General features: G+C 42.9%; 3 protein-coding genes across 5 annotated transcripts; 1 reads left to right on the forward strand and 2 right to left on the reverse strand.

The window, feature by feature from the left end:
• Positions 1–3,352: 3,352 nt before the first annotated feature.
• On the reverse strand, positions 3,353–36,756 carry LOC111157816 (chromobox 5). 2 transcript variants are annotated; one of them, XM_022519482.1, is made up of 5 exons: positions 36,588–36,756; positions 17,342–17,520; positions 12,430–12,616; positions 8,761–8,861; positions 3,353–7,097 (listed from the first exon to the last, which is right to left on the reverse strand). In XM_022519482.1, exons 2-5 carry the CDS (start codon positions 17,476–17,478, stop codon positions 6,947–6,949), a joined length of 576 nt encoding a protein of 191 aa, XP_022375190.1. In that variant the 5' UTR covers positions 17,479–17,520; positions 36,588–36,756; the 3' UTR covers positions 3,353–6,946. The 2 variants fall into 2 exon arrangements, with proteins under 2 accessions (XP_022375190.1, XP_022375191.1); XM_022519483.1 differs by lacking the exon at positions 36,588–36,756 and adding an exon at positions 19,324–19,408.
• Positions 36,757–37,141: 385 nt separating this feature from the next.
• Positions 37,142–43,689, forward strand: LOC111157903 (heterogeneous nuclear ribonucleoprotein A1). Of its 2 annotated transcripts, XM_022519625.1 has the most exons (12): positions 37,142–37,408; positions 37,959–38,075; positions 38,367–38,513; positions 38,660–38,870; positions 38,962–39,054; positions 39,135–39,227; positions 39,427–39,501; positions 39,695–39,853; positions 40,315–40,470; positions 40,731–40,796; positions 41,031–43,305; positions 43,547–43,689. In XM_022519625.1, exons 1-10 carry the CDS (start codon positions 37,394–37,396, stop codon positions 40,784–40,786), a joined length of 1,122 nt encoding a protein of 373 aa, XP_022375333.1. In that variant the 5' UTR covers positions 37,142–37,393; the 3' UTR covers positions 40,787–40,796; positions 41,031–43,305; positions 43,547–43,689. The 2 variants fall into 2 exon arrangements, with proteins under 2 accessions (XP_022375333.1, XP_022375334.1); XM_022519626.1 differs by lacking the exon at positions 39,695–39,853.
• A 2,187-nt stretch (positions 43,690–45,876) lies between these two features.
• Positions 45,877–52,810, reverse strand: LOC111157970 (nuclear factor, erythroid 2). The gene is made up of 3 exons (XM_022519738.1): positions 52,710–52,810; positions 48,336–48,504; positions 45,877–47,140 (listed from the first exon to the last, which is right to left on the reverse strand). Exons 2-3 carry the CDS (start codon positions 48,447–48,449, stop codon positions 46,133–46,135), a joined length of 1,122 nt encoding a protein of 373 aa, XP_022375446.1. The 5' UTR covers positions 48,450–48,504; positions 52,710–52,810; the 3' UTR covers positions 45,877–46,132.
• Between the last annotated feature and the right edge of the window lie 18,086 nt (positions 52,811–70,896).

Below are 70,896 nucleotides of genomic sequence, written 5' to 3' on the forward strand. Positions count from 1 at the left end.
AGGTCACTAGGAGTTCCAACCTTGGGACAGCTCAGTGAGGACTAAAGCCTATGTCAGGTCTAGACTTTAGACTTCGGCTAAAGTATTCTACCAATTTTGATTTACAATGCCTCACAACACCCCTGTGAGGTAGGTCAGTATCATCAACCCCATTTGACAGATGGGGAACTGAGGCATTGAAAGGAGTGACTTGCCCAAGGTCAGCCATTATGAGTCAGTTGAGGTTGGCACACATAGTCAGCATCCACTAAATTCTTGTTTCACTCCCTAGGGCACCTTAATTCTTAGAGTGCATGTGCAAGCAAAAGGAAGTCAGCAGGTACACGTCACTCTGCAAATTAGAGGAACTCAACCAACCCATGAGTATTAACAGAGGGCCTATGATTTATCTGGCATAATGTAAGGAACATTGGAGACACAGACTGCTTCTGAAAATCATGTGTTAATGGATGTTTTGCAAATAAAATTACATTTTAAGCATTAAGGGCATGAATTCTTCTGTAAAGAAATACTTTATCATAAGACGTGAGGGAGTAAGTCATACTGATTTTCCAAAGTTCTATACTGAGTAGCTCCTATTCCTAAGCCCTAAAATCCAAGAACAAGACCTCATTCGAGCAAGAAGCTTTGTCCCCAGTGGTGGTCTTGGTAGTGCTCTGAGCTGCAAGGTCGGAGGAGGGGGCGCAAGGCTAGCAACCAGCAATGGTGGCCGCAGCACTCTGTCCAGGCTAAGCTAGGCGGCAGGATCTGGCCACCAGACACCCTCTTGCCACCGCCTGTCCCTCCCCTCAACGCCCACAAGGCAGCATCTTTCCAACCTTTCTGCGCCAGCCCAACTGGAGGAGTTGGCAGGATCTTCATGAATGGTTCTGGAGAATAAGGATATAAAAGGTGACCCCTAGTTTTCTATTCAGAGAGAGGGGATGAAGTGTTCTCTAAAACTAGTTGTAAGACTCTTGTAATATTCTTTAACATCCCGACAGGCACGTAACTCTTGGATGAAATCAAGCTTCAAAGAAAAAACACCTTCCCCACCTCTGAACTTAAAACTGAATTCTGGTAGTAATCATTATGACCCTTCTCCTAAAACTAGGGGGAAAAAACTAAAACCACAGTCAGCCCTAGCTTAGAATCACATCCTAAAGCTACCAGAAACTGCAGCACACTGACTTGAGCTTTAAAAGCCCTGTGACACAATTTAAACTCTATCTTCTCGGGTCTCCTTGAAGAATCTCCAGGCAGAAAGCCCCTCTTTTCCTCTGTATCCCCTCGCAATAGCCAGAGCAGCACGACATCTACATACATCAGAAGCTCAAAGAATGATTTGCCAACACACAGTATTATGTCCACCAGGGATGCTCTCATTCCAGGAAGGATGAACTATCCCGAGACCTAAATATTAACCTTTTTTCACTGACTGCTGATCACAATGGACAAGTCCAGGTGACGATAACGTTCAAGACATTAAAATGACAAAGGCTGTTCAGGTTCAGTCTGTTTGGAATTCCTCAAAAAGTGTGATGAACTAGCCACTGGAACATAGATCAACTGAGGGTCACACCTGCCAATGCCAGGGGACATCTTTCTCTGTCACACACACACACACACACACACAAACAGAATGGCAAGATAAAAAGTTCATTGCATTCAATTTAGCCTAATTTCTTGATAATAGTTTCCTATTAGATTTTCCGATTAATACTGATGGCTCTTACCTAGGCTGTGATAATTAGGTTTTGATCTATTGTGACATTAATGATCACAATCAGTTGACTTTGAAATTGTCTTAATTAAGGGCTCTTCCCTCCTCAGCTGCCTCCAGTGCAGGTTCTGTCCCCTCCGCCAACTATATTGTTTTAACTCTTTTTTTCTTACTGATCCCAGAGACAAATACCATTAAGGATCACTTTCTTCCCATAAGCCAAGATTTTAAACTATTTTAAAACATTTCTCTGACAGAACAACAATATGAGATGATGAAATGAGGATCAGGATGAAAAGGCAAGAGAACATGCTGTCAAGGCATAAAAAAAAATTTCATGCCAGAAAACAACCAAAGTCAAGCATGATGTTAGAGTGGCAATGACAAGCTGAAGCTAACTCTAAAAAGACAAGATGAGGTAGTTTAAAATTCAAGAAATCCAGCGCAAGCACAAAGAAATTAGAATTGTTTTATGAAGCTATCCACAGAACCTTCACATTTTAACTTTCCAGAACAATTACTCTTCATTCCTGGGAATTCTGATTTCCAAAGTTAGTCAACTCTGTGGTTACACAGTTCAGAATTAAGAAACTTCTTAAAGTCAGACTGTTTCTTAGCAGGGCTGGGCCTCCCTCTAGACTTCCCTAGACTGCTTAAATCTGAAACGCCAGGGTATGTGCACTTCCAGGAGAGGTTTTCACATAACTGACACACGTCTGCCTAGAAATCACCACCTTGCAGTGCTGAATAAAACTACATTGCACAGAGTAGATGCTCACGTGTTAAGACCTGCACCCCCAAGCCTTCTTTTGAGCAAATCCCTTGTCACTGAAAAGTATGTCCTCTGTTTAAGGCTTAAAGCCAACCTCATGTTACTTTTTCCAAAAGGGATGAGAAACTGAAAAAGGTGTGAGCAACTCTGATAAAATGTCCGAGAGGAATAAATGTTATAGAACCCATGATAATGTAACACCACAGAACTGTATCTGCAACACAGATAATAGTTTCCACAGGCAAGGATTAACTAGACCATTAAATACTTTGGCAAAGAGCCCACAACAGGGATCAAAATAAGGGGCTCTCAATCCCCACTCACCTGTTATTTTCTCTCTAAGCAACAGCACTGCTAACCAACCTTCAGTTATCCTTATTTTCTAGAATAAAACAAGCCCTTGTTGTAGTCCATCTATGGCCAATTAGCTCAGTTCATCCAAGGTCCAGGTCTACCCCCTGTGAACCATCACCATCCTACTGTCCCCCCACAGAAATGCGTACCCAATTGCAGCATTTACTACACTGAACTATTAACAGTCAGTTCATCCCACATCAGTATGAAAGTTTTTTGAGGTCAGGGACTGTATCTTCTTGTACTTTGTACCCCCAAGGCCAAAAAAATGCTTGTGGAGTAAGATGAATGTTGATGCACACTAAGATGGCCGCAGTGTGGACAGCTCAATACAAATTCACCACTATTAATTGGGTGGAGACACTGAATTCTGAGCATATCGTATACTACTGGGTGCAAGGCTGGTAACATCTCTGTTTTTGAAAATGTAACTTTTATGATTAGCCATAAAGCCAGCATGAAACTAGAATACACTGGATCAAAACCATTCGTCTCTCCACCTAGCCACAGGTATGTTTGCTTGGTCATCTGATTACAAAGGTACAGACCTCCACACTACAATTTTTCATCTAAAAACCTAAACCAAAAGGATGGAATCACAGATGCAAAATGAGCTTTTCCTTTGACCTCACTGGTGAGAAACAACCTCCACATTTCAAATCTAATGCCCTAACCCAGCCTGGGGTTCTCATGTCATTGGAAGGCAGTATTTTAGGCCCTCGAACTCAAACCCTAAGGGCAAAGACAACTGCGCCCCAGCCCAGACACAGGATAGATCCCTCTGACTCCTACTGTACTTTCAGTGAGCTGGACTAAACACAGATCCAAAAAATGGCATGATGAAAATGCCAAGTACCTTCCAAAAAGCCCTAGGATCTGACCTGAACAGCAGGAAAATGGACTGTAGGGTAGCCACAGAACAAGAATGAAGAGAGTTAAGAATAACCTAACTGTTCAAGCTATGGACATAGGACTAACCTGTCATCACGAACAAAGAGCAGTACACAGATATGGCTGGGGGATAGCCAAGGACCACCTAGACTTGTATTAAGGAACCACCACAGGCTCAAATGCTTCCTTAGGCAGACAAAAACTGGACTGTGGGAGGAAAAATGATATGGCTCTCTCCAGGTTAAAAATGGGTGCTTTCATCAGGGCTGATGTTCCTAATGGCTAATCCTAACATGAGGGTACTGGCCCAGTGCAGAACTCAAAAAGCAGCTACAATGACCTTGGTAAACTCTGCTCTGCTACCTCCTATGGAAAGGGAGATCCTTGAACATTGATTACTAAAAGAAATTCAGCATTAAAAAGATGATTTGGAAGAAGACTAAATAAATACAGCAAAAATGTGCTTCAAGCACCATAGACCTAGATATTTAAGAGTGCTTAGCCCATGGCTACTAACTCTTCTGAGGAGAAAGCCCCATAAAGACAGATTTCCATTTGAGGCTGCAATTGTGCAAGGGCCAGGAGAGCTGCTCAGAACTAACAAATGCCAGAGACACAAGGCAGGCATCCGGTTTCCTTTCTGCTGAGGGCTAAAGCCAGAGCTGGCCTCTGGCTCCCTACATTCCTACAGAAGCAGTTGTGGGTAGGCAGGGAGAAAACAACTGTTCTGGCAGCATTCCGTACAAGATCATGATTCAGTAAACTATGAACAGAAGAGATGGAGTGAAAAGTGAGATATTAAAAAGCCGACAAGTAGATGGTACTTCCTTTGCTAAAAGAAAATCACATTTTGATGAATGTCTTAAATATCACCTATAACCACAGCAAACACGTGCCCCAGCTTTTTCAGGACCAATCTCAGCACTAACTAATTCTGTTGTTTTCTTTGTTCACATGTTGATTTTGGTCTGAAAAACAGTCACTGTAGTTTACATGCCCACTGCCCCTGGGAGACACAAACTGGCTCTGTGGACAAGCTGTCATTTTCTCCACCTGCAAATCAACAGGCCCAGATTACCTCCTCGGGGGCTCTGGCCTACTTCTGTCTTATTCTTGTCTACCCTAATTATATCCTTGGCTACTTGTATGACAAATCTGTTTCCTGACTATCCTTTCTTTCTTTCAAATGCCCATCAGATTAAGTACTAACCAACTGTCAATTATTTAGCACTCGATCTAGGCCTTGAATTCTTTCAGAGTAAAGAAAGATGGAGATTAAAAACTCCTACCCACTTGAGGTATGGGTTAGGAGTTCTCACCCAATCACATTACCATTCAGAAGGATTTTCCTGGGTGACTTAAACCAAAAGCTTCATTGTTCCAGTCTGTCATGTCACTGCAGCAACAGCTGTCTTCTCAACTGTGCAGTGTAATTTTTGACATAATTTATACAAGCACACAGAATTCAATCAGCAGCTGAGCAGGAAAGCAATGGTAACAAATGCTATGAATGGGTATATGATTTGCATATTATTCAGCTCATCTGTGGACTGGAGCAATCTATCCATTCCCCTGATTACTCTGAATAATCTAGAAATGGCTGACTGCTCCTGGCCAGAAAGCTATATGTTTTAAAAATCAAAAGCAACAACAAAAACAACCTCAATGGCTGGTGAAATCTAGAGTTAAGGCTAGTTCAAGCATTTATTCTTAATTCCTCAGCTTTGGACTGGGACACGGATGCTCATAACCCTGCTATTTCCTTACTTTTAGTCTTGATCCTCTAGCCAACCCCCCACCCCCAACTAAAAGAAAATGGCTAAAGAGAAGTAGGGCATTTCTTGGGGGGAAAAGGATGGAAGGTTAAGATTAGGTAATCATCTCTCAATATAATAGCAAAGCAGAAAGAAGCAAAAGGGAAATACTCTGAACAGGGACAGGTGGTTGTTGTCAACATGCTAATGCCAGGGCCTGTCACTCTGAGGTGATAGTCTTCCACAGAAACGTATTTTTAAAAATAAAATACAACAAAGAGTTTGAGGGTGGAAAAAGGGAAGAGCAGTAATACTTTGGGGAGTCTTGGTGGCAAATCCAAGAGTCAACAAAGCAAGAAATTTACGACTACAAACGCTAAGAATATTTAAAATTGATACTGTGGCCGATGGCTCCCCTCCAAGAATTCCCCACAGAAAATAATGGCATGAAGGGGAAACTTGGGTCCACTGAGAAGTGAGGGTCAGGTCTGAAGCCTCTTTGGTACCAGGAATGCTTTGGGAGGCCACAAAAGCTGGCAGGGCTGGAGGGTGCCTAGCACCTTGGCACAAGCAAGCACCAGGCAGTCACTCACACCTACATAAATATATAGTCCAAATGCGAGGGATGGAGGAAAAAATACATATATACCAAAGGTGATCATAAAGACAACTGTATCCTACCCCATCATCCTCGTGTACGAATAGCTAAAAATCTCCACAGTTCATAATTTGTCATTTTATGACAGACTACACCACCTTGCAGAAGCAGAATCAGGGATTGCTATGAAACAAGGCCAAAAGTCCTGGGGCTAAGAGTGTCTTGACAAATCTGAGTATAACATTTCAGGTCCTCCAAGGAATGGAGCTATTCTGGGAGGATTGAGTGGAGACGAACAGCGGAGGGTGGCCCAGACGACCACACCAGGAACCCTGTATTCTACTGGGTAAGCTGAATGAGGTTGGGAAAGCCCCAACAGGTAGGCAGTTGCTACTGGCTTTTTAAAAAAGATGGGAACATCTTTTCCATCCCAACATCTCAAAACAAAAGCTAGCTGGTCATCAACATGTTCTAAGAACCAAAGCAAGAAACCAAAACTCATCATCATTGTAACAAAATCCCCCAATCTAAAAAGCAACCAACCCTGAAAAGATCAAGACTCTAAGGTGATTAAAAAGTTAAAACTCATCTTGAGGTCACAGGGAAGCAGAAGGAAGAGATAAGGGCAAAGGAAAATATTGTGGGAATTACACACAGTATGTAAATGCCTGGTCTTCACAGAGAGACACTTATCATGAATCAGACCATCAGTTATGTTACAAGAGAACCAATACCAACATTTCTCCTGTGGAGCACAGTGATAAGCACATTTTTTATGGATGTGTTTAGGATAGAAGGGGGTGGGCAGAAGGGAGAGGAGGCAGGGAGGTGAATGTATTATATACAAAGAGAAATGACAGAAACCACCCCCTCCTTTAGCTCTTTGCTATTTCTTTCTCTTTGTTTTCCGCATCCTCCGGATATGCGTGCCACGTCAGTCTCTCTTCATAAAATGCTATCACAATCTGTGGACATTTGACATTTGCTTCTTTTGCAAGAACCAGGTCTGCTTCATCTGTGTCTTTCCTGGAGAGAGAGAATATGAGACTTAGAAGGAGAGGAAGTTAGAGAGAGAATCTACCTAAACCAAGGTTTATATTGTTATGAGTTTAACCGACTTGATTTCCTCTCCGTCTTGATTTCAAGGTGAGAAGGACCCTAACAGCTCGACATTTTCTAGGAGAAATTCAAGCGAATAAATTATCAGTGAGTATCATTTAACTACCATATCAGACAGAACCAGAAGTCTTCAGCTAGGACTTAGACGGAAAACATAGCAGACTTAATCAAAAGGCTGAAAATGAAGTTATGTAAATTTACTCCTATAATTTTGATTTGTACGTACTGAGTGAACACAATCAAACCTACACTCAGTCCTATTGATTATGCAGATAATGTTCAATCCAGTTTCCGGATCATCTGAGTGAAAGGGTCTTAACCTTCCTCATCTTGTGGCCTTTTAAACACTCATTATCCTTTCGGTGAGAACTATGGATTGGAATAATAAGAAAACAGAAACTCAAGTCTACAACAGTATTCACATATGGGAAAATAAGAGAGAATGTAAAATCTAGTCACTAAAGTGAAATGTAGGAATTAGCTGCAAATTTCAATTATCCAAGTTACAAAGGCTCTACTACCATATATAACAAAAAAAATCTAGCAAGTCCCTTAACCAGTATTCCAAATTGAGAAAAAAAAAAAAGTATCGTAAATTAAAATTCCAGAGATTTGAGCAAAGACAACTACCTCCCTTTCGAGAAAACTGAGACGTTTAACTCATAGAGGTAAGTATTATGAGTGAGGAGGAGGAGGGGAAAACACACAGCTCGGAGCAGACACTCAAATTTGGACTGTGGTGGGAAAAAAAGCTAGTTAGTATGTGAATGTAAATCGTAAGTAACACATATGGCTGAGTGGGAAATAGAGTCAGTACAGCTCCTTACTTCTGACAGAGTATAATGATTCTTCAAATCGAGGCTTCTGGGTAATTTCCCAGCAAAATTTCGATCAGATAAAATATTAAACCTTTTGATTCTACAACTTTAAGGTAAATTAGCTTCCTCAGCGGCAATGCAGCATGAAGCCTCTATTTAGAGACCGAATTTAAATCACAAGCCCAGAACACTTGGAAACAGAGAGGCAGTGAGGGCCACACCATAAATCTCACTCTGTCTTTAAGAAACCCAATTGAGGGGAAGTAACTACGCTTTCCTCTAAGAGACGCCCCCTCCACCGGATGAAATAACTTACACTTTGGCTAGTATTAGTCTTAATGCTTTTTTTTTGAGATTATTCTTCTCTTTAGACATTATTCAGTTGTTCTGATCCTCAGTGATGGCAGAAAGCCTCACTCAACTCCTATCTTATGGCCACAGGCTCATGGTCTGACGGTAAATGATTCAGAACTGTGTAAATAAATGGTTAGGTCATGTCTTTATGTTTCCTACCTCAAAACTATCTTAGGTACTGGGACTAAAGTAATTTGGCTTAACACCAAAGCCTGAGAATGTCTTAAATCCACTTCCAACCATAATTTCTATTAATACTAACAGGTGTTATTAGCCAAAGATCCTTGATAATCAAAATTCTTAGTTGGGGAATACTCTATCCTCCCTCCCTATCTTCCATACAAATTCAAGCCACCAGCAAAGAAGACCACTGTACAGTGAGGCCCAATCTCTCTCACCATTTCATTAGGAACATTAAATCGCCACAGGAATCTGTTGCCCCAATGATCTTTTCTGGTTCCAGTCCTCTCTCAAAGCCTCGAGCGATATCATTGCTCTGCTATAAATAGAAGATAAAGAAAGGTTACAGCTTAGAGTAAAAAAAAAAGAAAAGAAAACAAAAAAACCTGTTTCTCAGTTCAACAAAGCAAAATCTAAGTTCATTTTTGTCACCAATTCAAAGAATTCTTACAACTTAAGAAATACAGTAGTGGGCCAGCCAGTGACAGTGATGCCAAGAAATATTTTTGTAAGAAGATGCAGTTGTTCTTCCATAGTCCTTCAAGGATTAGAAGCAGCCCTTAAAACTTGTTCATAGCCCTTAAGATATTCTGGAGGCACCATCTAAGAACTCTCTCTTATCTCTAACTCTCTAATCTCCTTGATATTATGAATTGATACCCCTAAATTGTTGCTTCTGAGATAATAAACAAGTCCATGCTTACCTGAACTAAACCCTTTTCCATTTTACAAACTTCAAATATACCACCTCTCAATCTTAATTTTCTTAGACATTTAATTTACCTTAACACTGACCAATATATATATATATATATATATATATATATATATATATATATATAAAACACTGACCAATATTTTTAATACTTCTTTTCACACAGTTGTCTATACCGATGAAAGAACAGCGGTAAGAATCATTCAAGGCAGTACCATAAAATAGCAGATTTCTTTCAGAGCTCACAATACCCACACACTTGGGAGAAGAGGCCCTGGTCTGTGCCTATCCCCTCCTGATGTGGATGAGTTGTTAGCACTATAGAATAGAACTGGACAGTGACTTAAAACAAACTGGCAATTTTCTTGAAGATTATTCAAAATGTAATCATGCCACTGAGACAAGGCGCAGAGTCCGATTCGGGTGTGCTGGCACTGCTAAGCACAAAACAGTGACATTTTAAACAAACCAGGTAATTTTAAAAACCTTATTATGGAACATAATGCAAATTTATCTAGTGGCAACATAAAAAAGATTCAGTAAGACTGCCCAAATGAACTAAATCTCCAATGTCTGATTTTCATAATAAAATCTCTTTGATCTGACATTCACCCTGCTTTTTTTCTGAGAGATACAAAGTATTCAGGATCCAGGTGGTCCCCAAAGATACCAGAACCCACACTGGGAAGGAAATTCCATCCACGGATCAGGGGAGATAGTGACTCAAAAACACAGCCTCTTTTGGGGGCGCTTAAGGGGAGGAGGTTCCCAGATGTGCACACAGCTGCTCACAGCTGGAATGCTGGCGCACGAACTGAGTCATAAATCATAGCTGGCGGCTGAAAACAGTTTGCCACATAGAGAGGGAAGGGAAGAAAAATGTTCAAGCTGCTGAAAAGGAGCCGAGGCGAGGAAAATGCTAAAATCATCACACAGGCAGTAATCTTAAATCAGGCATAATGCCGACTAACAAATTTCTTCTGCAGTGGTCTAAAGAAAGAAACGCAATCCCCTCCTGTACTTTTAAAACATACAATCACCTATCTTCCAGGCTACCTACCTGACAGTCGCCAGCACTGCTGAGAATGCTGCCAGGGGCCCCAGGTGAACATTACAAAGGACGTGTGGGGGTTGTTTTCAAGGTCAGCAGCATCAGAACCTGGCCTAGGAATGAAACTCTCTATGTTGGCTAGGAGGTCTAAAGCCAGACTGCTCCTTTTTGAAAGGACAGAAACCTTAGGTTGAGGAAATACACACTGTATGTCACAAATGGCTAGTCACAAGTCTTCTGCTGTGCTGTTTTTTGGTCTCTTTACTTAGTTAAAAAATGAATCAAATGACAAAAGCCAGAATACAAAGGACTAATAAAAAAGAAAACAGAAAGAACCAAGTCTTAGCTCCTTAGAGAAGGCACTCTCAAATTCCTTATCAGTACACTATATCATAATGATATACACACCTCACCAGAAGAGAGCGGTTTTAAAAGTAAGGTTGTAAAAAATAAAATTAATCCGGGAAACAAAGAGACAGCACAAACCTAGAGTCCACTTCCACCTGCAGCCTCCAATCTTTCACTCTTACTTCAAGTCTTTTTGGAACACTGATCTCCCATTTTCTCTATCACTTGTGTCAGTCTTTTAAAATTCTGTGCCTAGGTCCAACTCACAGAAATCTGAATTTAACTAGTCTGGGGTGAATCTTGGGTATTGGGTCTTTTTAAGAATCCCCCCACCCTACCCTGATGATTCTAATGTGCAGCCAGGGCTGAGAATGAACGTTCTAGAAAGATGGGTATCAAGCAGAATGAAGATAAATAGAGATGCTTATGGCAGTGATGCTAGAAGATTCAGAAGTGGACTTATGCTTTTATTTTATTAAACGTTAAGGGTATGATACATGCTTCACCACAAAAGGCTTCATAACCTTGAAATAAATGAAAGGAATGGAAGCTGGGAGGGGGAGTGTGTGTGTCTGTGTGTGTACAAAGATGAAAAAGATACAGATGAAAAAAGAAAGGCAAGAACAGTGCTTATATGAGTTACTTGAGAATTAATGATCAGAAGAACTAAAGCAACTACATCAAACCAAAATTTCATAAGCATACTTTTCAAACTGAACAATAAAGATTCAAAAGGAAGATGAAAATTAATTTATTTGGAAAATGCAGAAATAATAGAATCAAAAGAGAATACACATGCCACTGAACTGTATGCTTTAAAACGGTTAATTGTGGGGCACCTCAGTGGCCCAGTCAGTTGAGCATCTGACTCTTGGTTTTGGATCAGGTTGTGATCTCAGGGTCTTGAGATCAAGCCCCCCGCTGGGCTCCGTGTTCGGGTGGAGTCTGCTTGTGACTCTATCCCGTCCCCCTCTGTCCTTCCCCAATAACTCGCACATGCGCTCTCTAATAAATCTTTTTTTTTTTTTAAAGATTTTATTTATTTATTTGACAGAGATCACAAGCAGGCAGAGAGGCAGACAGAGAGAAAGGGAGAAACAGGCTTCTGGCTAAGCAGAGAGCCCGATGCAGGGCTTGATCCCAGGACCTGGGATCATGACCTGAGCTGAAGGCAGAGGCTTTAACCCACTGAGCCACCCAGGTGCCCCTCTAATAAATCTTTAAAAAAATAAAAAGTAAAAAATAAAATGGTTGTGTGTTATGTGAATTTCACATCAATTTTAAAAAAGGAAATATAAAAGTTTGAAAATAAGTGCTATCTTTGAAACAAAAGGAAGAAAGACTTAGTAAACTTTTTTTAAAAAAGATTTTATTTATGTATTTGAGGCTTAACCCACTGAGCCACCCAGGTGCTCCAAGAGGTACTAAACTTTTTAAAGCTATTTTCTACCTTAAAAACTTCACCAAGTCCCTCCCTTGCTAAGATAACTTACCTGCCTATTTATGGAGAAGATAGGGAGTAGCTGTTGTTTTACAGGGTCTTAATTTTGCCACTTTAATACAAGTCAGTGAAATATACAGTACATTTCTCATTCAGCCAGGAGGGGGCGCTATAGTTAATCAACACACCTCCCTGGAAGCTCTTTTGTTCAACAATTTACCTTGCATGCCATCATTAGAACAGAAACCACCAAAATACCACTTGGGGAGTAAGGGGAGTCCAGCAAGAGGCAAAAACAATTGTTTGTGGGAAAAGGGGGGAAAGAAGCTTACCTCTCTCTTTTTTTTGGATTTGATATCATCAGCATTGTTCGAGAAATTGGATTTCCTCTTGTTACTTTCCGACTTCTCCCTGGGTTTGTTGTTTTCACCCTCCTTCATCTTCTTATACTTTTTCATAAACTCAGAAATTAGCTCAGGGCAATCCAAATTTTTCTCAGGTTCCCAAGTATTGTGCTCCCTGGGCACAAAGAATGGAAAAAAAAAAAAAAAAAAAAAAGGGAAAAGAATGAGGAGGGGAAAAAAATCCAGTGCTTTCTTTTAAAGAAGACAAGTAGGCAAAATAAAAAAAAAAAAAAAAAAAAAAACAAAAAAAACAAACAAACAAAAAACAACAACAACAACAAAAAACCTACACTTAAAAGAGATAATAAATTTGATCCTAGGAATCTTGATAAGATAAATGAAAAAATATATCCACAAAGAAACTTGCAATTTCTTATAGCAGTATTTCAATAGCCAAAGACAGAAAACAATTCAAATGTCCATCAACTTGTGAATGGATGAATAAATGTGGTACATTTATAAAGGAGAATACTATTCGGCAACAAAAGGTACACAATACTAATTAATACATGCCACAACATGAAAGAACCTCAAAAATAATATGCTAAGAAACCAGATACAAAAGACTATATATTGTCTGATTCCATTTATATGAAATGTAGGAAAGACACATTTAGAGACAAAATGTGGGACTGAGATTAACTATAAATGAGCTCAAGGGAATCTGGGGAAATTACGGGAATATCCCAAATTGGAGTGTGGTAATGGTTGACAACTCTATGAATTTACTAAAATTCATTGAATTGTATACTTTCAATGGATGAATTTTATAGTATCTAAATTATACCTCAAAAAAGTTTTTTAAAACTCAAAATATGAATTCTGCTTTATAAAATAATGATTTCATATAATCGTCTATGCAAATCCTGAGAGAATAATGTAACAAAGCATGCATCCCCAGTTTACACTATCTTTAACATGTTACTTACATTTTGAACAAATGTCAATAAATTATTTCAAGATTAGAAGTACTGCAAGATTTTTATTAAGAAAAAAGGTAGTATAAGGGCTTAAATCATTAGAATATAGGTGAACAGTAAGAAGATGACTCAGAAGTGGGATTGGAGTACATTAATTATGTTGTGGAATCAAGTCTACTGTTACCAGGCAGTCAAAACACATTTTTATATTAACAAAAAACAAATATTAATATTAGTATTAATTTTAAAAAACCCGAATACTGAATCTAACTAAACTTGAATCAAAGGAGTCCTATTATGAGGAAAACAGTTATTATTCACAAAGTTGTTTCTATTCCCGGCAGGGGTTTCAGAAAACCAAACTACCAACTACATTATAGGCTTATGGAATCAAATCATGAGATGTACCTCCATAGGAAAAACCAGACCAGGCATCCTCTTCACTCCTAGCCAGTGGCAGAAGTTCTTTCGGTTAAATAGTAAGGACTAGTTTATATTAAAGTATATGTGGAAATATATCATAGAAACAGTTTCTACAATCCTTTCATTGACCCGGGTAAAAATTACTTAATTTATGTACTATCCATTTAAAATATTTTATTTTGGGGGCGCCTGGGTGGCATTAAAGCCTCTGCCTTCGGCTCAAGTCATGGTCCCAGGGTCCTGGGATCGAGCCCCGCATCGGGCTCTCTGCTCAGCAGGGAGCCTGCTTCCCTTCCTCTCTCTCTGCCTACTTGTGATCTCTGTCTGTCAAAAAAAAAAAAAAAAAAAAAAAAAAAAAAAAAAAACAAAAAAACTAAAATAAATAAATAAATAAATAAATAAATAAATAAAATATTTTATTTTGGTTTTCAAATAAGGTATCTTTAGATGCGCGTGGTTTGAACACACACCATAACTAGACTCAAATAAGAAGGAGAATAATGGAAAAATAAGGTATTTATTCTAGATTTAAAACTTTCTGCAAAAAGAGCTTGAGAATGAGACAAGATTTATTTCGAAATCATTTGAGCTAAAACTAGAAAAGCCTCTCCTTCATAGCTCTTCTTTCAGCAAAAGGCAAAAAAACCAAAAACCCCACCTCATACAGTAACTTTCCCCCAAATCCACAAACCACAGTTTCTTCTAGGATATCAAAAGAAATTAAGACACCAAAAGCAAGAGGTGTGCCAACACTGAACACAAGCAAGCAGACATGGAGGGAGAGGAGCAAATCTCTATGGATAGCAAGGAAAGACAGTCCTATAATGGGATTCTCTCTTTTCCTACCATATTGGTATTGCTGCTTCTACAACAACCAATTTCCACCCAAAAGACAGCATGGTATAATTTAAAAAAAGCCTATGCATTAGGGCCAAAGAAATCTGATACTAGATCCTTGGGCCAGCACTTACCAGTTATGCCATCTTCGGCAAATAGCTTCGCTAACTTCCTCATCTGTAAACTGAAAATACCTCTAAAGGCTGTTATGAGAATGAAAGAAAACACATGAGGTAGAAGAATCTGACCACTGCCCAACAAGCAGTAGGTACTTAGTTAGGTAATGCTAACAGGGCAAAATTTGTTTTAGTCTTTTAATGAAATCCTGGGCACTTCTGAGAAAGTAAGCACAAGTGCTTTAATCCATCCACCTCAAACTTCCTTTCCCTCTTTAATCTATTAAGTTACCAGTAACTCAAATACAGACACAGTCTCAAGAACCTTCGAAATGACCAACAACTTCCAATGGTGATTCAATGAGCCCAATAAACACCCTTAAAATCTTTCAATGTTCTTTTAATTCCTATTTCTAGGTCTCTCAAACTCATAATTTCTCAACTCTAAAGGATGTGGTGTTATCACTCCTCTTCAGAAATATGGAGGGCATACTCTGATTGCTGTGCTACCCACATTTCATGCTCTCTGTGCTAGAGATCCTAAGCATCCTGTAGTGCATGCACTGTCCCACTTAAAACGCCAAAAGTGCTCCAAATGAGAAACACTGACTTATGTAGTAAAATAACCTTAGGTATGTTCCAAAGGCTCCTGATTCAGACCTTTGTCCAAAGGTACCATCAAAATTTGAACCATTTAGTACATATAAGTCCTACACGTTAAAGCTGTGATGTTCAATGTGCTAACTACTAGCCACATGTGGCTAACTGAACACTTGAAATGTGACTAGTCTGAACTGAGATGTGCTATAAAATGTAAAATACACGAGATTTTTAAGACTCAGCATGAAAAAGGTAATATAAAATATCTTAATTTTTATACTATTAATGTTGAAATTTATACTATTAATGTTGAAAATCTGATACACTGATAAATTATTAAAATTTCTTTTGGGGTGCCTGGATGGCTCAGTGGGTTAAGCCTCTGCCTCGGGCTCAGGTCATGGTCTCAGGGTCCTAGGATCGAGCCCCACATCGGGCTCTCTGCTCAGCAGGGAGCCTGCTTCCCCCTTTCTCTCTGCCCGCCTCTCTGCCTACTTGTGATCTCTCTGTCAAATAAATAAATAAAATCTTTAAAAATAAATTTCTTGGGGCGCCTGGGTGGCTCTGTGGGTTAAGCCGCTGCCTTCGGCTCAGGTCATGATCTCAGAGTCCTGGGATCGAGCCCCGCATCGGGCTCTCTGCTCTCTAGGGGAGCCTGCTTCCTCCTCTCTCTCTGCCTGCTTGTGATCTCTCTGTCAAATAAATAAAATCTTTAAAAAAAAAAAAAAATTTCTTTAATGCGGCCACCAGAAATGTAGAATTCCCCATGAGCCTTGCATTATATTTCTATTCCAAGCCACTCCAAGAAGACTGTACCAGTTCCTACCAGTGCACTGGGTTCTGGAAAATCCATTATTTGTTATCAGGCATCCTGAGGAAGAGAATTAATCAAAAACTGAGGCAAAATGTCTAACAATTACACATATTTTACCTTTCAAGCTACCTCCTCTGTGCTTCAATGTGTCTAGTTGTGTTTATTCCAAGGAAAAAGAATAATCACCTTTAGCACTTCAGCTTAAAGCCATTTAAGCCATTGACATTCTAGTCAATACTTCAGTATCGTTCTTAAAGCTCATTGACAAAAAAAAGGGGGGGGTTTAAGGTCTTCAAAAAAACAAAAACAAAAAGCCAGACAGATTTTATTAAAGTATTAATTGCAGAAACTAGGTGGTGTGTATCTGAGTGTTCAATTTCTTTTGCCTAAGCTGTAGATCTGAAATTAAAAAATTAAATATTGGGAGGAAAAAAAACGTGGCCTCAGATTTAAGTTTCTCATTAAGAGGAGTCCTTCACTCTAGGTCACTTGTGAGATCCAAGAATCATTCTGGAAAGCTATGGGCTATGGAATGGATGACTTCTGCTTCAATGTATATATTTTAGCTTAGTTATATCCATAAGAATACTAACAGTGACAGTTTATACTTTTTTTAAAAGAAGATTTTATTTTTAAGTAATCTCTACACCCAGCATGGGGCTCGAATTCACATTCCTGAGATCAAGAGTCACATGCTGTACCAACTGGGCCAGCCAGGTGCCCTAATAATAGTTTATATTTATTTACACTGAGCTTACCTGTCAGTCTCTACATATACCCAACATCTCTAAGACAAGTACTATTTCCTCTTCCTATTTTATTGAGGAAGGAAAAGATTAAGGAACTAAACCAAGGTCACCCAGCTCATAAGTGGTGGAACAAGAATCTTGACCTAAGCAATCTGGCTCCTCATCTAAGCACCTAACCAATTCATTATACTATCTCTCAAAAGCATTATCATTAGAACACCAGCTCGAAGGGAGACTCTATTTAGTTTATTGCTGTGTCTTCTGACTCTTAGGAGGAGTGCAGGTGAGGAGAGAAAAAGACGAAGATGGCAATGGCTCATGGGGAAGGAAACCAAAGGTGTCCACCTCTGCAGAGTGCTAAGGCCTAAAGAAGACACTTACTCAGAAAAGCCTTTCCACTTCAGTAGATATTCCACTTGCCCCTTAACTACACGCCTGTCTAGCACCTTCTCGACAACATACTCCTCCTCATCCTCTGAAGAAGAACTGTCAGCTGTCCGCTTGGTTTTCTTTCCCATGTTGCACGCTGTTCCACCTGAAGGACTAAGGCCACCGGGTTCCTGCAAAGAGGAAGGACAAAATGATCGAAATCCATGCAAGGAATTAAAACTTTGTCTTTTCTTGATGGAATGCAGAGGGGATAACACAAAGTTGCCATGTACCCTTCTCTTGGGTCTTGAAGCATTCTATAGACGGTTCCTAAGAATATAAGGAGAAAATGGTCAATCCCCACTTTCCCAAAAACAACTTTTTCTTCAGCTCACAAGACCAAAATCATTATTATACACACAACTAACTCTTCTAATTTCAGATTCCAAAAGACAAGTGGTGTGGTATGTTACTCCTGGGTACTTCTTCTATAACTGTTAACAAGCCAGGATCTCAAACAAATGTAGAAAGCTACCAGTTAAAAGTACAGTGACAAAATTAAAACCTTACCTTTAAGGTGAATAAGGTTCTTCATAAAAATGAAAAAAGAAAAGCCCCAAAATGTAACCTTCCCCTGCTTTGAGGATCTTGACTAGTCTCTTGGCAGCACAAAAAGGCCTGCTCAGGCATCTTCTCCACTGTCTTCAGTGACTTGGTATACCTTTCCCTCAAACAAACTGAGCTTGTCCCTAGAGCGTCCATCAGTTCACAAAAGCAAGGCTGGCATCTCAGATACATGAAGCCTTTTTTTTCACTTAGGGATGGTAGAGAGGCAAGAACAACAACAAATATTTTTAGTCCAAAAACTAAAAAAATTCAGTAATTCTCATGGCTCAACTAATCCAAATGGTTAAGGAGGTACTTCTCTTAACTGGAGTTGACTTTGGGCCAAAGGAAGAAGAGGAGGAAAAAGAAGTCTGGCCCCAAACTCACATCAACACGAAGCCTCAAAACACAGAGGAACCATTCATAGGCCCAAGGAAAGCTGAAGCAAAGCAACACAAATGGAAATTGAGTTAAGCTCAGAAATATGCACAACCAGGGGGTACTCAACACAGATCTAGTTTTTAAAATTCCCACATTGTTGTTTCCATAATCACTTTTAAGAATTCTTTAACCAAGTTAAATGGTGCCTACAGTCTGGATTATAGAGTAGCAGAACTGTTTTCTTAGCTGAACTCCATTTTTATTCTTCCGTAATCTTAAAAGATTTTTTTTTTCAGCACTCTCTAAAAATATTTCCATCCTGACTAAAAGATGACTCCCAGGAACAGGGAAGGCCACTACTAATCTCAGAATTGTGTTCAAGTCAAGTAACATAAAAAGTTGCATTTGTCCATTTACTTCAAGTTAGCAAAATTTAAGGAATTATTCCAAGAACATCTAGTTGGAAACCGTATCTCCAGAACCTATTAGCAATAAATAGGTCTGCCTACCCAAAAAACTGTCTGTACCCATTACTCCCCTATAAAAAAAACTTAAGTTTTTATTAAAGTACTTTATTCAGAAGAGGGGGTGGAGGGGGAGAATGTAGACAGGAGTTTCAAAATAATTTTCCCATGAATTTAGAAGAGAGTCCTAAGCTTCAAGAAAAAAAAAATCTTATTTATTTAAAATAAAAACAGCCTCCAATCTCACCAGAGACAGGAAATGTCATATTCCAGGGAGAGTACCCCACCCCCACCCCACTCACCTTGGAATTTCCGGGAGCTGAGCAGTTTAGGTCAGAGCGCTGGGGTTAAAACCAGCCCCGGGTTAGATGCATGCAGTTAAGCATTGTGGCTATGGCCTCCCCTGCCTCACGAGGAAAAACAAGGATTTACATATGTGTTCTTCAGTTTGAGGGAGGAAAGAGGAAAATCTCCCTTTATACCTTCATGCAGAAGAGGAGCCCCAAAGGTAGAAGATGAATGGGGGTTCCCTCCTTTACCTACCGGATCGCCCCAGTTCTCTTTCCCTCTGGGCTAACAGGAGGGGCCTCCCCTCCCAGGTCTAGGGCTTGGCGGGCTGGCAGCTCCCCCGCCCCCACCCAGCTGCCTGGGAGCCACTGCGCAGCTGTCCCAGCCCGTTGCCATGGCAACTGGCAGCAGTACTAGACTAAGGGTGGGGGGGCGGAGAGGCAAACGGAAAAGTTAAAAGGCTTAACTTTCCTTTTCAGTGAAGACTGGGTGGAGAAGTTGGAAGGTACTCTCCCGGCCTCAAAGCGAAGGCATTCAGAACTCAAGGGAATTGGTTCTTGGGTTTTAACCCCAAAACCTGTGCTTATTCCTCTAAGAGCACCGGGAATTAATCAATAGCATTTTAAGATCATCTAACAGGATTATAGCTCAACTGGAAGGGGGAGGGGAAAAGCTAGGTCCCTCTACAACAGGATCAGTACAAACCCCTCACCCCTAACCCAGCCCACCAGAAGCACTTTAAATAAGGCCTTTTCTACCATCTGTCACTGAACAGTTAATTAAAATTGCTTGGGGGATGCGGGATAACAGGAAGGGGGGAAGGGAAGTATTTCAAGATACTCTACAACTTTCCTTCTTTGAGGGATTATTAGATACAGAAACAGAATCCAGACACTTGAAGCACTACCAAAGAACCTATCCACTGAAATTACAAGTAGAAAAAAATGTAATCCTTAAGTAGTTTTTAAAGAGGACAGCAGTCCAGCCACAACCATTATTGTTTTATTAAAACCACTTTTTGGGGGGGGGGGTTGCCTGAGTGGCTCAGTGGGTTAAGCCTTGGCCTTCGGCAGCTCAGGTAATGGTCCCAGGGTCCTGGGATGGCGCCCCTCCTGGGGCTCTCTGCTCAGCGGGGGGCCTGCTTCCCCCCCCCTCTCTGCCTGCCTTTCTGCCTACCTGTGATCTCTGTCAAATAAATAAAATCTAAACAAAAAACAAAAAACACTCCTCGGGGTGCCTGGGTGGCTCACTCAGTCAGTTAAGCATATGCCTTTGGCTCAGGTCATGATTTCAGAGTCCTGGGATCAAGCTCTGCACAGGGCTCCCTTGCTCGGCGGGAAGTCTGCTTCTCTCTCTCCCTTTACTCCCCGCCCCTTCTTCCCGCTACTACTCTCTGCTCTCTCAAATAAATAAAATGTAAAATAAACAAAAAACAAAAAACACATTTCATTAATTGTTATTGTAATATTATGAAACAAATTTTTAAATAATTACTACCCACCCAAAGCATTACTATATAGTAATTTAAAACTCCATATATCAATAATCCCTAATACTTGAAAAAAGGATTGTGATAAAGAAGAGATCTACTTAGAGACTACAAGTCCCATAAAGTTTCTTTTCTCCTGGCCCTAAAGACCATTTTGGAGAGCTCCAAAGCCTTCCCTCTGCTTTAGGATTCTGGTCTTTAAGACAGTTTTAGGCAGCTGTCATAGGAGAGTAAGAAAAAGGGATAATCAAAAGCAAAGACCCCAACTGAGAAAAAGGTGGAGAACAGTGATTATTTTAGTTATCAAACAGAAGAAATTATAGGGTATGAGAGTAGACAGTTTTTAACTACAGAAGATTTCCTCAAATTTGAATATACCTGTCAGAAAAATCTCTGGGTAAAAAGGCCTTTTTGGACTTTTCCTAACTTTTTAATACTTTTGTAGTTAAGGGATATAAAAACAATGGAAAGGAATTAGATCAGGGTTCTCACTGTGTGATCAACCTGCCATGTATGATCTTGAGTAAATAATTTGAGACCTAACCTCAGTATCACTAAAATGGGCCAAATCCCCACTGCCTACCTCCTAGGGAAACAGTGAGTTTAAATAGAGACCAAAGAGCTGGTAAGTCCCCCAAAGAGAAGCTTTTGTAAAAATATAGGGCCAAATTCTACAGCAGCAGGAAATACGTGACCTTCCAAATTCCTAAGCCAGTAAACCTTATCACATGCAGTAACTCCTGCAGCTCAAAATGTTAGTAGACAGCAAGAAAGAAGGGGGAGTATCTTTGTTAACTAGGTACAGGTACGGGTAAACTAATAAAGCTTCGGAGAATAAGGTACATTCTCTCTTAAGGGTAAAATACTTATTCTTACTCCCTAACACTCAGAAAAGCACTGGAAATGGCAATATAAAAAGACTAACAGTAATTCTGTGAAAAGATAAAGGAAAAAAATGACAGCAACATTATTATTTTAGTGAAACCTTTCAAGGAAAAAAAAAGTGAAATCAACAAGGAAAAGGACAAAAATATTCTGGTGTCTACCCCCTTCCTAAAACATCCGGAAATAATGTCAGATCAATTTCCTCCTTTCCCCTCTTCAAGAACTGCCTAAAGGGCACTCCGCTAAGGTCCCTTTTTCTTTGGGAAATGGGTTTTGTAACAGCTGACAAATCAAATTGGGCCTGATGCCAGAAGTCAGAGTCCAACCATAATATTCTGTAAAGAATGGCACGCAACTGTCTTGTAAATCTCTGGGACAGTCACAGATCAGAAGCTGGCAAGGATGACGACATAGTTCTGATGGAATGTGTCTTATCTTAACCTTGAAGTTACAGATCTGCTCAGGAGCAGCAGTAAGAAATGAGAAATGCACTCAGACATCGGAGGGGACATAATTTTCTTTTAGACAGTGCGACCCAGTGTATTAGGGTCAAATGAAACACAAAGCCAGACGGACAATTTAAGGGCTAGAGCCTGTACCAGATAAAGCATCAAGACTGGTGGTTCACGCTGAGCTTGAGAGAAGGGAGCGTTCGAGTATGAGAAATGAGGCATGGCTGGCAGGATGATGGAGTGATTAAGGTAGAATCCCGATACCATGACGAAGGAAGAGAGGATGAGCCTCGAGTGCAACCCTATCCTTGTGGAAATCTCCATAGGAAGGGGTGAGCAGCTTCTCAAGTTTCTAGAGTCTTTCAGACATAACAGCTCTCAGCCCTTTTGTAACGACACAGAATGACTCTCTGGTAAAGGTATCAACAACTACACATAGATTCTGGCAATTTAACTGCCCATCAGGACATGAGAAAAGAGCAGGCCCCACCAACCGTTCATATCAACGACACAAGGCAAATTCACCTTACAGGCCTCTGAGTGCTGGGCAAAAAATCCCCTAAACCAGGGATCTGGTGAGAAGTCAGCCTTGGAAAAACATCAAAGAGCACTGTGGTCAGGCACAGGCAGAACCCACATTCCAAGTCGATGACAGACTTAACAGATAAATCTTACAGGGGGAAAAAAAAAAAAAAAAAAAAAAGGAAGAGGTGAGGAAGTGAAGCAGAAAGAGGAGGACCAAAAAACTCCACTCGTTATAAAGGTTTTTAGAAAAAATATGTAAGAAACTGTAAGTCCCCAGAAGTTAGAGAAGCCATTAGAGAAAACTGGGGCAATCCAGAACAGAGGGAATGGTTAGCTATTTCCATTTGTCAATCCTGGATTCACAGAATCGCCCACATAGGGTTTCTGGGTTCTCTTTGTCCAGTTCAGGCTCTGCTCTAGTCCCTCCAGTCACTACTTGGCAATGCCAGCTGTCTTGGTGGCTTTTCTTAGATCTTGGTGTAGCACATTTTATTTTCATCACTACTTACAAGCAAAAGTATATATACAACATAATTCTAAATCTTTCTCTGAGCTTGCTTTGTTATTTTTAAAAAGGTAATGAAGAACCAAATGGTAAACTGCCTCACTGAACCACCCACTGAACTATCTGGAGGTGGTAGTCAGACTAAATGTCAAAACACATCATCAGTGAGCTCTCTCTTCATTTTAGAGTTTCTTTTTTCTTCCCCCACCCCTAAGATTTTATATGTACATAATCTCTACACCCAACGTGGGGCTCAAACTTACAACCCCAAGATCAAGAGTCTCATGCTTTACCGACTGAGCCAACAAGGCACCCCTATTAAAGAGTTCCAATATAAAATCTGTAAGCCCAGTAAGAAGGTAAAATTCTCCAGAAAGAGGGGAAAGGAGTGAGGGCATATGCAAAGCTCTGTATCACATGTATTAATCAAATATGCTGCTGATGGGTGACTTCAGTTGGCCCAGGCTTGAGAAATTCCCATTTCTCCCCAAAGGGCTTTGGGAAAGTTAGTGGCTGAAGTGAAGATTAGATTGTCAGCTGTAGCACTGTCTTCAAGGCATCCTCTATATAGCCTTATTGTAATAAATAAAACAGATGAAAAGAAACCAAATTTACAGAACCGTTTTAATCTGGTCTGTATTCTTTGTTCTTTATGGATCTAGAAGCACCAATGATTTTAAGTTTGTAACACATTCAGCATAAAACTAAAATACCCTCCATAAAGATGTTTTCTTCCACTAGATTTATGATTTCCAAAGTATTAGCCATGTGGCATTTTAACAAAAACACGGCATAGAGATACACATTATAGCTGTCCTGGCTGTCTCAGGTTTTGTTAAATGGGCTGATAACTATCACTCCACCTCCACCAAAAGCCCATGAGCACCCAATTCAAGAGGAGTTAAAAGCTTTTTAAATGTCTATTTAAGAGACTGGATTAAGAAAGAGTTGAGGAGGAAGATTAACTGTGGTCGTTAACACCCCTATCATTAACAAGCCACATATAGACAACACAAACTTTATTAATAGAAAGGAGTGTGGAGAGAGGAACTGCTCTCTGTTTGGCTAGCACTCCAGTTTGTGAATCTTTAAAAATCAGGCCAAGGCACTGCCTCATCCAGTCACAGAATTATTCCGGGGCAAAGTATCCTGTTTGTTGATTATCTAAGCCTCCTGCTCCAGTGAGCAAGGGAGTAAAGGGCCTTTTGTTCTTTTAGATTAAAACATATACATTATAAATAGAGATAAAGGCTGCCTTATAAATTTTACTCAGCTGTACTCTCCTCCAAGCTCTGATCACCATTAAAAAAATATAAATGAATGTGTACTATAGCAATTCTCAGAACTGCCTGAAGTTATCAGTCTAGTTCGCTGGCATATTTGTAAGTAACACACAAATTCTTGATATCTCATTACAAGATCACAATCCCACAAAATAATTTTACGTGGTATTTTTTTTTCCTTTATTAAAATCTACTGAATTTCTTCTCTCAAATGTCAGTCCGCTTTAAATTTAGTTAGGCCACACCTAAACCCATCACTGGGCAAGGTTAGATATGCAATTGTTCCAAGATTTATGAGAAAGTAGAATTTGGCACCACTATGGGCAAATGTCTTCCAGATGGTGCTTTCCAACAACTCTGTCCTTGTAATGTACTGAACTCCTCTTAAGGCACCACAGTCCCAGGTGGGTGTTACTCTGACACCCACTACTCTCTGAATTAAATGGAATAAAGCATGAACTAGTAGATCCAGTCACCTTTCATGATGAACCTGGCAATTTCACCATAAATAAATCTTAAGAAAAATGGGTTATAGCAATGTTGGAGTAGTTACTATGAATCTTGGGTTTTTACATACCACTTTGGCAGAGCATATTCACAAAATATGGAAGGGTTAAAGGAGAACTGACGTATCCACCCCCAACTAAAGTAACAGTCATATTTTTCAAACAGCCATAAAATTAAGACACGGTGCTTATCTGGCATCATCCAGCTTGCACAAATTTTGGACATCAGCAGCTTAAGGGTTACCAAGACCCCTCCAGGTTATTCTAACAAATCCTCTATTTTAAGAAAAAGCCTCTGCTATTACCAGACAATTTATGCTCTCTCATAGCCTTAGTTTAGAGAAGACATTCAAGAGACATAAAAATTAATTTGCATAACCATAAACTAAAATCTCTAAAATATCTCTAATTTAACTGTTGAGATGCGATTATAATTTAAGTCAATATGCTAAAATCTGATTAATACATGCTGACAAAAAGGAGTTTTTATATAATTGGAGTTAGAAACGTATCTCAGACTGTAAAACTTCATGGAGTAAAAGCATTCCTTCAACATATGGCATAATTTTGTGCTTTGCCATTACCTTGGTATATTAGCAACATGAATTATATTGAAGTCATAGCCTACAATTTAGATAAATAAAATCAAGGCAGTATTGAACTTTTTCCCATCCATGCAACGGTATCCTTGGCAGCTCCTTGGCCATCTATTATGATCCTGACCAATTTCTCTCCGTGGCAATTTAAAAGCTGTAAAAAAATACATAATGGGTGATGACAGGAGAAACAAACCCATACCAGAAATTACTGAACCTTGTAGGTCTTTGCAAGTGTCTCTATTGACATTTAAGTGTGAGTTACTATGCCACAATATCATAAAAGTGTGTTTTACACTTCAGATATATTGATAGTTAAATGCAAAGAAAGGCCACCACCAGATTAACGGCTAAAAGGGATAGCCAATCTCAGACCACCCAGCTCTTCCACTGAGCATTCTGATGTGTTCCTTAAACCAAATAAGATGTTTCTTTTTATCCAGTTCCAACTGCAATCCTAATTTAAATCCTATGCCGAAGGGATGATTAATATTGCAATTCTGATCCTCGTTCTGCCATATTTATTGAGGGCTTGATAAGTGTCAAGCATTGCATGGGCACTGAGTCTAACCCAGTCTTCAATTTAAGGGCGGAGGATTTTAAGTTTCTCCTTGAAATCAGCACTTGTTAGTCCTGTCCCCAAAGGCTGTTACAAAAAAGCTACTGAAGGGGCAGCTTGTTAACAGTAGTAATATGAGGACTAGGAATAAGGAGATGTGGTCCTCTCCCAATTTGATAACTGAAAGGTCAAACTAAACAGTTCATCTTAACGGTGTTATTTGCCCTACTTATCTCATAGGTCTGCTGTGAAGGGAAGAAAAAAAAAAAACTGGACAACACTTTTAAAAATATAAAGGGGGTGTCTGGCTGGCTCAGTTGGTGGAGCATGTGACTCAAGATCTCAGGGCTGAGTTTGAGCCCCACCTTGGGTGATTAAGAATAAAATCTTGATGGGGTGCCTGGGTGGCTCAGATGGTTGGGCGTTTGCCTTCAGCTCAGGTCATGATCCCAGAGTCCTGGTATCGAGCCCCACATTGGGCTCCCTGCTCAGTGGAGAGCCTGCTTCGCCTTCTCCCTCTGCTGCTCCCCCTGCTTGTGTTCCCTCTCTCGCTATCTCGCTGTCAAATGAATAAATAAAATCTCTCTTAAAAAAAAAAAAAAGAATAAAATCTTGGACAGGGCACCTTTGTAGCTCAGTCTTTAAGCGGCTGCCTTCGGCTCAGGTCATGATCCCAGTGTCTTGGGATTGACACTTCGGGCTCCCTGCTCAGTGGGGAGCCTGCTTCTCCCTCTCCCACTCCCCCTGCTTGTCTCCCCTCTATCACGGTCTCTCTCCCTCTCTGTGTCATATAAATAAATAAAATCTTAAAAAAAAAAAAAAGAATAAAATCTTGGGGCGCCTCGGTGGCTCAGTTGGTTGAGCATCCGACTCTTGATTTTGACTCAGGTCATGATCTCAGGGTCTGGGGATAGAGCCGCGAATCAGGCTCCATGTTCAGAAGGGAGTGTGCTTGAGATTCTTTCTCTCCCTCCCTCTGTGCTCCCCTGCCCCACAGGCTCACTCTCTCTCTAGAATAAATAAATCTTCGAAAAAAAATCTTAAATATTTATATAAATGTACACACACAGAAATAGAAGTTTGCCTGATAACAGATGATGTTAAAAATAATGAATGCTGGGGCACCTGGGTGGCTCAGTGGTTTAAAGCCTCAGCCTTCGGCTCAGGTCATGATTCCAGGGTCCTGGGATTGAGCCCCACATCGGGCTCTCGGCTCAGCAGGGAGCCTGCTTCCTCCTTTCTCTCTGCCTGCCTCTCTGCCTACTTGTAATCTCTGTCAAATAAATAAATAAACTCTTTTAAAAAAAAATAATGAATGCTTTGGTAATTGTTCCTCCCTTACCTATTTTCTGGAAGAGTTTGTAGAATTGGTATTACCTCTTCCTTAAAGGAAGGGGGGTGGTGGGGAAGGTCTGGTGAAACCTGCCAGTGAAGCCATTCAGACCTGGAGCTTTCACTGGGGGGAACACTTTCAACTATAAATTTTACTTCTTTAATAAATATGGAGCTAGTGAGGTTCTGTATTTCCTCTGAAGTGAACTTTGGCAGTTTACTTTTCAAAGACGTGATTCAATTCATCTAAGACACTGAATGCACTGGCATAATTGTTCATAATAGTCCCTTATTACTTTTTCACTGTCTCTAGGATCAGTAGTGATATCCCTTCTCTTATTCCTGATATTAGTCATTTGAGTCTCCTCCCCACCCCCAATCAGACTTGCTTGGTTTATTAATTTTATTGATCTTTTCGAAAACCAACTTTCAGGGGCACCTGGGTGGCTCAGTCATTAAGCGCCTACCTTCAGCTCAGGCCATGATCCCAGGCTCCTGGGGTTGAGCCCCACATCCGGCTCCCTGTTGAACAGGGAGCCTGCTTCTCCCTCTCCCACTGTGTCTGCTTGTGTTCCCTCACTGTGTTTCTCTCTGTCAAATAAATAAATAAAATCTTTTAAAAAAATTAAAAATAAATTTTTAAAAAACCCAACTTTGATTTTCATTGATTTTCTCTATTTTTGTTTTATACTTCACCAACTACCTTCTGTTTTTACCTTTAGTATTTTCTTTCTTCTGCTTAATTTGAATTTAATTTACTCTTTTTTTCCTAGGTTCTTAAGATACAAATTTAGGTCACTGACTAGATCTTTCTGATTCCTTATCTGAAGCATTTAATACTATAAAATTCCCTTTATGCATTGTCTTAGTTATATCCGACAAATTTTAAGGTCATGTCATCGTTTTTATTCAGTTCAAAATCTTTCCTAATTTTGTGATGTCTTTGATCCATGGGTTACTTAGAAGCGTGTTAACATAGTTATAATGTATATATTTCAATTCCACGGCTTTTTCTTTCATTTATTTTCAAGTTTTATTATTAGTTATGTAAAATTTAGGGTTCTTGTGTCTTCATGATGAATTGATCCCTTTATCATCTAATCAGGCTTTAGCTATCTGCCCTACCTACCTCATGTCTGTTACGGAAAAAAACAAGAAAAAAACTCTTTGGAAAGTATACGGCAAACAGAAGGTAAGATATCTGATAACAGAGGAAGTTAAAATAACTTTAATAAATTTTCTGAACTATCTGTAAGTTATATCTATGCTTGTCTCCAAGTACTCATATAAATGGGGTTTGCCAATGTTTTATCAGATCCCTAGATATAATTTATTGTTGTGAAATACTGAACAAATTAGCAGTATATTACCCTCCACAACTCCCTGTGAGGTAAGTGAGTCTTACTGATTTAGGGATGAGAAAGAAGGTACATGGAGTTCAAGGATCTATTGCAGAAACCAAACCTAAGATAGATTTCCCAGCCTGTTGGTTGACCCTTTAGCAGGGCGCTTTATTCCGACATAATTATGCCTGCTGACTCAGATATGAACTTGCTTTATTCTAAGAAATGAAGATTATAATCAGAGAAAAACTTGAATTCAATTTGATTCCTCCTCCTCTCCATGTAATAATAAGAGGGTACTAAAAATCTGACCTTTGAATAGCCTTCAAGAACACCATCTCAATCCCACATTTTCTAAATGTTGTTTCTAGCAATGGAGTACGATGGAACAGGCACTCAGTTAAGTCTGAAGAGTATGACTGCATGTGAAAAATTGTAGAAACAGCTTCACAATCTAGTTTCATGTAGAAAAATGTGTCAGTGTTTTTGACAAACTACTCTTCCTGGAAAGGAAATCCAGACTATACAGTCCACAGCCTCAGTAGGATGAGTGTGAAAAATGGCCCAACCTGTCCATTATACCTTTTTTTTTTTTAGAAATCCACACACAACTAACAAATTTGTTACCTTATGTTAATACCCCAAGGATTTGACAACCAGCCAACAAGTCAATCATCTATCCCTCAAATCCTAGGCAAAGGCCTCCACTGGCCCAAAATACTAGAATGAGTTCTTTGCTCACATTTAAAATCAGTGGCTTCAAAAAACAAACTCCAAGACAATTCAGGAGTCATTTCATCAAAGTCTTTGGTCTAGAAAGCTGTTGGCAATCACCTATCCAATTCTTTCCATGTAAGATGAATAAACTAGGGACACCAAAGAGGGCAAATGGCTCAACCAATGTTATATCAATAGTTAATGACAGAAGAGGGAAAAGAACCTAGGTTTCCTGAGCTTTTTTCCCCACTTGCCTCTCATTTTTCAAATAACTTTTTCTTGGGGCACCTAAGTGACTCAGTCGGTTAAGTGTCCAACTCTTGATTTCAGCTCAGGTCATGATCTCAGGGTAGTGAGATCGAGCCCAGGGTCAGGTTCCACGATGGGTATGTAACTGCTTAAGATTCTCTCTCTCCCTTGCCCCTCTTCTCTCTCAAAAATAAATAAGTAACTTTTTCTTGGGGTGCGTGTGTGGCTCAGTCATGTCTTTGGCTCAGGTCTTGATCCTGGGGTTGTGGGATCAAGCCCCACATCCAGCTCCAGCCTGCTTCTCCCTCTCCCTCTGCCACTAACCCCTGCTTGTGTGTGCGCTAGTGGAGTAAGTAAAATAAAATCTTTAAAAATAATTTTTTCTTGGGGCGCCTGGGTGGCTCAGTGGCCTCTGCCTTCTGCTCCCCTGGGATCAAGCCCTGCATCGGGCTCTCTGCTCAGCAGGGGGCCTGCTTCCCCCCCCCCACCACCTGCTTCTCTGCCTACTTGTGATCTGTCAAATAAATAAAATCTTTTAAAAAATAATAATTTTTTCTTGAAACCAAAAAGACAAATCACTTAAATAACTTTTTCCTTATTTTAGAAGATTTTACTTATTGGAGAGAGGGAAAATGTGAGCACACAGTGCACAAGTGGACATGAGCTAGAGGGAGAGAATCTGAAACAGATTCCTACTTGGGACTCCATCTCAAGAGCCGAGATCATGAAAACCAAGAGTCGGCAGTCTAACCGACTGACTAAGCCAGCCAGGTGCCCCGTAACTTTTTATTTTGTGAACTAGGTAAAATTTATGGATAAGGGTTAGAGAACTAGGGTGTAGTGGCCTGAATAGTGCCCCCCCAAAAGATAACCAAGTCCTAATCTCTTGAAATTATGAACATTACTTTATATGGCAAAAGATGTGAAAGGAAAAATGTATCTAGAATATCTGGTTGGCTCTTAAACACAATCACATCCATCCTTATCACAGGCAGAGACACAGAGAAGACAAAGAAGTAAAGAGAAAGCAGGGAGAGGTGAGGCTGACAGCCACCAGAAGCTGGAAGAGGCAAGGAAGGGACTCTACTCTAGGGCCTCCAGAGGGGGCTCAACACCTTTATTATAGACTTCTGACCTCCAGAATTTTAAGTATAAATACCTGTTGTTTGAAGCCACTAAGTTGTGCTCGCTTCGGCAGCACATATACTGAAGCCACTAAGTTTGCAGTAATTTGGGCTAGAAGCCACAGGAGACTATTGCACAGGGAACATAAAATTTTTAAAAATCATAAACTGGATATATATAAACCCAATTACTGATCCAAAAAGAATTGTACTTCAAGTAACCCAAAGAATGCCTAAAACCTTTAAATCCCTCATTTCAAAGGGTAAACTGAGGCAAACAGAGAATGTAACTTACCCCACAAAATACTGGCAGATCCAGGAAGAAAAACTCCGCAAGGTCTAATATTTACATAGCTGCTAACAAGAACAGTGTAGGTTTTTCCCCAAACATGTTAGCTGATAGAGCTCCTGGACAGACTAAACATAGGCACCAGTTGTCAATGTGGGTGTTCTGCCAACACAAGTGTAAAGTTGTCATCAGAAATGAATATGTGGCTTCGAGTAGCTTACAGAAATTCAACAAAGCTGTATCTTGGACTTTGCACAAGCCAACTCTTCTCAGGATGACCTGGACTCTTTCCCATTAGTACAATGATCAGCTAAAAGGCATCCTTTATAAGGAGGAAAGGAAAATCAAAGTTTATGTCAGAGAAAAAAAAATAATTGCTCAGAATTCAAGTTCACGAATAATAATGTGTAAATAGCAGCCATACTGAGTCAGTTACAAGTGGTATCTCACATTGTAATTTACTACTTCTTTTTTTTTTTTTAAGATTTTTATTTATTTATTTGACAGAGGGAGAGAGAGGGAGAAGAAGGGAGAGAAAGGGAGAAAGCAAGCACAAGCAGGGGGAATGGCAGGCAAAGTAGAAGCAGGCGCCCGGCTCAGTAAGGAGCCCAATGTGGGGCCCGATCCCAGGAGACTGGGATCATGACCTGCGCCAAAGGCAGCCGCTTAACTGACTGAGCCACCTGTAATCTACTACTTTTAAAATCAATATCAAAAGCACACAGCTTTAATCCAATTTCACGTAAGGTAAATGAAAATAAAAATAGACGAAGCAAGGGGTGCCTGGGTGGCTCAGTGGGTTAAAGCCTCTGCCTTCAGCTCAGGTCATGATCCCCGGGTCCTGGGATCGAGCCTCACATCAGGCTCTCTGCTCAGCAGGGAGCCTGCTTCCCCCACCCCTCTCTGCCTGCCTCTCTGCCTACTTGTGATTTCTGTCAAATAAATAATAAAATAAAATAAATCTTTAAAAAAAAAATAGGCAAAGCAAAAGAACAAGAAAAGGAAAAATGCTTTACCAAGGATTGTTAAATGTGCTATTCCAGTAAGACATGTAAATCATGCTATATAGTTAAATAAAATACCTAAATAAAAATTACTTATCTTCCTCAGAAACCTCTGTACCCTGGATACCTTTCTCTTTCTGGAGCTACTAACAAGGGCTCTGAAAACTACCAAAACTGGGGTGCCTGGGTGGCTCTGGCTCAGTGGGTTAAAGCCTCTGCCTTCAGCTCGGGTCATGATCCCGGGGTCCTGGGATCAGCCCCCGCAGCAGGCTCTCTGCTCAGCAGGGAGCCTGTTTCCTCCTCTCTCTCTGCTTGCCTCTATGCCTACCTGTGATCTCTGTCAAATAAATAAATAAAATCTTTAAAAAAAAACAAAAAAAACTACCAAAACTTTCCCAGACATATAAAAATCCAGCCACTGCAGAGTAATGTTCTCTTTTTCCTTTTTGCCCCAACCATTATCCTGCTCACCTACTATCCAGATAGCTGTCTACTTACTGGTTTTCAGACAGACCAGTGAAGATGTGTTATGTTCCCTTTTAGTAAACACTAATCCTTTTAGGTTTGGCAGTAATAATATATCCTTAAAAAAAAAAAAAAAAGACTTTACTTATTCATTTGAGAGAGAGAGAGAACATGAGCAGGGGAGAGAGGAAGGAAGAGGGGAAAGCAGACTCAGCAGGGAGCCTGATGTGGGGCTCAATCCCAGGACCCCAGGATCACGACGTGAGCTGAAGGCAGACGCCTAACCATCTGAGCCACCCAGGTGTCCCAGCAATAATATAATATATCCTTAAGTTGTAAGCAATGTGCTTACAATTTTGTAACACAGGCTAAACATCTTGTCTTGTTAACAGACCAGTATAAATGAACCAAACCAGGTTCTCCAAAGGCAAAAAGTCAGTCCAAACTTAAGATTTTCAATGTATCTGGGTAGCTCAATCAGTTAAGCATTCGACTCCTGATTTTGGCTCGCGTCATGATCTCAGGGTCCTGGGACTGAGCCCCGCATCTGGCTCTGAGAATTCTCTCCCTCTCCCACTCTCTGGCCCCGCCAGCCCCTGGCTCCTGCACACAAGCGTGCACATGTTCCCTCTCTCTCTCTCTCAAATAAAGTAAATCTTTTCTTTCTTTTTAAGATTTTATTTATTTATTTCACAGAGAGAGAGAGATCACAAGTAGGCAGAGAGGCAGGCTGGGGGTGAGGGGAAGCAGGCTCCCTGCTGAGCAGAGAGCCCGATGCAGAGCTGGATCCCAGGACCCCGAGATCATGACCTGAGCCGAAGGCAGAGGCTTAACCCACTGAGGCACCCGGGCACCTCTCAAATAAAGTAAGTCTTAAGGGGAAAAAAAAAAGTTTTCAATGTGATAGTCTCAGAATAACAATGAAAAATTACCCACTAAAATTTCCCTACCAGAGAGAAATGTTCATCAGACCTATTAACTCTAACACTGTAAGAGAATTCACAAAAAAGCAATGTGTACTTGCACACCATAGTAAACCAAGAAGCTTATGTTGAAATCTTGAAATCTTTCAAATTAAAATAATCAAATAAAGGGTCATGGTTAATTTGTTTATAAATCCAAGGAGCTGAGGCTAGAGATGGGTGGAATCCATTCAGAGTACTCTAAGACAACATGATTTACCTATTCTTCAGATCAGTTTTCTTTTGTCCCCCATCTGTGGTCTAAACACAGCCACGAAACCACCAAAAACCGACCTGCATTTTTAAGAAAATGGAAGTGTACAGTAGATGAGAAAGTACCAGACTGCTTTGCACATATATTCATATAGTGAAACTTGTTTCCGTATGTGTACAGGGTCAATGTAAATGTGTATCTTAGCAAGGGTCAAGATCAAAAGTCTGAGACACATTTATCCAAAAGAATTCCAGCAAAGAAAAGGCTTAAAGCAGGAGAAAATCTAATAAGCATCTAACGCAACGCAAAGTCCACCTCTATCCAAAACATATTTGCCATTATTTTAGGCAGCCAAACAAACACAGGATGCAATCGTGTTTAGAGTGCAAGAAATGGTAAAAACTTAATTAAATTCTCCTTTTATCCAATGGAGTGATGATCTCTCTACTTCTGAAGAGATAACCGTTAGGATTTAGTGATCCATTTATCAAAGGCTACTTCCTAGACACTTCACCCATCTTCTCCCTCCAATTTCCAATTACTAAAATAAAAGATTTAGACAAGATAATCAACTCCAGTATGTCATGTTACTTATTTATTTTTATAAGTTTATTTAAGTAATTTCTACACCCAATGTGGGGCTTAAACCTATGACCCAGAGATCAAGAATCACATATTCCTCCGCTGAGCCATGCAGGAACCCCTAGCATCTGTTACTTTAAATCAATGGTTTTCTTCTCTTTTTTTTTTTAGTTTATTTTTTTAGTCATCTCTACACCCAACGTGAGGCTTGAAGTCACCACCCCGAGATCAAGAGTCACATGCTCCTCCAACCAAGCAATCCAAGCGCCCCTAAATCAATAGTTTTCGAGTGATTCTGCACCACCACCACTGACACCCCGAGGGCATCTGGCAACGTGTGGAGACATTCTGATAAGTCACAAATGGGGGTAAGCGAAGAGGTGAGAGGCATATATTAGCTCAAAACATCAATAATGCTGCAAGAAACCCTATAGATCAAGATTGAATTCCTTTTGAACCTAAATAAATTAGAGACAAATAACCTTAATCTAGCGTCCTTTAGTTCTTATAAACTCAGCAGAAGCAGCTGCATTACTAGCACACCTACAAACAGTTTTTAACGATACGAAACTGATTTGTCCTCTTGCAAGTGTCAGAGATCACAGAAATCTCTCCTCTGTTCATTTTAAGAACAAGTGAAATTAACTTTCTTTTGTACAATGTCACAAAGGTCTGTAATCAGAAGTGTACTTCATATATAGTTGAACTTACAGTATTTAAACATTTTTCTATTAACCTTAAGTCAGTGAACAAGAGAGCAATTTAGATTCTGATAAAGCCATCATGTAATGAAAATTTCTTTATTTTTACAAAACATCTTCAAATCAGCTCAATGGTTGTTATCAACAGGTGATTACAATGTCTGTAAAACACTTCGAAGGAAATATAATCAAGGCAATGGAATAATCCAGGTGATGGCTGACTTCTCCTGTCCCTACCACCCTAAATACCACCCTTGTTAAGCAACTTATCAAAATTCAGGCATCCTCAAAGGAAGGGCAGAAAGAAGGCTTAGAAACTCTTTAAAGGTGTAAAGAAAGATATACATAGGGGGAAAGTTCCTCAAAGAAGAGACTAAGATAAAAGCATTGAGACACAGATATTGCTTATAAAGTCCCTAGCACAATGTCTCCCTAGCAGGTACTAAATACACATAAAAAAATTATCTTTTTAAAATTTGTATTTTTATCCGGAGGGTCACCTTAGTTTTTAAGGAAAAACAGCACCTTCTCCAGGTGTAAGGATAAAACAGAATATGAGAAGCAGGTGATTATGACTGGAAACACAAAAACTGACTTTTTCATTTTTAGTCACAAATTACAATCCCTGAAAGATTTAAACATTAGAGATCCAACCTGCCTAGATCTCAGTCTCTCCCTAAAGATAACACACTTTAGTGTGTACCCTTCCAAAACTTTTTCTATGGATTTACAAATATCCATTTGTCCGTAGAAACATGCATCATTATGTAGATTTTTCTTGGGCGCCTTTCCACGACACTAGAGATTTATCCTATTGGTTCTAACATTGCAAGTCAGTCGTCCTAAAGGAGTGAGTTCCCAAAACCTATCCTGCCCCTCTCAAAACCAACAAACTGAGGGTTGCTGGGGGGCGGGGGGCGGAGATGGGGTGCCTGGGTGATGGACAATGGGGGAGTGTATGTGCTATGGCGAGTGCTGTGAATTAAGACTGATAAATCACACACCTGTACCCCTGAAACAAATACATTATGTTAATTTAAAAAAAAAAACCTAAAAAGTGTGAAGTGGTGAGAAGTAACGATATGGGGGGGATGCCAAATTCGAAGCAACACAGGAGCAAACTTATAGTTTCCAGAGCAGAAAGGTATGTGGGATGGAAGCCTAAAGACTCGCTAGAGAAGTCATTGTGAATAAAATACGTGCCTGCCGCGCCATCACAGACATTAAATCCTCTTCACAACCCCAAATTTTAAGACCTTCCTCTTCTAGAACGCTGATTGGACGACCTGCGCGAGCGCTTTCCGTAGGGTATCCGCCTACTGGCTCCAAATTTGGTCCATTTAGCCGCCCGACTCCTGCATTCCCCATTGGAGTCTACCCGCTGCCTCTTGGAGGAGCCCAACCTACCGCGCGCTCCGTGCTCATTGGCTTAGGGAGACGCCGCTCAGGAGCGGAAAACCCGCCTCCCACATTCCGATGGCCCAAGGACCGATCAGTCGGCAGCTAAATGTAGAGCCAATTGGCCCATACACAAGCCAGTCAAACTCTCCGGAGGCAAAGCTCCACACAACTTACAGGAATGAAACATCCCGCCCCTGTTCTTCCATTGGTTGGCCGAACCCACCGCTCCCCCTTCACTAGCCCCCACCCCGCGGTCCATTCATTTCACACAATAACGGGCCCAATTGGAGTCAGTTCAAGACCTAGTATGGGTAGGCAAGACTATCCGCCACTTACCCGGGATCGAGACCGATCACTCACGCTAATGTCTTCTCTGTTCCTCTGTGGTGAGGCCGGACCACAAGACACCACGGCCGCCGCCTTCTGCGCAACGCCAACCGCCCGCCAAAACGGATCCTTCCTTGCGCCTGCGCGACCAATCCTGGGACTGGACCCTTTCTCCGCCCATTACGCCTGCGCAAAACGAGGCACAACTCCCGCCACTACGCAGGCGCTGTAGATTCGCCGCCGTCTCCCGCCCGCCATTTCACGTGCTCCAAGCGCCAAGCGGAACTTCTTAATGCGCCTGCGTAAACTCGCCATTTTACTACACATGCGCTCAGCAGGCGGTCGTTGCAAAAAAAAAAAAAAGAAAAAAGTCACCTGATAACTTCTTTCCTAATACATAGTATTAACCGTGCTTTGTCAAGTGAGTTGAACGTAATTTCAGGCCTTGAAAGATTAAAAATTTATTTACTTTAGGTACATTCAAATATGAATGATTGGTTGGCGAGCCAATCACACTAGTTAAGGGTAATATTACACGGGAACCAATGGCCCCTAAGGGGTGGAGACTACGTAGAACGCCCTAACGGATGACGTTATACAGCAATGCGGGACTACAGACCAATAGCAGGGGGAAGCTATTGCAAATATCCAATCAGAGATACTCAGGGGCGGAGTCTACCAATGCCTAAAGCGAGGAGGCGGGATAAAAAAGCGAGGCCGAAGGTAGGCTGGCAGATACGTTCGTTAGATTACTCCTTTCTGCCCGTGGACGCCGCCGAGTAAGCATCGTTAAAGTCTCCCCTCCCACCGCCGTCATGTCTAAGTCAGAGGTGAGTAACACGCTGTCTCCAATCTCATTTTCTTCCTCGCTTCTTCCTGAGTTCGGTAGGATGCGGCCTCGTTGGGTTGTTTGCGCCAGCTCATTCGGCAGTTCTTCGGTTTCTGCCAGGGCCTACCCCTCCCAAAGTTCAGGTCGCCATTTTGTCCTCGTCGTCGCCATGAGGCCGCCGTCCTGCAACACTTGGTTATCACGCCAGGCTTGCCCCTTCTGGCAAAACAGTTAGGCACATTCGATTGGTTTTGTTTTACCTCGTCACAAGGGACGAGTTTTCTGAAGAACAGCTATAGTTCCTTGCTGGTTATGTATTTTTCTAGCCTAGTCCTTTTGTTGCGCGTGCGTCGGAGGGACAGTAGGGACGCATGCGCTCGTGGTTCCCAACCCCCAACATACGTCTCCCTTAATGGGGAGAAGCACGTGGCTTGCTGTGACCCGAAGGAACAATAAGGGCTACGTAACGTTGCTGCCTAGTTTTGCAGTTCCTAACTGAAAGGTGTCTGGCGTTATAGCCCACATGTAACGAGTTTTTCCCCTGCTGCTAGTCTCCCAAAGAGCCTGAACAGCTGCGGAAGCTCTTCATCGGAGGTCTGAGCTTTGAAACAACCGATGAGAGTCTGAGGAGCCATTTTGAGCAATGGGGAACACTTACGGACTGTGTGGTAAGACTTGGGAGAGACAAAAGGCCAGTAGAACTAGTCCGTTTACTTGGATTATTTTGTCGTAATTACTGTGCTTATGAAGATTGTTAACAGGATTGTGGTTGAAAATAATTTGGCAAGGCAAGGTGTGGTTTTACCTAATTAGAAGGTACTAGTTAATTTAGATTAGATGGGTAGTGGGAAACTGGAGGACTTTGCCTAAAGGGCTGAAAGAATTTATTATGTTACCCAGGGTAGAAATGACCAGAGGTTCTGGGGTTTTACTGTGTATTAAATGAGTTAACATTTCAGGTAATGAGAGACCCAAACACCAAGCGCTCCAGAGGCTTTGGGTTTGTCACATATGCCACTGTGGAGGAGGTGGATGCAGCCATGAATGCAAGGCCACACAAGGTGGATGGAAGAGTTGTGGAACCAAAGAGGGCTGTCTCAAGAGAAGTGAGTGATACTTTTTCCTGCTTCTGACGATTTAGAAGTGTGTCACTAAGTGGACTTCCCATTTAGGGTTCTTAATACACTTTAGTGATCTTTATTAAGGATACCTTTGCTGATACAAGAAACTTAATTGGGCTTTTTCATATTAGGATTCTCAAAGACCTGGTGCCCACTTAACTGTGAAAAAGATTTTTGTTGGTGGCATTAAAGAAGACACTGAAGAACATCATCTAAGAGATTATTTCGAACAGTATGGGAAAATCGAAGTGATTGAGATCATGACTGACCGAGGCAGTGGCAAAAAGAGGGGTTTTGCTTTTGTAACATTTGATGACCATGATTCTGTAGACAAGATTGTCAGTAAGTATCCGGGGCATACTCTTTGCTAGGGGTTCTGAAGTCCGTGTTCTGTTCTAAGCCCTGAGATCGTGTTTTCTTGGTAATTTTTTAGTTCAAAAATACCATACTGTGAATGGCCACAACTGTGAAGTAAGGAAAGCGCTCTCTAAGCAAGAGATGGCTAGTGCTTCATCCAGCCAAAGAGGTGGGTTTATTTGATAATTCTTACAGATAGCTAAGTAATTATAATCCGTATGATTTAACCTTTAAAACTTACCTTTAAAGGTCGAAGTGGTTCTGGAAACTTTGGTGGTGGTCGTGGAGGTGGTTTTGGTGGGAATGACAACTTTGGTCGCGGAGGAAACTTCAGTGGTCGAGGTATGTGTGGTTATAGTTTACCACTAAGAATTAATAGTGAGCCTTGTGGTTCAGTTATCCCTAAAGTTAAATTTGATCTAAGTGTAGTTGTGGCTTCTCAACTAACCAGAAGGTTAAATCTTGAGTATAAAATTAAGGGTATAAATTGTGTATAATTTATATACTTCAAAAAGCAGTTTAAAATTCTATTTTCTTCCAGGTGGCTTTGGTGGCAGTCGAGGTGGTGGTGGATATGGTGGCAGTGGGGATGGCTATAACGGATTTGGTAATGATGGTAAGTTTATTTTAAGGAGTATATAGGTGAAGTTTCCTTTGGCAACCTTTAGACTAGGTTAGTAAACTAGTGCATGACAAGCTTAGCTCTGATAACAAACAGCATGCTGTGTGCAGGCTTTTAGGCATTACACTTGCACAGGTTTTGATTGTTGAATACTTTTGTCTTATTGAGAAGAATTGTATTCTTGTAGGTGGTTATGGAGGAGGCGGCCCTGGTTACTCTGGAGGAAGCAGAGGCTATGGAAGTGGTGGACAGGGTTATGGAAACCAGGGCAGTGGCTATGGCGGGAGTGGCAGCTATGACAGCTATAACAACGGAGGAGGCGGAGGCGGCTATGGCGGTGGTAGTGGTAGGTATCCAGTGATCCAAGTACTTGGTGCAACAGCTAGATTAGCCCTTTAGAGTTTACAAGGGGATTTGATGCTCTTAAAAAGCATTTTGTGGTACAATGCATGGTATTCTTTTTTAATGGGCTTGCTAATGCTACCTCCTCCTAGCTTTAAGCTGGGGCCGCCTCACTCCCAAGATAGATATATGGTTAAGTGGATAGCGGTGTCTTTAATCAGAATTAGATTAGCTTCTAGCAGGATTTAATATTTCAACTCCTTTGGGATCTTAGGCACTTAGTTCATACATCCAGCATGTGTTTGTAGTGCCCTCGATGGGTAGTATCCTTCAAGGCTATAGACAATATGCTGTTAACCCCATGGTAAATTGGGTAAACCTTTTAAAGCGTAGTGGATTACTCAGCTGAGTGCCTTGCCCAGAAAAGGTTCAAGTAGCAGATAAAGGCCCTCTTCTCATTCCTAGGAAGCAACTTTGGAGGTGGCGGAAGCTATAATGATTTTGGCAATTACAACAATCAATCCTCAAATTTTGGACCCATGAAGGGAGGCAATTTTGGAGGCAGAAGCTCTGGCCCTTATGGTGGTGGAGGCCAATACTTCGCCAAACCACGAAACCAAGGTATTGTATATATGCAATGTTGAAGTGCTAGCTATCTATAGCTAGTTCTAGTAAAAAATACTAATTTTTAGGTAATGTTTGTATAGTAGTGAAGCGCTGACAGTTCAAAGCTTTTAGGAAATTTAAGTGATAGGTATGTGCAGTCAAATTGGGAAAGTCAAGTGAGCTCAAACTCTGGAAAATCTGGACATCTCTTGCCCCCAGTATAAAAAAATCTTGTTGGCATTCCAAAGATTAACAGGGACATACTCTCTTCTTAGGTGGCTATGGTGGTTCCAGCAGCAGCAGCAGCTACGGCAGTGGCAGAAGGTTTTAATTACTGCCAGGTAAGTAAACACCTTTTTATCTTTCAAGTTAATTTTTATAAATGATAATGAACCCAGTAACCCTAATGTAGCTGAGCAGTGCAAAGTAGTTAACATTATAATTGCAGTAAAATTTTGGATATTAAGTTAATATTCAGATCAGCAAAATTTGTGGGAAACAAAACTTGCTATTGGATTGTAGCCTTGAGTCTTAATATGTTTAGATTAACAACTTTATTCCATATTGTTCAACAGGAAACAAAGCTTAGCAGGAGAGGAGAGCCAGAGAAGTGACAGGGAAGCTACAGGTTACAACAGATTTGTGAACTCAGCCAAGCACAGTGGTGGCAGGGCCTAGCTGCTACAAAGAAGACATGTTTTAGACAATACTCATGTGTATGGGCAAAAAAACTCGAGGACTGTATTTGTGACTAATTGTATAACAGGTTATTTTAGTTTCTGTTCTGTGGAAAGTGTAAAGCATTCCAACAAAGGGTTTTAATGTAGATTTTTTTTTTTGCACCCATGCTGTTGATTGCTAAATGTAATAGTCTGATCATGACGCTGAATAAATGTGTCTTTTTTTTAAATGTGCTGTGTAAAGTTAGTCTACTCTGAAGCCATCTTGGTATACTACCCCAACAGTGTGAAGTTAGAATTCCTTCAGGGTGATGCCAGGTTCCATTCGAAATTTATTTGCAACCTGCTTGGGCACAGAAGCCATTGTCTCCACAAACCTTGGTGTAGTTGAACTGACAGTTAATGTGTTGTGACCTGGAGTTCACCATTAAAAGGTCACCCAAGCAAAGTCCTGGAGTTTATTTGGTTATTAATATGATTGTTGGCACATCCTATGCAATATATCTAAATTGAATTATGGTATCAGATAAAATTATAGATGGGATTAAAGCTTGTGTATCATCCATTATCATGTGTAATCAATAAACGATTTAATATTCTCTTGAATGGAATGACAACTGTATGGATTTGGGACTGGCAGAGCTTTGGACTTCCCTACCCACTACCCCTCATAATGTTGAATGCTTCTATCACAATTCAAGTTCAAAACTCTGCCAGAGAATAGAAACCAGCTGCTGGCTAATGCCACCCCATAAGTCCACAGATTAGAAGTGTTTGGGAGACCTTTTTAAACTGACCAGCACCAGTAAGAATATCTTATTTTTAATACAAAAACAGGCTTACATTAAAGGAAAACAGCAGTTTTACTTGGTTCTGGTGGGTGGGTCCCTAATAGAGGTTTATAGATTAACTATACTATTGAATCTGTTTGGACATTAAAATTATGGAGATGGTGAGGAACCTTATTATATTCATGTTAACTGCAGTTTTCCTTTAAATACGGTACATCACACAACCATCCTAAAATGTTAATTGTATAGAAAATGATTTTTATTTAAAGCCTTTTACAGTTACTTAATATCCAATCATTGTTATTTGTTACATAGGTTCTTTTGAGCCCTCCCTTGGTACCCTCAATTTCAGTGCCATTGTACCTGGTAGCATAGAGAATTGTTTATCACTAGGACTGTGTATTCCATCCTGTGGGTGTGTTACTTGGAAGTTTGGGGAGGAGGGTGGGGGGGGAATGGGGGGGAGGTGGGTGGGAAAGCATGGTTGATAGTTCCATGAGTTTGATATTGGCTGAGTTTGCAATGGCAGGTGGAACCTTAACTATTGAGGGAGTTTGCAGATACCTCAGGATTCGTGACAATGCCTTGTAAAGATCCAGGAGAGATGTTCAGCTACTAGGAACTGCTAGCAAGTATAGCGCGAATGGCTCCGAGCTCAGACACTCTACAGCTGAGAGTAGACACTTGTGGTATGTGGAGTACAGATAAGCCAGGGGCAGGCCACGGCACGCTCCATGAAAGCTAGGAGGGAGTGAAGTTTCAGTGACCATCGCAAGAAAGGAGGCAGACAAGAGTAAGGCACACCTGACTCTTAGGACTAGCAGTCAGAACCAGGAGGAAAGGTTTTATTGCTATGCTGGTAGGTAAGAACAGATTTTACTTCCATCCATATAGTGTTACCTAAAATCCGGTTTTCTGTTACATTTTCCTTAATGTATTGAGCCAATACTACTAGTCCAGTTAAGCTGAACTTGGTTTTTCTGGAGATCAATTGCCTTAAATTGACACCCTAGACTTGGCTCCCAAATGAAGGAAGTAAACACTAATTCTACTATGACAATATATTCTTGCCCTTTAATTTTGATTTATTTCATGCCTTCCTTTAATTCATTTCCTTAAAACAATGGCTCAAAGTAATGCATTAGAATCTTCCCCAAAACATGGTGGGAGGGAGGGTGGACCATTAATTTTGGCGGGTGGGGGGATTTACCCGGAGCTGGGACTTGGTCTCAGAAAAGCTAGTTCTAAAGGTTGTTTACTTTTCTAGGGAGGAGTCTGCTATGCTACTCCAGGCTAATCAACTCTCTTTAAAAAAACAAAACAAAAAAAAAAATACAAAAAAAATCAGAAACTCATCTGTCCAAATTTATGGCTAAAAGGTAAGCTTTTTATTAATTTAATGATCAGCAAAAGTGCTTGGTATTACCAAAGTAGAGAATGACAAGCTGCCTAAGAACCAAAAAAAAAAAAAAAAAAAGGATCTCCTAGTCTACCATTTTGCCCACAAAATGTCTAAAGCAGTTGGGTTCCCAGTAAACAAAATGAGTAATTGCAGAATCTTTCAAGTGCATATGTAAATACTTCATAACTTTTTTTTTTTTTTTTCTTTCTTTCTTGCAGCAACATCCTTCCTTAATGAGGACAACCTTTATCTGAGCCACTGCCCCTTATTTTCACTGCCATGGGGTTATTAGCTGCTGTGCAGCTTGAATTAATCATTCAGTTTTATGAATGGACTTTTTAATAAAATGCTTTTAACTTGGTTCTGTTTCACTTTTTTCCTTTCATGATAATGGTAAATCAGAACTTCTTAGCGGAGTTGGAAGTCCTTTCCCTTTCATTCCTTAAGCTTCTTGGATCCTTCTAAATGAACAAATAAAATAGGTATGTTAAGAAAGGTGGGACAACATAAACATGTTTAAAATTACAGGTTGAAATTGAGATGGGGGGAACAATTAGGTTGTTGGGAGTGCTTCTCCCCCCCCCCCCCCACCTTTCCCAAACTAAAAAGTAAATGATCGCTTATTTGGCCTTTTGGAATGCAAGTGGTTCTACTAATGTATTAATACATAAAATTTATCACAGCAGCAGCATGGTTTAGTGAAATGAAACTGGCTCTTGCTGGCCCACTTAGAAGTAAGCTGTTAACTGTTCCACACGCCTTTATTGGCCAGCTATCTCTGGCTTCCAAAAAATCTGGAACCAGGTAAAGCTGACTGGAGGGGAGGAACAAGTTTTTCAGAAGTAACCCCAAAATTTGGGAGCAGTAATTGAATCCCCCAGCAAATGCTTAAACTTTCCCGTCTTCAAGAGAAGATCCAGCCTCAATTTTCAGCTAGTAGAAGGGGTAGGAAGGTGTAAATGTATACGCAGTCTCCATTGCTGTGATTTTTAAGACTCACATGTGGCTTGAAGTTCCCTGGAACAGGTTTCTCTCACAGTCATGGTTTAGAAGGAAGGCAACTCAGGCCACCAGTGTGCAAAACATTGCTGTTGAAAAAAATGGGGTCCTGCATCTCATTCTGTGTATTTCGCTACATGCTTTACAAATACAAGGTTGATGGTAAGTTGCATAACTTTAGATTACCTGTTGCAAGTTTTTGCAAACTCTGGACCAGAACCTAGGTCATAGTCCAAAGCTGTTCACCTTTTGCTTTAGTTAGGTATTAAGTTCTGTTTGTATGGTCTTAACCTGCTGCAGTTTATCTGTGAGAGGGGGGCATTTCTCCCCATTATAAAATCCAGTGCCTAGAACTGTACTAGAACCTAGGTGCCCAGCATTGGGTAAGGGTCAAAATTTGCCTCAGATTACCACTTGGGAGCTTGCTTAGAAGTGAAATCTTCACTGATGTCCCTTAGGTGAACAAGTTTCTGAACAGGTAATCCCAGGCACTGCCCTTTACAACTTGATTCTGCATTTTCAATTTCTCAAGAAAGTTGACAAGGCGTCTGAACTGTTTTCAGATCTATTAGGAATCAGAAGTTTTAAACTTCATTCCCTAACCCTGCTTTGAGACCACATTTCTGAGAATCTTGAAGCATGAAGACTCCATACCACTTTGATCCTCATCTGCTTTTCATAGCTCACAACTGAGCATCTATCATTGTTGGAGCTAGTAAAGTTGAGTAGAAGTGTAAATAGAAGTAAAATACCCCCAAAGAGGTAATTTGTGTTAATTCAGTGACTGGAAAGATCAGGAACCACCCAACTCCATCCAGGGAGATGAAGGTGTAGTGTCTGAGAAGTTTGATGGGACTTCGATGTGATAAAGGATTCTAGAACTTAATGCATTCTGCTTCAAGAAAGTAAGAGACCCTAGATCTTTGATGATCTAGAAACGGGATGCCCTGAAACGAAGATTGGATAGTGTGTCTAATGTAACCAAGGAGAAGAGTTCACCAAAAGGCATAACCTACTCCACAGGAGAGCAGGTTTTTGCCCAGACTTGGGTATGAAGTCCCTCAAAACTGATGCCTAGTCAAATTCTCTCCAATCAAGAGCACCTCTGTCTTCTGAGAGAGCTCTAGCACATCAGGATGAGGACATCCTATAGTAGTAGGCAGGAGGGAGAGAACAGAAAAAAGGCCTGGGGGCATTCTAGACTTTTCTGTGTTCCAAAGACTGAGAAAGGAGAGGTCTAAACCTCAGGGACCTTGCACAGAGGGGTACCCAATGCTGGCAGCAATCCCTGCTCTGTAAATAGTGGGCCACCAGGGAGGGTGGGATTCCTCAGATCACCCATGATCTCTGGCTCTGAAAAAGGAAATAAAGGTGGTAAATCACACTGCTCAAGCCCAGATTTCTTGTGTATCTCTCATACAAAGTTGTAGGGGAAAGAAACGAGCTTGGCAGGATTCTCTTCCCACTGCTAACAAGCACTAAACTCTGAGTACTGAGCTTCATCACCCTCTCTTGAGAAGGAAGACACAGTGGAAGGCTATTTGTATAGAGCGCTTTATATACCAAAGCTCAAACAAGAGGTGGAGGTTGGAGACCTAGGAAGCTGAATCATGGAAAAGAGATTCCAACCTCCTCTCATACACTTGTCTCAAGGCAAGCCTTACTGAATACACCTTGGGTCCTCCAAATGCCAGGTTTCCCATTGCCCCCTTCTGGTCTAGAGAACCCAGCTTCTTCTGGGGAGTACGTTTATCAGAAGGGAATAAAGGAAATCTCCATCACCAGTCCCACCCCTCTGGGCCAGCTTAGTCTGTGGCCTCCATCTTGGTCCCCCGGGGCACCAGGAAGATGGCCCCATCAGCAGCCTGTTGGAGAGCATACTCTTCAGGGGAGTAGCTGTTGCCCGCTTCATCCCGCAGGTGCTGGAAAATGTCACAGTACAGCTCCGTCAGCTGTTGGCGCATGACCTCCAGGGTCCTGTCAGCCTCCCCTCTGGCCCGGAGAAGCCGTTCCCGCTCACTGCCCAGCCGCTCCAGTTCCCGCTCCAACTGCACAATGGTCTCCAACTTTCTCTTGCGACAGTTCTGGGCGGCCACCTTGTTTTTGCCCCGCCGTCGGATGTCCCGGACTAAGGCCAGCTGGCTCTCCGTCAGTGGGTACCGTGCCAACAGCTCGTTAAAGTCATCTACCGGCAAGTTGACAATCTTGTCCGTCGGGAAGGGAATCTTCATGGCCAGGGCCCGACGCTCATCCCGACTCCCCGCCTCCCCCCGTGCAGTGGACTTGGCCCGCACCGGGCCTGAAGAGGGTTCTAAGGCTAAGGGGTTCTCCGCAGGTGGCAAGGCATAGTTAGGGTGGGCCAAAGAGTTGGGCATAAGTGAATAGGGGTACTCCACTGGGTACATCTCTACGTACTCGCTGCGCCGCCGACCAGCCTCTGTCCCCTCCAGCTCAAGAGATTCAGCGTCACTATAGTTGAGAGATAATCCTGAGTCGGATTCTGGGTCTTCTTGGGGCTTGGGGGGCCCCGCTGGCAGCCCAATGTCCAGGAGAGCCAAAGGGTCTGGGAGGGGCTCACTGAGCAGGCCCGAGAGGGTCAGTGGCTTGGAGACTGGGATGGCCATGTTGCCATAGGAGTATGAAGGCTCTGGGACCTGAGATGTGGGTGCTGGAAGTTCATAAGGTGGTGGAGGAAGGGCGAAGCCAGCATCTGGGTGAATTGAGCAGGGGCAGTAAGTTGGGGGTGGCGGGGGCCCAGGATATGGGGCTGGGGCTGGGGCCTCAAATGATGGCTCACTTGGAGCGTTTAGGCCCTGCAAGAAAAGACAAAGAGGTTTTGGAGACAGCCTGAGGGACAGAAACCAGCTCTTTCTCCAAACGAAGTTGGGTCCTTCTGAAAGACACAGTGAGATAACAGGGGAACAAAAAAGTGCTAAAAATCATTCAAAGCTTCTTGTAAGGTTGTGGTGAAGCTATTTCAATCAGAAAGCAGCTTAAACAGGAATGGAAGTCACTGAGGTCAAACTTGGGAAAGGACTATCTAAGGCTGCAACAATATAGAATCTTCTCCTCCTCAGAAGAAGTTCTTATTGGGTTGAAATGGCACTTCTTCCTTTAGTTCCTTCAGGAAGACAAGAAGTTGTTATCTACGACCACCCCCCCACCCCCCCCCCCCCCCGCACCAAACCCTTTCCTGCTGTGGTTATCTAGGGTCAAAGGGTCAAATTCAGACCCTGGCCATCCCCTGGGTTCCCAGCAGAGGGAGCTGCTGAGCAGGAGGGCTCAGGGCAGATCCCGAGGACCCAGGCATTGTGACAGGGGAGAAAAGAGGGGTGGGGTCAGTGGGCAGAGCCAGGTCTGGGGGTTGAGGCACCTTGGGGAGCCAGCACAAGCTCTACCCTTTCCTCTTTGGTCCCTCTCTCCCTGCCCAGGTGCAGAGAGGAGGAGAGAACATGTTGGAAAACAGGGCCCCCAACCCACATGGAGGAGACACCATGCTCCAGCCCAGATGGGACAAAGGCATCATTGTTAGACCAACAGACACCCCTTTGTCCAACTAGCAGGACCCCGTCATAGTCTAACCCCCCCCTTCTTCAGGCCCCTGAATTACCGCTCTGCTACCTGAGGGAAAGGGGCCCAGCATCTGAAGACAGGGGGAGGAAATGAGGGAAGAAGATGGGCAGGATTGGAGGAGAGTTCAGAAGGGAAGAAGGTGAGAAAAGAAAGGCGGGGCAGAAGGTGGGATAGAGAGATGTGAGCAGTGTGGCCGCCCAGAGAGCTTATACTCCCAGTCAGATCCTTCCTTCCCCACCACTCCTTTCCCCTGCTCTTCCACACCCTTTTCCCCTTCATATTCTGGTCTTCCATCCAGATCTCCCTCCTACTCCAGCCCATCCTTTTCCAGTGCCTGGAACATTCCCTGCTTGCTCCAGCCCCCTGCCTCAGGTCCTAGCCAGACTCCGTATTTTTCTGCTCTTCCTTCTCCCAGGTGCCCCCGACCCTGCTCACCTGCAGCTCAGTGATGGACATGATCTCTTGCCAAGTCAACTCCATCTCACCCAGCTCCAGAGCGGGTAACTGTGTCACCCTGTTCCTGCTCTGCTGGGGAGGACACGGGGGCATTCTACTGGGCCAGGGCCTGGTCCCGGGTCCCCAAAGCCCAAAAGGCCCCAGCAACCTGTGTCAAAGGAGAAACAGGTTTAAAAAAAGATCTAGGTTAAATCATGTCCCGCTAGGGGCCAGCAACTTTGTCCTGCCTCCATGGAGATCTCCCAGCAGCCTCAGCTGAGAGAAGGAGAGGCTTCATGCCCCCAGCTCTGTTGTCCTCATCAACCAACTCCTTATGCTACAAAGGCTTTCCCTGCCATGTCATCTCCACCTCACCTGCTGTGGCTGTAGTCAGGTCCTTTGGGAGCACAGTAGGTCTTTACCTACTTATTCAGACAAGGTGCCTTCCCTTTCCCCTTCTTCTTGCTCCCCAAAACTGTATCAGCGGGCAGGGCAGAAACACATCTTCTGGGATTGTTTTTCCCCCATTTTCTGGGGCAATTCCGGGGATCACTCCTGCTTTCCCCCTCGGTCCTCAGTTTTCCTCCTCTGTCTCATCCTCCAAGGTTGAGAGCGAGTACTTCGGGATCCCCAAGGAGCGTGTTGTGGGAAGAGCCAAGCAGACAGCCCCTCCCCTTCTCTGAGATACGGCCCAGGCCTGGTGGCTGATAGCAGTTCTGCCTTCTCCTCCTATCCTGACTCTGGGCTCCCCTGCTTGAGCCTGATAAGAGGTTTATCAGCTGGAGGCAGCAGAGGAGGAATGGTCTCTGGAGACACTGGACCTCTGTCCTATGGCCCTACAGGGTCATCCCGGCCATACCCCAACCCACACCACCAGGCTTCCAAGGTTCCTAAGGGCATACAACAACCATAGCAAAGGCTTATTAAGCACTGTCAAGAACAGTGCTTATGTTTTGAACAGTGCTGATGTTTTACAAGAATTAGTTTGAGACTGATTTTCACAAAGATCCTATAGGGTCCATTCAGAAATTGAGACTCAACCCGATAAAGAGCCAGCATAGGTCTGGAATGTCTACTAGCTGACTCTGCTAGCAGGCAGCAGCCTCTCAGACACCTTCCCATCCCACTCCTGAGTCTCTAGACTCCAAGCCTCTCCTGGCAGTTCACCTCAATCAGTTCTTCCTGTGGTATCTCTTTTCTTCTGGGGGAGTATCTCTTTGGAGCCTTAAAAACACAGTCCCCTTCAGCACCCCCACCCATGTTTGATCTGGGCTCTAGCTGCCAGTCAGCCACAGAGCAGCCATGTGAGGCTAGGCAAAGCTGTCACACTGCTCTGAGCTTCTGTTTCCTCATTTATAAAACTAGGGAGTTGGAGAAGTCGAACTCAGAGGTCCCTTTCTGCTTGGGCAGCTTACAGTTCTCAGCAAACCCTCACCCCTGTCTTCATCTTCTCCCCTCTATTCGCCCCTCTCCTCATCCCACCTCCCTACTCCTTGACACCCATCTCCCTGCACCTGCTCCCCCAGCCTTCAACAAGAGATGACAAGTAGATTTCGCAGGGACCTCCCAATATCTTCTGGCCAGACACAGCACCCCACCCCTACCATATAAGTAAAGGCAGGCAGGCTGGGAGAGGGAGACACTTAGAAAAGGACAGAGGCTAGGACTGGATGACCTCAAATTGCATGACCTTAGATCACCACAAGGATGGCCTATCACAGCTATCCAATACGAAATTCACTCTTTGACTTAATCCAAAATTAGTAAGGACTGCAAATTATCTTTTGGAAGGAGGATCTCCCTAGCCCTTGCCCCCTGCCCCTTTGTTATACTCCCATCTCCAGAGCTGGGAGCTGGTGTAGGCCCAAGAGCTTGGCTCGTGGGCAAAGTGGGTGGGGTGTTTATGTCTGTCCAGAATGCCATTTCAACACCGGAACCCCACCCTCCCCCACCCAGGTTCTGGAGGAAATTGCCCAAAGGCAAAGTGAATGGAGAAGGGGGTTAGGGGGCAGGGACAATGACTCTTGCCTCATAGTCCTTCACACCATACCCCCACCCCGCCCCAACTTTGTCCCTCCTTGTATCTTCCTGGATCTGACTCAGGTGCAGTGCAAAGATCCTGCCCTAGGAGGCAGGAGACCAGGTTCTCTGGCCTTCCAAGACCAGGTTCTCTGGCCTTCCAAAAGCATGACTTTGGTCAAATCACTTCCCCATTCAGTCTCTTCCATCAAATGGAGACAGGACCAGAGAAGCTCCATGCTGAGGAAGGCAGTACACGGCATCTAGCTCAGGGAGTCGCAAACCTGATTATGCACCGAATTCACCTGTTGTACTTCTAAAAACACAGGCTCCTGTGAGTACCCCCGCCCCTCCAAGGCCCACTGAATTGAATTCATAAGTGCAGGTACCCAGCAAGCAGCATTTTAACAAGTGCCCTAGTGTTTCTGATGCCAGAGGCCCATCCCACCTTGAAAAATGCTAAACTAGTCCAACCATATGTATTTACAGGAAAGAACACAAAGCCAGAAAAGAGCCTGGCAAATGGTCTCCAGATGCAGGCTTCAGACCCCAGGCTTCAGACCCAGGCTAGGCTGGGTTCTAGGCTGTCCTGGTCTCTAAGACTAGAATATCAGCCCCTCCTCATGCACCTTTGGGACAGGGAAATGAGAATCCAGAAGGGTCCCTGTGGGAGGCAGGAGGTCGGAGAAGAGGGAGTTGATGAGAATCTCTAGATCAGCTAGTTCCAACCACCTCTCTGGGGCAGTGGCAAGTTTGCACCGGGCCAAAAAGGAATAGTATGGTTTCCCCTAGATAGTCAGTGGTTGTTGGTGGTCTATGCACCAGGCATAGGCCTCTCTGGACCTTAGGAACCTACCTTTCTAAGGATGGGCCTGGGGGCCTGGGTGTCTTGGACTGGGAGCTAGTGGTATAGAGCAGGGAGGACGGCGTAGTCAGAATTGACTCCAACAAAACGTCACAGAGGATGCAGAAACAACAGCTCTTGGGAGACTAGAGCAGGCCTCCCTGTGTCCCTTTTGCTTTACAATAAACAGTTCCCACTTTCCAGTTTAACCTACACTTTGAAGTCACACAGCCCTCTTCCTCCCTACCAACATGTACCAGGTAGGACTGGCACCATCTCCAGGGGCTATAATCCATCCTCCTTACTCTGATCCTTACTCTGATGGTGCTCCCCAGAAAGCTCTTATCACAGTCTCTGAGTACTCACAGAATGACACAGAGCTTTATATTCAAGAATTCAAGATGAGGACCATTTGTGGGGGTGCCTTGATGGAGAGAACGAGAGAAGGTGCTTGCCTCTGGGATCCTGTTCTGAGGTTTATTAGGTCAACCCACCTCTCCCGGTGTCACCAGGAGCAGTGAAAAGATGGGGAGGGATGAGGGAAACCTGGGGTGTGGAGTGGCAGGTGAGCAAGCTATTTAGAAACATTAGGAACCATCCCCAAAGAGGGAGAGACACATAGAGGTGAAATAGAGAAACAGAACAGAGGAAACCGGAAGATAGAGGGAGAGTTGATCAGAGTGAGATTTAGTTTCCTGAGGACATACACGACTCAAACAGGTGGTTGGGAACAAGGCAGAAAGGAACAAGTTTCTGTTATCCTCATTCGGTCCCTAGAAACCAAACGCCAGTCATTTGGGGGCCAATGACTAGAGACTCCCAGCCCCGGCAGATCTGTTACCTCCCCTCTTCTCTTCCACTGCTACCCAGCCTCCTACTTTCCCAGCTGCAAAGATTTCCAGTCTGAAGGAGCTGTACTGGGGTAGGATGCCTTCTTTTCCCTGTCAGTTCTAGTGAGCTCAACTGCCCAGGCCCAGAAGGAGCAAAGGAGGCAAGACCTCAACAGCTCTGCACCCACCATCCCATCCTTCTGCCGTGCTCCTCACCCATCCAGGCATCCAGGCATCCAGGGTCTCCAGTTCCTCATCTTCCCCCAAATCCTCCCAGCTGGCCAGTCAGGGCAGCATGATGGAATTGAGTAAAGGAAAGGGGATACCATAGGCCTAAGATTTTGTTGGCTCCCCCCCACCCCGGGGGGGGAGACCCTCCTGCTGAAGGGTTACTCAGGGTCACCCCTATCCCCTCAAAGGGGCCTCAGAGGATGACTGGTCTGGTCCCCACCTACAGCCTCTCACCCAAGAATCTCAAGAGTTCTCAATAAGCCATCTAGGTCCTCTCCCAGATGAATTCCCAAAGATGTCAAATTCCCAAGCCAGGGGCACCCAGGGAAGGCCCGAGGTCTCCTGGGGGTGTGCAGAAAGTTGGTCATTTTCTCCCTCTGCCCCTTCCACCTCCCCAGCTCGCCCGTGGGATCCCACTGGAATCGACCTCCCACCCCGCCCCTCAGGCACCTGTGGCAGGGTCCGAGCTGGGCGAGGAGAGAGATGTGGCTCCCGTTGCTGTCTCTGGGGAGGCTGGGCCTGCGCTGACACCTCCCGGGTGAGGATCCCTGCTACCTCTGGAAACCGGGAAGGGCCGCGCTCCGCCCCCGGGCCATTTCTGAGCGCGGAGTGTGGAGGCTCGGCCTGAGCACGGGGAGCGCCGGGTGGCGCACCAGCCTCCTCTCTGAAGACCTCGGCCTGGGCTCTCCGTCCTTCCTCCAACCCTCCCCTCTCCCCGTGGCCCTCCTCTCCTCCTGCCCCTTCTGGCCAAGAGAGGAAACTTGAGCCCGGTGTGGTTTCTGCCCACACCCCGCCCCCACCTTGCTCCCGGCCAGCGGGGGCACACATGGCTTCCAGCGCCTCTCAGCCCTCCTTCCGAGCCCAGGAGTCCGGCCAGGCCTGCGTTTCTCCCTTGCATAGGATGAAATCCAACCTGGTGGCCCACTCCAAGGTGACCTCTAAACTTCATACAAGTCTAACCTCCTTCCTTCTGCCCCCTTAACTCTCTTAGGGACAGGGAAACTGAGTCATAGCTGCTGAAGATAGGGACCCAATGTCTAGTGTCCCAGCTGTTAAGGCAAGTGGGCTTTTAGGGCATTGCTTTTATTTAAGGAAAGCCTCGGGTCTGGGAGAGAGGGAGGGGAGCTATTTTGGGGAGGAGGGGCAGTGGCTGCTTTGATGTGTCCTTTCACCTGTAGCCTTCTCCCCTCCCCCAGCGGCCTCAGATGTCTTAGGACAAAGACCTCTTTCTTGGCCAGGTTTGTTGTCAGTGTGTGAGGGGAGTTAGGTGTGCACAGGGCGCCCAGCAGGGACAGTATTCACCTCTCTTAAAGGGGGCCCTGGGTGCCCTTTGTCCCCCTTTCTTCCAGGCAGGGCACCCCAAACACAGGGCAGCCTCATCCTCTGGACAGGCCAGCACATGTCTTAGGATATCGGGTTCATCCCCCAGCACCCACAGCAGCTCTTTCTCAGGGCAGGAAGTACCCCCCAGAAGTTGCTCCATCATCCCTTGGTCTCCAATGCACAATCCAAGACCCAGGCCAAACAGATCTCTCTCCAGAGACCACAGGAGTCTTGTTTCCTTCTAGTTTCCCATTAGTGGCTCTCCGCTCTAAGGAAAGTCCTTCCCATGTCTAGCTTCAGTCCTTACAGCTGCAGCTTAAAACTTTTTCTCTATTTTTTTCTTTGTATAATATTTCAAGTTCTATTGGAAATAATTAAAGACAGGGAGGCAGATGGGTGTCACCCCAAGGCAGAGCTGGCACCCAACCAACATTCTCTGATAAGATCATGTTCACTGGGGGCGCCTGGGTGGCTCAGTGAGTTAAAGCCTCTGCCTTCAGCCCGGGTCATGGTCTCAAGGTCCTGGGATTGAGACCCGAATTGGGCTCTCTGCTCAGCGGGGAACCTGCTTCCTCCTCTCTCTCTACCTGACTACTTGTGATCTCTGTCTATCAAATAAATAAATAAAATCTAAAAAAAAAAAAAAAAAAGATCATGTTCACTGTTAAGATATTGAAAATATTCCGTCCCAGTTCATAAAGAATAGCTGCTGGGAGTCCTCCTCCAAGTGTTCCCCGCCCTTACACCCCTAAATCAGCACTAGAGTTCTCCCTTGGGACCTTCCACAACCAGCAACACAACCAAGCAACTCAAGAGGCAGTTTGATATGGCTTCCTGGCAGCTTGTGTCTGTGCGGGGGTTGGGAGGTTGGGGGTGTAGGGGGGATGGGGAGGTGGGTGCTGATCAACCCCCACACCACACCCATGATTAAACACTTTGGATTCTGGCTCTATCCCAGGAGATCATGATTCTATATGCATGATCCTTGTGGGACAGGAGGGGACCCATGGCTTCATGACCTGTTACTTGTGGGTTCAGAATCTCTTGATGACCTGGGCATGAATCTAGGCCACATACCTGGAATCTGGGCATTCAAATATAGCTCTCTCAGTGGCATACTTATTCGGGCCCCTCAGAGGGGATGAGGGGTGATGATAGTCACACTTGTGGCTGATTAAATAATAATATCAGGTTACAGCTGGTGAACAAACATTCACTGAATGAAAACTACCAGCTCAGGGCACTGTTGTGGCATTGCAGATACAACTGTGGATAACACAAGCCTCATCATTCATTAATCCATTCAATGAAGATTTATTGAGTGTCTACTATGTTTTATACTCCAGGAACACAAAGATGGATAAGATATAGTCTATGCCCTCACTCACAGTCTAGTTGGGGAATTACACTAATAAAGGTCTATTAAAGTGCTATGAGAGCACCTGGGTGGCTCAGTCATTAAGCGTCTGCCTTCAGCTCAGGTCATGATCCTGGGGTCCTGGGATAGAGCCCCACATTGGGCTCCCTCCTCAGTGGGAAGCCCTTAAAAAAATTAAGGGCTATGAAGTTGAATTTCTGCTTGATGAAATTCAGGAAAGTCTTCACAGAGGAGATGACAATTGAGCTGGGCTGTGGAGAATGACTAGGGGTTCACCAGGGAGAGAGAGGGAGAAGGGTATTCCAAGCAAAGATATAAAGGCACAGAGCCATAAAACATAGGGTAATATTTTGGGTTTACTAGGGTGGGGCATGGGGGTAGGAAGTAGAAGAAGATAAGCCTGGGAAGTTTGGGGCTAGATTGTAAAGAGTCTTGAAAGTCAAGCTAGAGAGGTTATATTTCATCTTGTAAGCAATAGGCATTTATAGAAGTGTCTGAAGCAGTTACTGCTTATTTTGGGGAGACAGACATGAGCAAGTAGGGTGAACTAAGTGAACAGACAGCCTTCACTGAGGCAGCTTGGCCAGCCAGAATTGTCTTTCCCACCTCTCTCCCACTCCCCTCCAATAGGAAAAGGCCATGACTGCCATTCCCACCCTGCATCCTGCCTCCAGAACACGCTTGACAGCCCTCAGGGATGGAAATGGTTCCTTCAGCCTCCTCTTCTCGGATTCCTGATGTCCAGAGTCAACAGCCTTCTCTCTTCAGTCTCCTTTGTCTGATTTATGATTAGCAGGGGATTAGGAGCCTGGATGGGTTGGATAGTGCCTGTGGCTTGGCAACGCAGGATACCTAACATTTTCCAATCCCAAGACTCTCCTGCTTTCAGCAAAGGTAGCAAACAGAATGTGGAGAAAAACATGGCAACATATCTTGACTGTTACACCATTCTCTATCCAGGCTGCTCACCTATTCTCAAAAGGCTGACTTGTCACCCCCGATCAATCCACCCCCCCACCCCGCCCCAACGCATGTGCACACCACCACCAGCATTAGGTCAAGCCACAGGCAATGTTGCCAAACACCCCACTGGGTTATGCAACCAGCTTCCCGAGTAGGGTGGGGTGGGCAGAGGTGGAACCAGGGGAGGGCCGTGGGTCCCAGAGGGAGATGGCTGCATTGCCTGCCTGACTGCTGGTCTGACCGCAGTGGCCCCAGGGGGCGGGGGGCAGGCCTGGCCCTTTATCAGTGCCCTGCAGGGTTGCACCCAACACCCCCTGGCTTCCTCTCTCAACAGACGGAAAGGGGAGGCAGCCACAGGAGGCAAGGGGAGGGCTGGGCGTTATCCTAGGCACCAGAGCCCGGCGGTTACCCTAGATGGCTGGGGGAGGTAGAGGAGGGGGTCTGGGACCTGGGAATAATTGAGGCCCCTCTTACTAAAGTAAACCGAGGCCCAGGTATTGGAGCCAGATCTCCTAAGCCATCTGCTGGGGTTTTTCCTTGTCTTCTAGTTTAGGGAAAGATAGGATTAAAAAAAGTCTTTGAGGAAGTTGCTTTCCAGCGATAAGAATTTCTAGAGGATTTTCTCAGGAGTTGAGGGGAGTGTGAGCCCCACTCTCAGACCAAAATTGCTTAGGGCTTAGGGTCCAGGGAGTAGGTAAGACTGAAGATCCAGGACTCTGACATCTAAGAGTTGTGCCCTGCTAGCAGAGCCTAGCCCTGAACCAAAAATGGATGAAGGCTAACAGATGAGTCCAAAGTAGCCCAGAAGAAATAATCCCTGGGGCTTCATTCTAAATCTCAAAAGAGACATGGGCATGGTGTATAGCAGAATGAGGGAGGACCAGATCCTGCATCTTGAGACCCAGGCTTGAGTCTTAACATCCTTGGCTATGTGGGCTTGGGCAGCCCAACCTTTTTGAGCTATCTCTCCTCACCTGAAAAATGGAGATGTTGATAATGATGATACCTATTTAGTGGTGTTGAGAAGATGACAAGAAGTCTACAGGAAAGTGAGTCTATTATTATTAGGAGATGGGAGCTTCAAAGCCTGGAGGCCAGAGTGCCTCAGGGGTTTGGGAACAAGACTAACCTATCTGGAAGCCACACTCATATGTGAGAGACACTTGGAACAGGACTGCAGCCAGCCAGTGGGCAGCCTGACTCGGGGAGACATCCAGGCCTAGGATGCAGCAGTTTGTGGGGGCGGGTGGCAGCCAGACTTCCAAGAACTAGCCCTCAGGCCATGGCTCTCCCACCAGAACTATTGGGCGGAGCCTGCTTTAGCCACACAGTGGGCACAGGGCCAGCCTTCTGGGCTTCAGTCACCTTCCAGGAACCCCAAACCCCTACCCCCACCTCACCCTGTTGCAATCCTTCGCAGGGCCAGAGCTGCCTAGGAAGCCCCACCCTCTGCTCCTTGGAGGATGAGACTTGATACCTGACTATTTTTTTTTTAACTTTTTTTACAAGATTTTATTTATTTATTTGTCAGAGAGACAGTGAGAGAGAGCGCAACCAGGGGGAGCAGCAGGCAGAGGGAGAAGCAAGCTCCCTGCTGAGCAAGGAGCCCGAAGTGAGACTTGTTTCCACCACCCTGGGATCATGACCTCAGCTGAAGGCAGATGCTTAACCTACTGAGCCACCCAGGCATCCCTTTAACTTTTTTTTTTTTTTAAATTAAGTAAGCTCTGTGCCCAATGTGGGGCTTAAACTCACCACCCCAAGACCAAGAGCCACAGGCTCCACCCGCTGAATCAACCAGATGCTTGACTATTTACTCCTTCTCACAGCCATCCTGCTCATTCCAGCCTTCTGTCTTTGATCAAACCACTCCCCTCCACCAGAATGCTCTGCTTGGCCCTTCCTACCAACCCAAGGCAGTATGGAGTAGAAGAGAGATCTGGGTTTGAGGGTCAGCTCAACACGCCACTGTGCGTTTAGGCACATTATTTAACCTCCTCCTGCCTCAGTTTCTCCTAAATGGGCAGAATAGAGCTCCCAACACAAGTGACGGTGGGGGATCTGATGAGATGATGTACGTACAGTACTTACGTGGAAAGTTCATGACTGCCAGTTCCTTATACATATCAAATAATTAATAACCTGATTTAAATGTTTTATTTGCAAATTGAACCATATGATTTTGTGTTTTATTATATTGGCTTGTAATAATGGTGGTATAAACTGTATTGTACAAAACTTGACTCAGGCCCTGTAACACAAAGGCTAAGAGCACAAATTTGATGGGTGCCTGTCTAGCTCGGTTGGTAAAACAGGAGACTTTTGATCTTGGAGTTGTGAGTTCAAGCCCCATACTGGGTGTAGAGATTATGTAAATATATAAAAACTTAGAAAAAAAAATCTTTAAAAAAGTTTTTTTAAGAGCATGAATTTTGGAGTCAGAAATGCCTGTACTCTGACACTCTAATCACTTTGAGATCACAAACAAGTTCTTTAACCTCTCCAAGCCTAATTTTACCCACCCAGTAATTTGGGAGATAATAGCAATATTTATACGTTATTGTGAGAAGTAAATGAGTTTAAAACCAGGTATTTGTGTTTAATTCAGTGACTCAGTACCTGGGTTATAGTAAGCACTATTAAATGGCACATATATGGCACATCTAATATATTATTAAATATATTAAATTATTGCATTAAATTGTTGTTAATGAATAGGTAAACTTATTAAGAAGGATTGCATTTCATATTTTGTCTTTTTTGTGTATACCTCAAGGTGTCCAGTTCTGAGTTTAAATACTGTCACTCAACAAATATTTATAGAGTATTTGCCAAATTGCTAAATTTGGAGGATACCAAGATGATTAAATTGTGATCTTTTGCCTTTAGGCACTCACAAGTCTGATGGGGCAGACACAAGTATAAACAGGTCAGTGGATATGGCCAGTGATGTGAGAATAGATAAATCAGTTTTTGGGGAGTAGAGGCCTGGGTGGCTCAGTCAGTTAAGCATCTGTCTTTGGCTCAGGTCATGATCCCAGGGTCCTGAGATCAAGTCCCACCTCGGGCTCCTTGCTCAGCAGGAAGCCTGCTGCTTCCCCTGCTTGTGCTCTCTCTTTCTCTCTCTCTCTCTCTCTCCCTCTCTGACAAGTAAATAAGTAATAATTTTTTTTAATCTTTAAAAATTTTTTTAAAAGATTAAAAAATTAGTTTTGGGGGAAACAAATAAAAGAAGCAACTGTCCCTGGGAAGGCCTCATAGAGGAGGTAACCTTTCAACTAGTCTTGAAAGATGAAAAAAATCTGAATTTCCTAGGAGAAAAATGGGAGACAACATTCTGAGCAGAAGATATGATATATGTAAATGCACAGTTGTGGAGGAAAGCCCTATAAGATTTGACCAGTTATAGTGTATGAGAACCCCAATGTTGTTAAAAGAGGTTTGGGTGGAGAGGAAGTTTCCTGGACCACAGAGTAGGCCTTAGTGAGGAGGCTCAGGGCGCACTCCCCAGGGAGTCTAGTTGCCTATCAAAGTTCTCAGGTAGACCGCTCCCTCCAAGTACCCTGGGGCAAGTTGGGATGTCCTACTCTGGGAAAACTTACAGGGCTTTACCGAGGTTCTTTTAGTCTCTAGGAGTGACCAACTTGGCCAAAACTGACAAGGGGGTTCTCCTGACTGTGGTGAGCCTGGGCTCACCTCTGTATAGCACATGGAGACCCCACATAAAGGTTGTGGAATTTTCCACGTGCCTCTGGGCCCCTTCCCAAAGTCTTCTGCATTTAAAGTTTCTTCCAAAAAGCCTATCTCCACACCAGGGCCTCATACTCGCGCTGTCTGCACTCTTGTCTGTGTTGTCTCTGGTTGCAGCTAAAACCACACTCATAACCTGCTTGCTGCCCCTCTGGCCATATTTTCCCCAAAGAGATCACTTGGCTGAGAATGAGACACCCACAAGGAGGAAGGTGTAGTGCTCCTGACCTCATCTTCCCTCAACTATCAGCTTTCCTTCTCCAGAATGAAGAAACAGAAAAAGAGCGAGATCCATATTGAGGATTGGGGGAGAGCCAGCAGCTCAGTTACCCAGACAAGAAACGAAAAGCAGACTTCATTGTTTCTTACTCCCTGGTGGGAGAAGAGGTGCAAAGAAGTAAGGAAAGACCAATGGTTGGAAAAGAAAAAAAAAATTGGAACAATTTAGTCCAGATAAAATTCTCTGAAACATCCAAGTACCTTAACTTCTGTTCATTATTTTCTGCCTTTTCTTCTCACACCCTAACACCTGTCCTCCCACCCAATTACCTCTTTTCTCTCAATGATCTTTAAACCATTGATACTATCTTTTTGTTTTCTTCTTCTTCTTTTTTTAAGATTATTTATTTATTTATTTGATAGAGAAAGACATTGCGAGAGAGGGAGCATAAGCAGGGGGAGTGGGAGAGCGAGAAGCAGGCTTCCTGTGAAGCAGGAAGCCAGATGCAGGGCTCCATCCCAGGACCCTGGGATCATGACCATAGCCAAAGGCAGACACTTAACTGCCTGAGCCACCCAGGCTCCCCTTTATTTTAGTCTTTAAATAACCCACCCCCTCCCCTTATATCTAGAACTATAAACCTGTTAACTGCCTTGCCCCATTTCTCCCACCACTGAACTTTCCTAGGGGGAAAACAATCAATTCTGGGGCTCCTGGCTGGCTCAGTCTGTAGATCATGTGACTCTTGATCCTGGGGTTGTGAGTTCAAGCCCCATGTTGGGTGTAGAGATTACTTAAGGAAATTTAAAAAAAAAAAAATCAGTTCTGGTTAGATCCAACAATTTAGCTTCTCTGCATCTATACCTGGGCAGCTAAATATTGGTAGAGGAAATCACAGATTCTTGCTGACTAGTATCACTTAAATTTAAACTCAACATTACCTAATACTATACTTTCCTGGTAAATTCTCATTTCTACTCTGCTCAAGACTTGTTTCACATCTTCTCGCTTTGAAAATCTCCAACACCCACCTCCCACCACTTCTCTGTCAGCAGATGACCTCGACTCACATTTCATTGATAAGATAGACACAGCTAAATGGATTGTCTTATTTTTCCAATACTGAATCCACTGTCTTACTTGTGTGTATTTCCACATGCTCGGCCTTCTCCCTTATTAAGATGAAAGAAGTATCCCTGCTACTAAGGCCATCCCTTCTCAGTTCTGTGAAAAAATGAGAAAATTTGATTCCTCTGCGTGCATAGCTAACATCCAGTTCTGCATCACATACAGCAAGGTTGCTCTCTGTACAGCTGACTCTGTGGTTCCAGGTCTGAGAAAGAGGAATGAAATAATTCAGAGATAGGGCTGAATTACAAGGTGGCTGTCCTAAGACTTCATCCAGTGGAATTCCCACCCCATTCTCTTAGATGAAAGCAGCAGCTAGATAACCCCAGGAAGCTTCCTCTTTGTGGTCTTAAGTGTCATCATAGTCGTATGCTGGGGAGACATTTCCTATACTTCAGAGACAAAGCCAGACTGCTATTAGGTCAGAAAGATTCTACCTTCTTCTCTTGTCTCCCCACGACCTGCTTCACTGTCAGAAAGTGCCCCTACTGGGCATCCAAGAATCTCGGTGTCCTTACTAGTCTTCTTGTGGAGGGGATGTGCCCGTATCTCCAGGTCATCAGCTGTGGCTGCGGACACTCTTCTCTGTCTGTAATTCCCCCTGTTTGTGCTGTTTCCCATTCTGTAGAAACCATCAGTGATTGCTTTAGCAAGAGGCAGAGCATGCCCTGGGCTGGGAGTTGGAGCATTTAGCACCTAACTTAGGTGAACTATGAGCAGCCCTAGGTGACATAAGCACTTTCTAAGTCTTCGTTCCACTCTAGAATGGAAAAACAAAACAACAAAAACTCTCACCTCTCTGAGTCCATGAAAGAAGACTCCTTCCAAGCCTGAGTTGACGTTAGAGCAACAAGAGATAGAAACATTGTTGAGTTTTCTTCTTTAAGAGGATCTGAGCCTCAGTTTGAATGCTGAGAAGTTGATTTTGTCCAATTAATTCATCTTAGGAGAACTCATTTATGCTGACCAAACTCAAAAGAGCATGAAATAAAAGCCATATGGTTGATTTAATGTTCCACATATACTTCATAGTGGCCTAGACAAACCTACTGACCAATCAAAATACTTGACAATTTTGGAAGTCAAATATTATAATTAGAAGGCTGTTTAGTGAACAAGCGAATTAGTTGAATAATTTTAATAACTAATAGAACTACATGCATCTTCTTTATAAATATATAAGATACTTATCTTCTTTCCTAAATGTCACTGGGGAAATACTGACTTTTGTTGTTGTTGTTGTTGTTGTTGTTGTTGGGGAAGGGGGAATTCTATGCAGATTATCTCCCCGTTTTGTGAAGACAAGGTACAATTCAATTGATTGAGTCTCAGCTCCAGCCAAGTTAATATAATTGATTCCGTTTATGTTCACTTCAGCCATTTTATTATAATTGATTAGGTTAGAGTTTGATTGTGTTAGGGCTCCAGCCATTCTACTTTAAGTGATTAGGCTGCTAGAGCTTTAGATATATTGATAGAATTATGCTTTCCTGAAGCTATAGCAGGTCATTTGCTTCTTCTACAGATGGCTAATCTTAACCATTACACTCTGACTTTTCCTAATTTCACTTGTGGTACACAATCTTTTGGAGGTATTTTCCCATTGTTACTAATCTGTGTTCACTACAACCCAAAGAACTGCAATGGCTTCTTAGTTGGTCTTTCTGCCCTTCATCGCTCCTGGAATCCTTCCTACACGCATTGTTGTCCAACTAATTGTCTTAAAATTTCTTTCATACAACCTACAAAATAGGAGAAAATACTTGTAATTCATATATCTGATAACGGTCTAGTATCCAGAGTATATAAGGAACTCTTAGAGCTCAACAACAAAAAGACAAGCAACCCAATTTAAAAAAATGGGTAAATGACTTGAATAGACATTTTTCAAAAAAAAAAAATTTACAAATGTCCAACAAGTACATAAAAAGATGCTCAGATCATTAGTCATTAAGGAAATGCAAATCAAAACACCACTTCACATCAACTAGGACAGTCATTTAAAAATAAAATAAAAAAAGGAGGGTGCCTGGGTGGCTCAGCCTTCGGCTCAGGTCATAATCCTGGAGTCCTGGAATCTAGTCCCACATCGGGCTCCCTGCTCAGTGGGGAGTCTGCTTTTCCCTCTGACCCTCTCCCCTCTTATGCTCTCTCTCTCAAATAAATAAATAACATCTTTAAAAAAAAAAAAAAAGAAAGAAAAACAACAAATCTTAGTTATAACGTGGAGAAATTAGAACCCTTGTACCCTGGAAAGTAAAATGGCACAGCTGGTGTGGAAAAGAGCTTGGTGGTTTCTCAAATAGTCACACATAGAATTAACATATGGCTTAGCAATTCCACTCCTAGGAATTTAAACAAAAGAACTGAAAACAGGCACTCAAATGTTTGTAATGTAAATGTGCATAGCGATACTATTCTATCTATAATAACCAGAAGGTGGAAACAACCCAAGTGTCCATCCACTGAATGAATAAACAAAACAAGGTACATTAAGCAATGGAACATCACATGGCCATGAAAAGAAATGAAATACTTATCCTTGGTGAGAAATGTATGCATCTTGAAAACGTTGTGTTAAGTGAAGGAAACCAGATACAAAATGTTACATATGGGGGAGCCTGGGTGGCTCAGTGGGTTAAGCCTCTGCCTTCAGCTCAGGTCATGATCTCAGGGTCCTGGGATCGAGCCCCGCATTGGGCTCTCTGCTCAGCAGGGAGCCTGCTTCCTCCTCTCTCCTTTGCCTGCCTCTCTGCCTACTTGCGATCTCTCTCTGTCAAATAAATAAATAAAATCTTTAAAAAAAAAAAAAGTCACATACGGTATGACTCCATTTATCTGAAATATCCGTAGAGATAGAAAGCAAGTTGGTGGTTGCCAGGGGCCAGAGGGAAGGGAAAATTGGGTACGACTGCTTTATGGGTGTCAGGTATTTTTGGGGGGATAATGAAAATGTTCTGGACCTAGATAGAGGCGGTTGGTTGTACAACATTGTGAATGTACTTAATACCACTAACTTATATGCTTTAAAATAGCTAATTTGGGGGGTGCCTGAGTGGCTCAGTTGGTGAAATGCCTGCCTTCAGCTCAAGTCATGGTTTCCCAGTTCTGGGTTGCAGCCCCAGGTTGTAGGGCTCCCTGCTCAGCAGGGAGTCTGTTTCTCCCTCTCCCTCTGCCTCTCCCCCTGCTTGTGCACTCTCTCTCTCTCTCTCTCTCGAATAAATAAAATCTTAAAAAAAGTAAAATGACGAATCTTTTGTGATATGATTTTTGCTCCAGTTAAAAAAATTGCTTCCAGGGAAGACTGGGTGCCTCAGTCAGTTAAGCATCTGCCTTTGGCTCAGGTTATGATTCCAGGGTTCTGGGATGGAGTCCCACATCAGGTTCTTTGCTCATCAGGGAGCCTGCTTCTCTCTCTGCCTGCTGCTCCCCCTGTTTATGCTCTCTCTCTGTCTGACAAATAAATAAATAAAATCTTTTTAAAAAAGATCTAAAAAATCGGGGCGCCTGGGTGGCTCGGTGGGTTAAAGCCTCTGCCTTTGGCTCAGGTCATGATCTCGGGGTCCTGGGATCCAGCCCCACATCGGGCTCTCTCCTCGGCAGGGAGCCTGCTTCCCCCTCCCTCTGCCTGCCTCTCTGCCTACTTGTGATCTCTCTCTGTCAAATAAATAAATAAAATCTTTAAAAAAAAAATCTAAAAAATTGCTTCCATAATTTCATGCCTTTGCTCAGAAATGTTCAGTGGGTTCCAACTATTTATAAAGTAATGAATAACAATGGTAGAGCATTTAACAGTTTATGTATATTTTTATTATCTCATTTAATCCTTACAACTTTGTCCCCATTTTGATATTCACTTTTTTCTTTATTAGGTTTTTAAAAAAAATATTTTATTTATTTGACAGAGAGAGAGATCACAAGTAGGCAGAGAGGCAGGCAGAGAGAGAGGGGGAAGCAGGCTCCCCGCCGAGCAGAGAGCCTGATGCGGGGCTCAATCCCAGGACCCTGAGATCATGACCTGAGCTGAAGGCAGAGGCCTAACCCACTGAGCCACCCAGGTGCCCCTCTTTATTAGTTTTTAATTATAAACACATGCTTCTAACAAAGTAAAAAAATACTGGCATATATAAAGGAAAACTATTTAATAATCCACTCTTTTGGGGCACCTGGGTAGCTCAGTGGGTTAAGCCTCTGCCTTCGGCTCAGGTCATGATCCCAGCATCCTGGGATTGAGCCCCGCATCAGGCTCTCTGCTCGGCAGGGAGCCTGCGTCTGCTTCTCTCTCTGCCTGCCTCTCTGCCTCCTTGTGACCTCTCTCTCTCTGTGTCAAATAAATAAATAAAATCTTTAAAAAAAAGATTTTATTTTTAAGTAGTCTCTACACCCGACATGGGGCTCAAACCCACAACTCCAAGATCAGGAGTCACATGCTCTTGGGGTGCCTGGGTGGCTCAGTGGGTTAAAGCCTCTGCCTTCAGCTCAGGTCACGGTTTCAGGGTCCTGGGATCGAGCCCCGCATTGGGCTCTCTGCTCAGCAAGGAGCCTGCTTCCTCCTCTCTCTGCCTGCCTCTCTGCCTACTTGTGATCTCTCTCTGTCAAATAAATAAATAAAATCTTAAAAAAAAAAAAAGAGTCACATGCTCTACAACTGAGCCAGCTAGGTATCACCTCCTCTATGTTCTCTTTGCCTGTAATTCTCTTCTCCCATATATCCAAATCATTCATTCCCTTACTCTTCTCAGGTCCTTTATCAAATATCCCCTTCTTTGTAAGGTCTTTCTTGATCATCCTACTGAATTTCCACCCTGTCTTTCACTTTTTCCCAAGGTGAATAGTACCACCCCAAATTGTGCAACATATCAGACTTGCCCTCCAGCTTCCTCTTCAGTTTAAATTTTTCCCTAACACTTATCACTGCCTGAACTCCTATACAGTTTACTTGTTTCTTTTTCTTTTTCTTTTCTTCGGTTTACTTGTTTCTTTAGTTATTGTCTGCTCCTGCTCCCCAACTACAATGTAAGTTCCATAAGGGTAGGGATATTTATCTATTTTGTTCACTGCTATATACCCAGTTCTTTTTTTTTTTAAGATTTTATTTATTTATTTGACAGAGAGAGATCACAAGTGGGCAGAGAAGCAGGCAGAGAGAGAGGAGGAAGCAGGCTCTCTGCAGAGCAGAGAGCCTGAGGCGGGGCTCCATCCCAGGACCCTGACACCAGGACCTGAGCCGAAGGCAGAGGCTTTAACCCACTGAGCCACCCAGGTGCCCCTATATACCCAGTTCTTAGAGTGAAAGGCTGGTCCACAGCTGGAATTCAATAAATATTTGTTGAAGAAATAGAATAGAATAGAATAGAAACATTTATAAATATAGTTATTCATAATTACAGTCTTACATTGCTTTAACTAAAAAAATGCAGGGGCACCTGGATGGCTCTGCTGGTTAAGTGCCCAACTCCTGGTTTCAGCTCAGGTCATCATCTTATGGTTGTGAGATCAAGCCCCGGGTCCAGGTCCATGCTGGGTGTGGAGCCTGCTTGAGATTCTCTTTCTCCCTTTCCCTCTAACCATTCACAAATAAATAAAATGCAATCATATTACATAAATTCCTCTGCAACTTACATTTTTGAAAAAGATTTCATTTTTTTATTTTGACAGAGAGAGAGAGCACACATACATGAGCACAAACAGGGGGAGTGGCAGGCCAGGGAAAGGGAGAAACAGGCTCCCCGCTGACCTAGGAGCCCAATGTGGGGTTTGATCCCAGGACCCAGGGATCGTGACCTGATCTGAAGGCAGACACATAATTGACTGAGTCACCCACATGCCCCTGCAACATTTTTCATTTAACATGCCACTCTACTACTTCTCCAGGTTAATGCATACAGCTAGAACATATTTTTTTCTAGTTGCATATTTTTCCACGGTCTGGATGTACAATAATAATGTATAAATATTTCCTTATTTATACACAATAATACTATTTGTTGTCTTTGTAAACAATGCTGCAATAAGCATTCTTGTATTATCATTATGTACTGGGGTATATTTTTATTTCTGTAGGTGAAGATGTACTTATGTTTAACTTCAGAGAATATCGCCATGATACTTTCCAAGAGACTGTAACAGTTACAGCTCCCACAATCAACTGGTCCCATTACAGCAGCCATCTAGGTTTGCATTCAAGGCATTTCCCAATCGGCCATAAAGTACCTTTCCAGTTTTATCTTCATCTTCTTCTGTATTTCTTTATTTGAATCCTCTGTGCCATCAGGTCAATCTCTCAAACATTTCTTACACAACCATGAAGTCATTATGTTGAATGAAATAAGTCAAACACAAAAGGACAAATATTATATGATTCTACTTATAGAAGGTACTAGAATAGTCAAATTCATACAGACAGAAAGTAGAACAGTGGTTACCAAAGACTGCCGGGGGGCAGGCGAGAATTCGGAGTTATTATTTAATGGGTAGAGTTTCAGTTTTAGATGATGAAAAAGTTCTGGAGATGCATAGTGGTGATCATTGCACTTCAGTGCGAATGTACTTAATGTCATAAACCGTACACCTAAAAATGGTTAAAATGGTGAGATGTGTGTTATGTATAAAATAAATTAAAATAAATTAAAATATTTTACAATTAAAAAGTTAAAAAGAAAAAGCTTTCTTACCCATTCCAACCTCCATATCTTTATTCATACCAAACTCTAAACTCTACCTGGCATTTCAGCAATGCATGAATGAATCAAGGCCTAACTCAACACCTCAGTGTCTCCTAGACCCTGACAACCCCTGCCCCCATCCTGAGGGATCACTCCCTTTCAATATCTGTGCTCCTTACTAGTCTTTTAATCCTAAGCTTCTCTTTGACACCCACCGTTCATTGCACTTTGTATCTTGCATTTTCACAAATGTTCATTCCATTCAGTAAACACTGAGTGTTACCATTTGAGGGCGAGGTGCTGAGGAAATAAAATGAATAGGACATAGATGGCAAGTCTAGTGAGTTAGATCTATGTGTTACAACACGGCTAAAAGTAGAGTCGACGATGGCAACGAAGGGGAAGCGTTTGACTTCACCTGGGGACATCAGAGAAGGCTTCATGGAAAGAAGTTGATTTTGTCCTATAAAAAATGCTTCTTTTTCTCCTTTTATTTTTTTATTATTTTTTAAAAGATTTTATTTATTTATTTGACGAGAGAGATTACAAGTAGACAGAGAGGCAGGCAGGGACAGAGGGGGAAGCAGGCTCCCTGCTGAGTAGAGAACCCGACACAGGGCTTGATCCCAGGACCCTGAGATCATGACCTGAGCCGTAGGCAGAGGCTTAACCCACTGAGCCACCCAGGCGCCCCATTTTTCTCCTTTTAAATAGCACTCACACATTTTAGAACACCCAGAAAATATGAAAACATTGAAAAAAGTCATAGCACTTAAAAAAACAAAGCAAAACGAAACACTGGTTATATTTCTTTCCGGGCTTTTTCTCCATTTTCTCTCCATATACATATCTTTTAAGATTTTATTTTGAAGTATTGGGGACCTGCGTGACTCAGCCAGTTAAGCATCTGACTTTGGCTTAGTTCATGATCTCAGGGTCCTGGGGCTGAGTCCCACATTGGGCTCTCTGCTCAGTGTGGAGTCTGCTTCTCCCTCTCCCTCTTCTCCTCTCCCTTGCTTGTTCCCTCTCCCTCTCAAATAAATAAATCAAATCTTTTTTTTTTTTTTTTAAGATTTGATTTATTTATTTGACCGAGAGAGACACAGTGAGAGAGGGAACACAAGGGGGGAGTAGGAGGGGGGAAACCAGGCCCCCTGCCAATCAGGGAGCCCAATGCAGGGCTAGATCCCAGGACCCTGGGATCACGACCTGAGCCCAAGGCAGACGCTTAATGACTGAGCCACCCAGGAGCCCTTAAATAAATCAAATAAAAAAAAAAAAAAGGAATCTCTACACTCGACACGAATTTACAATCCCAAGATCAAGAGTCATAGGCTCCACCAACTGAGTCAGCAGGCATCCCTCCCATGCATTTTTTATTAATTGTTTGTAACCATATACCATGGTTTTATATTGTATGCATATATATGAGGGGGGTCAGGCATATATGCATTTCCCATTTGACTGATTCTTCTATTTTATTTTATTTTTTTAAAGATGTTATTTTATTTGAGAGAAAGCGTGAGAGAGAGAGCAGGAGCAGGGGGAAGAGGGAGAAGCAGATGCCCCGCTGAACAGGGAGCCTGATATGGGGCTCAATTCCAAGACCCTGAGATCATGACCCGAGCTGAAGGCAGATGCTTAATGAGCTGAGCCACCCAGGTGCCCCTGAGTCTTTTTCTTTTCTTTTAAGATTTTATTTATTTATTAGAGAGAGAGAGAGAGAGAGAGCATGTGCGTGCATGCTTGTGCTCAAGACGAGGGGCAGAGGGAAAGAATCTCAAGCAGACTCCCCACTGAGCAAGAAGCCCAAACAGGGCTCAGTCTCGGGACTCTCATTCTGAGATCATGACCTGAGCTGAAATTGAGAGTCAGACCCTCAACTGACTGAACCACCTACGTGTCCCTATTTGATTGATTCTTAAAAGTTTTCCAAGTGAAGGGGCGATGGAAGATAAAACTTTAACTCTAGATAGGGCTTTAGATAGCTCTAGTCTGGGGTTTTTGTTTGTTTTTTGTTTTGTTTTGTTTTTTAATTTTTAAATAATCTCTATCCTGAACATGGGGCTCAAACTCACAACCCCAAGGTCAAGAGCTGAAGGCTCTATGACTGAGCCAGCCAGGTTCTCCAGAAGATTCCTGCTTATTAAGTCCTAGTCACAAAAAGAGTGTCTCCCATCCAGCCAGTTGTCTTCCCCCTACAGCACAGTGACCTAATAGGCTGGAGAGCTAACAATGAGCCATCTTCTGGAACAATGTCTGACTGTTAAAATTTGTCACTTTATCAAAGAAAGAGGACCCCCTCCCTTCACACACTTTTACTCCTCATGGTCCTTATAGAACACAGGGTACTTCAGGTAGGGCTGGAATACACAAGAGGCTGTACCACAAGTTAGAAGAGTGGATTGTGGGTAAAACATGGTTTAGAACCAGACCTCCAATGCCTGAATGTATGGCTGACAATCTTTGTAAGGTTTTAAGTAAATCATGTAGTTGCTCTAAGCTCTACTTTCCTTATCTATAAAATGTGTGTAATAACCACCTACATCATAAAGATTTTCTAAAAATATTAAATAACGGGCCTCAGGGCGGCAGGCAGCTGGGGGTGAAGGGGTGGTTTTGAAGTAGGGGCTGTGGTGGTGTGTGGGGACCCAGCACAGTGGCTGCAGGGTCGGCGAGAAACTACTACAATTCCTATGGAAGCAAAGTAGAATTTAATAAGAACATAATGGATGGAGAAGAGAAAACCTGTGGTGGCTGTGAAGGCCCTGATACCATGTATACCAAATTGATTATCTTTTGATGTTCATGAATATATTGTATAAAGGGAACATGCACTAATATCAGGAACAATAAAAGCTATGTTGAGTGGCCCAGGTCAGTTTGCAGAGAATAAAACTAATGAGGGGTACCTGGTTGGCTCAGTTGGTTAAGCCTCTGACTCTTGATCTCAGCTCAAGTCTTGATCTCAGGGTTGTGAGTTCAAGCCCTGCATTGGTCTCCACTCTGGGCCTAGAGCCCATTTTAAAAAGGAAAGAAGGTGGGGCGCCTGGGTGGCTCCGTGGGTTAAAGCCTCTGCCTTTGGCTCAGGTCATGATCCTGAGGTCCTGGGATTGAGCCCTGCATCGGGCTTTCTGCTTGGCGAGGAGCCTGCTTCCACCTGCCTCTCTGCCTATTTGTGATCTCTGTCTGTCAAATAAATAAATAAAA

Source organism: Enhydra lutris, unplaced genomic scaffold (assembly GCF_002288905.1).
Source record: "Enhydra lutris kenyoni isolate GAN:26980312 unplaced genomic scaffold, ASM228890v2 scaffoldscaffold56, whole genome shotgun sequence".
Classification (NCBI taxonomy): Eukaryota; Metazoa; Chordata; class Mammalia; order Carnivora; family Mustelidae; genus Enhydra; species Enhydra lutris.

Coding starts and splice junctions, on each gene's coding strand:
- LOC111157816 (XM_022519482.1), bottom strand. CDS start 17,478: ATGGGAAAGAAAACCAAGCGGACAGCTGACAGTTCTTCTTCAGAGGAT. Junction 12,617..17,341: donor AAGTGGAAAGGCTTTTCTGA/GTAAGTGTCTTC, acceptor CTTTGTGCCCAG/GGAGCACAATACTTGGGAAC. Junction 8,862..12,429: donor AATCCAAAAAAAAGAGAGAG/GTAAGCTTCTTT, acceptor TTCTATTTATAG/CAGAGCAATGATATCGCTCG.
- LOC111157903 (XM_022519625.1), top strand. Junction 39,055..39,134: donor TGCTTCATCCAGCCAAAGAG/GTGGGTTTATTT, acceptor TTACCTTTAAAG/GTCGAAGTGGTTCTGGAAAC. Junction 39,854..40,314: donor CGGCTATGGCGGTGGTAGTG/GTAGGTATCCAG, acceptor TCTCATTCCTAG/GAAGCAACTTTGGAGGTGGC.
- LOC111157970 (XM_022519738.1), bottom strand. CDS start 48,449: ATGCCCCCGTGTCCTCCCCAGCAGAGCAGGAACAGGGTGACACAGTTA. Junction 47,141..48,335: donor TGTCCATCACTGAGCTGCAG/GTGAGCAGGGTC, acceptor CTTTTCTTGCAG/GGCCTAAACGCTCCAAGTGA.